The sequence below is a fragment of the Antechinus flavipes genome, chromosome 3 (assembly GCF_016432865.1).
Source record: "Antechinus flavipes isolate AdamAnt ecotype Samford, QLD, Australia chromosome 3, AdamAnt_v2, whole genome shotgun sequence".
NCBI lineage: Eukaryota > Metazoa > Chordata > Mammalia > Dasyuromorphia > Dasyuridae > Antechinus > Antechinus flavipes.
The window spans coordinates 335,437,964-335,510,052 of NC_067400.1; the positions used below are offsets into that span (position 1 = coordinate 335,437,964).

A 72,089-nucleotide genomic window follows, 5' to 3' on the forward strand; every position below is an offset into this window, starting at 1 on the left:
TCAAAAACAAAAAAACAAAAACATAAACCCAGTCCTTATCCCCTAATTCTAAAATGCTGGAATCAGGAAGAAGAGTTCAAACCTTGCCTCACTAGCTTACTAGTTGTATGACTCTATTTGTGTGTGTCTGCCTCAATTTCCTTTTCTGTAAAATGAAGATAAGAGCATTTACCTTCCAAAGTGATGAGGATCAAGTAAAATATTTGTAATATAATTGTAAGATAATTGTAAAGGCTTTTCAAACCTTAAATTTGTAAGGATTAAATGAGATATTTGAAAGGATTTAGCACAATGCCTGGCACATGATTATTATTTTTCCCTTAACCATAAATTGGAAGTAGTACTCTACCTCCCAGAATTGTTGAGCTAATGAAATATTTGTAAAGTGCACACCCATAATAGGTGTTCAACAAATACTATTTTTATTTTCCTCAAGGGTTAAATGGGAATAATAACCCTTACCTTGCAAGGTTGTGGTGAAAATTAAATGAGATCTGTAAAAGATTTAGCAGTGCCTGGCACATAATAGTAGGTGTTTAATAACTTTTAATTATCATCATTGTTATTATTTTCCTCAACTATAAATTGGGGATAGTAATAGCTCTTATTTCCCAGGGTAGTTGTGAAGATCAAATGAAATTTGAATCATCTTCATTATCATCACATCAACATCCTCTTCCTCCTTCCTCAATTGCTAAATAATGTTAATAATTTGTCCCTAATAATATAATAGATAATACAATCTAATAACTAATACCTGGCTTCCAGGGTTGTTATGAGGATCAAATAAGATATGTGTAAAGCGCTCTGCAAAGTTCATGGCCAACAGTAAGCACTTAATAAATGCTATTTATATTACTTATTGCAACGAGAAGAGTTCCCCCCTTCCAAACTACAATTCCCAGAAATCTTCACGGCGCACGCGTGGCTTGCCCAGCCCCTGGGCAGGAGTGACGTTGTAGCTCGGTGGCTACTTCTGACCTGCTGAATCTGCCCAGTGTCCCGTAGGGAAGAGCTGGAGTAGGTACGTCCGTCGTTCCGTCTATCAGATTAGGCTCCCACTTTGAGTTTCGTGGACTGTTGAGTTATCCGAAGGTGAGTCTATGGAGAGGTGTGTATGTGTGGGGGGTGTGTGAATGTGTGTGAGGGGCGTGGGGTCCGGCGGCGAAGTCCTTTCCCTTGGGACCCCTTGCTTTTACTTTAACATACTCCGCCTCATCTCCCATTTCACCAATTCTAGCACCGACCCCAGGTCCTAACTCTCTAGCCCACCCGCCTTTTCTGTCCACACTCTACGCTTTCGTTCAGCAGGTGCGGGATGTCCCTCATCCATTCTCTTTACCTACCCCTCACCCCCATTTTTTTTCCGTACCCTGCCCCCACCTCTTCCGTATTCCTTTATCCTCAACCCAACCGTTCCCATCCCCCTCTCCACCTCCATCCTCAAACTTCCCGGTTCTCTCCCGCCCCGCCCCCCATGGCTCGTACCTGCTTGGTCTCCTCCCGCCACCCCTGACCCCACCCTGCTCCTCGTGCGGCTCCACCCTCTATCCCTACCCTGTCTCACCTTCTGCTGTCCCCCAAACCTGCTTCTGTCTCAGTTCGCATCCTCTCCCCTGCCCCGCCCATATCTGCATCCTTCTGACCATCCCAATCTTGTGTATGGGTTCCGTCCCTGTCCAGTCCCATCTTTTCATTTTCTCAGCCTCTTAAGACTTTTCTTTAGTCTCTTCTGGTCCCATCCCGTCGATTTTGGTCTTATTTCAATTAAATTTTATGTTTTTTAATCCCTGGAAAGATTTGTGTTTTTAACATTTAAGTGAAATACGTAGTCTCTTCCTCCTCCCTCCCCCATTGAGAAAGAAGGAAAAATCCCCTGCTGACTAACACATACGGTCAAGCCAAGTAGATTCGCGTTAGCCTTGTCCAAAGATATCTCAATCCGCGCCCAGTCTACTTCCCCTCCCAGTCCGTCACTTTTGCTGTAACCCTGCTAAACCCTTGGCTCTTAATTACCGCCCCATGCACTGACGCGTTGGGCCCTTTGGAGCCTTTTCTTCCTTTTTGCCCCAACCATAACTTTAACTTCTTCCCATACGAATTCCGCTTTCCCCAATAGGAGGGGCTTCATTTTATTTAAATAAAACAGGTTTCTGCTGCCTCTCCTCCGATCTTCTAGTCAGACTATTGTAAGGACTGAGATCCGGGATTGGGGATTTCTGTCCGTGTCACCTGACCGGGTTTGTTATCTGCGAGGAAAGCCGAGGGTGGAGTGAACCAGGTCACCGGGGCCCAACCTCCTGTTTTGTAATCTCTGTGTCTGCGGGGGAGTTGCCCTGGGCTGCCTGAAAGCGAGCGTAGACCTGGAGGACAAGTTTTCAGGACCGTTTGTCTCCCCCTGCAGTTACACTTGAGCAACTGATGGAAAAAGCTTTTCCTCAGAACGATACTGAGTTATGTAACCAAGAAAATGAGTTCCTTCAGTATATATGTGATAGGTTAAATTGTGGCATAAAAAATCAGTTTAATTTTTATAAGGGTTACACTCGGGGGTAGGGTAAAGGAATACTGGCCGCCTTTGGCTGAAATGACACTTGTTATTGGTATTGAAGACAAGAGGAGGAAGGTTCGGTTTGAAAACTTTTCAACAAGGAAAAAAAATTGAATCCTTTCGATAGTGAGATTTTTCAACAAGAATGTAAAAGATTCTCATTGTTACCAAAAAAAAAAAAAAAGAATTGTGTTAAGTAATGGAACAATAATTTGTTTCACAAAGTAGAAAATGACTAGAAAGATGAGTGTTTAGAAGCATTGGGCTATCCTAATTTTCCCTCAAATCTGAAATGGAAGATTACTTCGATTCTGAAAAGTCAGAACTTATTTTCTTGTCTTTTTTTACATTTTTTCCCTTAGTTATTTTGTTATAATTATTAATTGTATCAATGAATTGATGTATCCTTCCCTCAGTACACTTTTAATATTTTTGAATATTTTTTTGAATAGTCAGTATTTATGTCATTTTTTACCTTTGGAAAATTCCTTTTAATCTGCCTTCTTTGGAAATTTTGTGCGATGGAAACAATGCGTTTTCTTACGGGATCATTTCCTTCTTCCTCCCCCCCAGAAAAAAAGCAATAATGAGATGTTATTTTCCCAACATACTTAAACTTTTTTTTAGGTATCTTAAGTAATATTTCAACTTATTGGGGGAGGAGTGTGACCTAAATTTTCTGGTTACTGGCAGAATTGTAAATTAGGTGCTAAATGATTAGTGCTTTTTATAGCAGCCTTTTTAGAAAAATAGGAAAGTGGAAGTTGCTACTTTTTTAAGGCTTTCTGTGTTTTGAAGTTACAGTCTAGGGTTTGCTATAGTTTGATGAAAATGATTTCATTCTTTGAAAAGAAAACAAGCTAAAACTTTGATTTTTTTTTTTAATGGAATAATAATGTCTAATTAGCTTAGATTACCTCATCAAACATGGTGTTAAAATATTAACCTGAAGACTATCACTTTGCAAACTGTTCTCTCCTTTTCTTTTGTATTCATAGTGGAACCACCTTTTAGAAGACATAGAATTTTAGAGGTAAAAGAATCTTTAAAGATTAACTAGTTCAATTTCCTCATTTGACAGATAGTTATGTTCATTCTCTATCATCCCCACTATTTGTGAAAGATAATGAAAAATTTAGAAAATCACTTTTCATGAGATATACTCTAGTTTTTTGGGATCAGAGTTCTAGAAGGAATTTCAGAAGCACTGTGACAAAGCCCCTTCATTTTATAGAAAAGATCAAGTTCTAGTGAGATCAAGAGATTTTACTATAAATTTTTAACAATACTAGAATGGTTTTCTGGAAGACAATAGAATGCATTATGATTAGTAAAAGGCATTAGTTAACGATGTTTCTTTCCCAGGGTGGTATTTACCTTACCACCTTTTCTTGTACTGTGGTCTCCCAGACCTTCATTGGTTGCACTCTTTCCTTCCCTGTTTTAATTCCCTTGGTGGAAATCTTCTCAGCTTTCTACTCCATTACACTCTAGATTCCTTTTCCTCCTTGTCCTGTTGCTCCAACCCTGGTGTGGCTTCCCACTGTTTGCTATATTTGCTTCTATTTATGTATAGAGCTAGAAGTAATCAGAAAATTGCTGATTGGTCAGACTACAAATTTATGGCATATAATTTCATCTTGGCTCTCATAGAAGTTAGGCAAATATTGGATTCTTCTTTAATTGATTTACTATCTTTTTAATAGTTTCAGTCCTTCTTGCTCCTCAAGCCTAACCCCTTCTCCATCTTTTTGTCAAAGGATCTCATCTAATTTTTCACTGAAAAAATTGAAACCATTTTAGAAAACTTCCCTCCCTGACCTCCATCTCATGTTACCCAGTTATCTTTATCCCCTATCTTCTTCTTTCACTCTTGTCTTGATAAAGAGAAGGAATTTGAGTGGAAGGAACAGCAGAGAGGTCTACAACACTGGATTGTGGTACATAGAGGAGAGATGGGAAGGAGCCAGATTATGAAGGGCTTTAAAAGTCTAAAGGGCCTCTGGAGTTTATTGAACGGGGGAGGCAACGTGGACAGACTTGTGGTTTAGGAAGATTTAGGAGAAAGAGGATGTGAAGTTCAAGATGACCTTTAGAATGTGCAGATTTAGTTGAATGTTGGTCAGTTGTGTCTGACTGTGTAACTCTATTTGAGGTTTTCTCTAGCAAGTCTTATTTTGCATCTTAAATACATTATCTCGACTGTCTGGAAGTAGATAGGTGAGACATCCTTTGAAATTCAGTTTGATCCTTGCTTCGATCAGATCAGTTCTTTAAAAGACTTTTGAGAATTGTCTTCAAACTGCTTTTGTTATTATCTGAATTGTTCTGCTCCCTTTTACTTTGTTTTAGTTTGTAGAAATCTTCCTAGGTTTCTCTTAAATTTTCCCTTTGCATCATTATTTAAGGCACTATAGCATTCTTTGAAGGTCTAGCTCAAATTTTACCTGCTGAGACTTTTGCTAGTAATGTCTTCCCCTTTCACACTATTTTCTTCTACCCTTGTGGCTTTTTTGTATTTAGTTATTTACATGTTGTCTCTTCCATTGTAATGTATATTTTTTGAGAATTGGGCTTTTGTCTGGCTTTTTATTCTCTGTGCTTAGCTATGTGCCTGTGAATAAGTCCTTAATAAATGCTTGTTAATTGACTGTCTTGCCCCTTTGTTGAGTCACTGTGACTTTGTTATTTACCTTTCCTAAGTGTTTGTAAGTAATTGTTTCAAAATTTTTGCAAAACAGAAAAAGGCTAAACTCTTCTGGTAGGTATTCACAACTTCCATAATCTGACTGCCTGTGTCTTCCTGTCTTAACGCTTTCCTCATGTTCTGCCCCCCTCCCCTCTCCCCCCAGTATCTTTTTTTCCCTTTATTTAAAAAACCCTCTAAACCAACAATTTTATTTTTAATTAACTTGACAAACATTGTTATGGGAGCATTTTTCGCATATGAAGAGCAAAGATTATTTTTATTGAAACCTTGAATCTGTTGTGTAGTATTGTTTGAGTATAAGATTAATAAGATCAGTACTGTCTTGCTTGTCTGCGTTCCATCTGAATATTTCTGCTTCTGTGCATTTTTAAAGTGTTTCATCCATTTTTTTTTGCATCATTATCATTATTCTCTTTTCCAGTAATCCCACCAAATAAAAACTCTTCTTTGTGACAAATCATATTATCAAACAAAACAAAATCATGCATTATGTCAGTATAATGCGTGTTTCATTCTGCATTTATAATCTGTAATCTGCTAAGTAATGGGAAGCATGCTTTTTCATCAGTCTTTGGTGTCATGATTGTTCTTTGCATTGAACAGAGTTCCTAAGTTTTTCAGAATTGATTTTCTTTTTAATATTGTAGTCATTAGCTATATTGTTTTCTTGATTCTTCTTACTTCATTCTATCTGTTCAAATTAAGTCGTCAGTCCCTTTTGTAATTTCTTAGGGAGTAATAACATACCATTACATTTGGGTATCATGATTTATTTAGCTATCCTTTATTGTTGGGCACTCTCTTTATTTCCAGTTCTTTGCTACAAGCTGTAGTGTTGATAATCATTTTATAATATGCGATTCTTTTCTCCTGTCTTTTTTCTCTGGATAAAAGACATTTGCATAATCTTGTTTCTTTGTTGGTTGAATTCCAAATTACCTTTCATAATGGTTAGATTACTTCATAACTTATAGACAGTGCATTAGTTTGACAGTTCTCCCACTACCCGGGATGAGTTGGAACCTCAAAGTGGATAGCATTTTCACTTTGTTGTTTGCTTGTATTTATTTTTGATCTGATTTTCTTGTGCAGCTAGATAATTGTATAAATATCTGTGCATATATTGAATTTAGCATATTTTTTTTATCATGTTTAACATAGGTTGGATTACCTGCCATGTAGGGGAGGAGAGAAATTGGAATACAAGATTTTGCAAGGGTCAATGTGGAAAAATTAAATGTTTTTGAAATGTTTTGAAAATAAAAAGGTTTAATTAAAAAAAAGGAAATACTGGTCTTAATAGTTTTCTTTCTTAAAGAATTTGGTAGTTTTTTTCCCCCACTATTTTTGCAAAACTGATAACTTAAATGAACTTGATGAATAGTTACGAAAATAGAAAAAACCTAGATGAACAGATAAAAGAAGCAGAATGTAAATAATTTAATTTTAACAAAAAATTGAACAAGCTTCAAAGCAATTCTCAGAGAATAAAACTTATAAAATTCTTTTTTTTTCTCCTGAGGCAATTGGTGTTAAGTGACTTGCTCAGAGTCACATAGCTAAGTGTCTGAGATCAGATTTGAACTGGGTGTCTTGACTTCAGGGCTGTGGTACTCTTATCCACTGTGCTACCTAGCTGCCCCAATTTCTATAATTGTTGTCCATGTTATTTTGCAAGTTCTTCAGAAGCCTTCCTCTGTCAGGCATTTTAAACCTGTAATCTGTGAACTTGTTTTTAAAAATCAACTTGATAACTCTATTTCAGTAAAATTGGTTTCCTAAATTATATGCATTTAAAAGTATTATTCTGAAAAGGGGTCCATAGTTTTTATCAGATTGCTAAAAGTGTAGTCCACAAGACAGAAAAGATTAAAACCCCTGATCTAGACCTTTTTACATTTACTAGATACCAGGTTAGTAATTGAGCTGTCTCTCTGGCCATCTGTCATGGCATACCAGCCTATCTTTTTTAGTTATATAATTCTTAGATGATAATGCCTTGCTTTTCTAACTCTATGGCTATAAAAGAATCAATGGGTCTTTCCATCTCTTCTGGGTTGTAGTTTAAATGTATATATTTTAGTCCTCATGTTATTAGAATGAAAACTATTTGAGAGCAGAGACTGTCATACTTCTTAGTTGCATAATATTGGGGACATAGTAAGTTGCTGATAAAAGTCTTTTCATACATCTATTCATTTTTTCAATCATGCTTCATTGTCATGATAATTATAATAGTTAACATTTATATTGCTCTGTAAGGATTTGATCCTCACAATGACTATATGAAATAAATGTTATTTACATCTTATGGTTGAAAAATTTGAGATCTAGAAGTTTTAAATAATTTGCCTATTATCACGCAGCCAGTTAAGTGTCCAAAAAGACAGCAATTCCATCTAGTCTTCCTGTCTCCCCAAACCAGCACTCTTATCACTCTATGTGATGACCGCATATTCAAAATCAGCCTGAATCAGGAATTCAGGTTAAGGGAGTCAGGAATTCAGATTAAGGGAAAAATCTTCAATCTTTATTGAAGTGAAGAGGTGAAGGAGGATTGCAATAGTAATATGGGCAGATAGGAAGCCAGCTAGCAGAGGGGGATTGGAGGTAAAGGGCGGTAGCGATAGCAATGCGAGTAGGTGTGACAAAACGCCAGCCAGCATTCTCTCTTTCCACTTCCCCCTCTCCTGCCTCCACCCACCAAAATCGTCATTTCCTATACAACGCATCAGGACTTGCACAAAAAGTGGGGGGGAGGGCATTCTTTCTCCAAGCTTATATATTAATAGAGTGTGGTCCAATTACTATTTAGCCTCATGTGCTTGAGACCTCAGTACATCAACTCGAACCTCAGCCCATTACAACTCTGTTGAATGTTTTATGCTTAACCACATGCCTCCATTTCCCTTATTGCACTCTGGGTCACCTACAACTTTGAATTCTCAGGAATTTCAGTGTACAAAAGAATTACCAAACTCAGAACCAGGTAAATGTAATGGGAAACATTTAACAAAATAAATAAAAATGCAATATAGATCATGTTAATTTGTGTATTTGTAAACTATAGAACACCCTTAAGAGAATCCTGCTGTTAAAAGATGGGTTTGTGTCAAGGAACAATTGGGGATTGTTAAGAATACTGTGCAATTTCCCAAATTAGACATAGCCTGCCATCACTTTCTTTTTCACTGTTGAGCCCAATTTGTTGGTCACCTGAAAACATATATTTGATATACTGGCCATCTGCACATTAGATTCTGGACGTTTGGTATTTTTCATCTTTTTTTTTTTTTTTGTTTTATTTTTGAATGAATTGGTAGAATTTTTTTTAACTGGTTATGGATCTGAGGAAGTCCTGCAATTTTCTGAAATTTGGCAAATATAGTCATCATAGTGTTATTTGTAAATAGGAACTTTTAGAGGACAATACTGCCTCTTGGAACTCCTTTTCCATCTATCCACTGCAAAGGACATCTTTGTAATGAATGTCTTTGGTGAACATTAAGTTGGTGCTGTATAAACATATATATCTGTAATATCTGTAAAGCTATAGATCTGTAATGATGAACATGAAATAAACTTGCAGGTGTGCCAGTGTGTATATATTAATTAATGCTCTGTAGCTGACCATTTTCTTAAAACATGGTGCAAATGGTACAAAAGCTTTGCATTGTTTGATCATGCATTGTTATGATTATAGAAATGACAGAAGGTTATGTATGGCAGCATTTTCACATGTAAGTCAATGTTTTATAATTTGTAACTGCCAGGATCATTAATTTGCTGTGATAGTCATACTCGGATTAAATGAGATAACATATGTATGTCTGTATGTCTGTATATGTGTATATGTGTGTATGAAAGTCTTTGCAAATCTTAAAGTTCTACATAAACATTGTTTTCATTATTGTTATTATCATTATTGTTCTATTCTCGAGAAAAAGGAAAAATAATTTTCACCCACTTCCTATGTTTCCTTCTCCCTTGTGGGATCTCTCTTGGTCTAGTGGTCTTTTTGCATCTCAGATGATATTCTTAACTTCCTCTGAAATCTATAGCCTGCTACTCATTAGCTTGTCATTCTATAGATAACATTTGCTTCCTTTCTCTTTCCTGTAGGGTATTTTAAATACCCTGATGGTTGTCTAAATTAGTCTTATAGTTTATAGAACAATTTTCTTAAATAAATGTTCTGTAAAATATCAATTGGCAATATAGCATAATTACTGAAAGCAGCAGGGGAGTCAGCTGTTAAAAATAATGACCTACATGTATACTTATTGTGTATCTAATTTATACTTTAATATATTTAATATCTACTGGTCATCCTGCCATCTAGGGGAAGAGGTAGGGGAAGGAGGGGAAAAATTAGAACAAGAGGTTTGGCCATTGTCAATGCTATAAAATTACCCATATATATAACTTGTAAATAAAAAGCTATTAAAAAATAAATAAAAATGACCTAATTGAACTTGCTGCTGTTTTAGTTAGTGAAAAAAGTAGACATATTTCCATAATCTACTTTGTCAAAAAAAAAAAAAAAGCTGGATTCTATCTTCTCTGTCCTCTCCCTTCCCTTTCTGCTTAGTCTGCCTTTTGTGCAAGGCACAGTGGAGATGTTTGATATTTTGAAGTAGTTAGAGTCTATATAGACTCTATAGTTTTTTATATAAAAAACTAAAGTTCCAGATGAACTTGATAATTATTCCTGTTCTCTTCCTGCTACTTGCTGATTAACCATTCTCTGTCTCTCTAATGTTTGGGTTATTGGAGATTTGTTTTGACTTTCAGATTTCTCCAATAATTATAATCAGTGACACTTGAATAACTTGGTTTTTTGCTTCTACTTCATACTAACAAGGAATAGTATTTAGAATCAAAGTGCAATGGGAAATTTAGGGAGAAACCAGATATTTTGCATATGACATTATTAACTTAAGATTTCTGCTTCATAGGCAGTGTATATGTAGGCCATTTGGGCTTGAGTCTTAAAATTACTTAACTATATAGCATTTGTTGGATATTTAAAATATTTTGAATAGTTGAGTGAATGTTTTTTGAATTTTTGTTTCTAGACTATGTGGTATTCAGTAGTTTTTCAATCATGTCTGACTCTTCATGACTACATGTGGGGTTTTCCTTGCAGAAATATTGAATTTATCATTTCCTTTTCCAGCTTAGTTTACAGATGAAGAACCTGAGGCAAACAGGATTAAATGATTTGCCCAGAATCACATAGCTAGTAATTCTCTAGGGCTGGATTTGAACTCAGGAAGATCAATTTTATTGATACCAGGTGTGGCATGCTCTAGTAAAAGCTCCTCTCTAATACTTGAGCGATGAGGCTTTCTTTGCATTTGTAGGTTTTGTTAGCATTTCACAGAGACTATTACATCCACAAAGTCCATTCTCATGCCATATTGAGATAGTGAGATGATTTCTGAGTTTTTAAAGCCTATTTCACCAGAGTTTAATGGCTAGCAGATGCTACCATGGGTGGAAAAGCATCGAGGGAAGGTCTGGCAAGACTGCTTTCCAGTGGCCACTTCAGCTAAGAATAGAAAGACAAATCACTAGTAGGCTGGCCATTTGGTCCTGTAATTTTTGGACAAGTAATCCATGCAACCAAAAAAAAAAAACCATGTAAAATGACTCAATCCTCTGTGATTGATGAGGGTGATAAAAGTAGTAGAAAAAAGGGGCAGAAAATAATAAGAAACACCTAGTCTCCAAATATTAATGATGGTTGGTATTTCAAATGGGAGGAAGTGAATTATTAGTCTTTTGAAAAAATAATAGAGGAGGTGTGGAAATATGGAACCTCCGAGATCCCTTGTGATTTTAAAATAGTATGATTCTGTGACTCTCCTCCCAGTCTTTTGTTGCCAAGTTCAGTGTTCTTTTCAGTATGTCATTGAAATATATGGGAAGCTTGTCCCTTAAAAGATTCTTTTAGTGGTAGTTAGATGGCACAGTGGATAGAGCACCAGCTCTGAAGTGAGAAGGACCTGAGTTCAAATCTGTCCTCAGACACTTAACACTTCCCTAGCTGTGTGACCCTGGACAAGTCACTTAACCCCAGTTGTCTCAGGGAAGAAAAAAAAAGATTCTTTTAGTTGGATAAAAACCGCTGAGCTAATAGTTTTCAAATTTGTATGGAGCATTTTTTTAAGCCCTCTTCTTAGCATTATCACATTGCATTATAGCTCTAATTTTCTTTTTCTCTGTACAATGTATATGAAGTAAATGCCTTTTCCAGTTTTTAAGCCTATTTAATTAATGATGGAATTGTCAGAAGTCAGTAATTTGTTCATAATATTCCAGGCTAATATATTGGTCCAGACTTTATTTCATGAGTTATTGATTCTGATTAAGTAGAGTAATTTACAAGATTACATGGAATAATATACAGTAAATATATTTTATTCCATGTAATTCTGTAAATTACCTAAAATATAATGTATTCTTTTTGGATAGTTTGGTTTGCTCAGCTTTAGATGTTTTAGGCCTGGGATAGGGTTGGGAGTATGGGGGAGATAGCTTCATTTTTAGGTTATATTGAATTACTTAAAAGTTCATATTAACTTTGCCCTATATCTTAAGACCCATTTCAGAACCAACTTGGTCTCCCTTTTTGTTTTGGTGGACACTCCACAGCTAAACCTGTGCAAGTGAGAGAGATAGATATGTATTGGGTAAAAAATGTAATAAAAAGTTTATTGTGATTTTTTTTGATTACTTTTATTGGTATTTTGCCTGAATTTTCTCTTACCAGATTTTTATTTTATCATTGTCACATTTCAAAAAAGTGTGTATTCGTACATTGGAAGTCATAAGACTTAAGTTCAAATTTCTTAACATTCTACTTCTGTGGGCAAGTCACCTCTATGAGTACCTTTATGAGCCTTGCTTTATCTTATGTATATAATATTTTATTGTTTTTTACTTCTAAATATTGCACATTAGATTTCATCTAATTTTTAATCTTCTCTTTGTTCAGCAGTGAGCACTTAGGTCACCATTAACATTTGGGTTTAATCCAAAATAATTGCTTATATAGACATTCCTCATTTCTTTTTATCTTGTTTGTTCTTTTCTTGCCTTTCGAGTCTTAAAAATGTATGTATACTCAAAAGCTCTCAGGGAATTATGGATGGCCTTATTTCTCAGTAAAATTTTTCACATCATGTTCCACAGCAGCAAACTGGCAAAAAAATAGTTATGATTAAAATATTTATAAAGAAGAGGACAAGGGAAAAATAAAAACTGCTTAAAATCATCCTTTTTTATAATACTGTTTTATTTTTCTAAATACATGCAAAGATAATTTTCAACATTCACCTTTGTAAAACTATGTGTTCCGAATTTTTCTCCTTTCCTCTCCCCTTTTGCCTAGACAACAATCTACTATAGGTTAAACATATGTAGTCTTCTAAATATAATTCCATATTCTTCATGCTGTGTAAGAAAAATCAGATCAAAAAAGAAAGAAAAGGAAAAAGAAAAAAAGCAAACAAAAAAAGTGAAAATACTATGCTTTGATCTATATTCAGTCTCCATAGCTCTCTCTCTCTGGATGTAGCTGACTCTCTTCATTACAAATCTGTTGGAATTGCCTTGAATCACTTTATTGTTGAAAAGAGCTAAAAGAGCTAAGTCCTTTACAATTGAAGAGCATCTTTTTATTAGCACCAAACCCTGAGTTGATCTACAAAGCTGAAAATAGGACCCAGGATCCAGGACTATAGTTAGGCTTGTAAGGAAGATAAAGGACAGGAATCTATATATAAACAAAGAGCCAAGACAGGATTAGCTATTGTAGAGAAGGGCACTTTAATACTGTGAACCTTAATACTTTTGTTGAAAAGTTCTGTGTAGCTAGGAAGGAACATGCAGGAAGAAGAGATCTTAAAGCAGAGTGGGGCCCACCTTGTCTGCTTACTGGGTTATTCAGAGAGAGACCAGTAGTGGAAACACATTCCGAATAAGTAGATTGGGCTCCTATGGAGATTTATGGGAAATGGAGTTCAGACAGAATGATGGATGCTGGTGTCCTGGGTTCTACACAGTCAATCAGGTCCATAGAAGCAGTACTAGAGGTTATGTGCCAAGAACAGAAAATTAGCAACCCTGCCCTTTTTATGTGGTGAGTATGAGCAAATAAGAACTGATATGTGTGTGTGTGTGTGTGTGTGTGTGTAATGTATTTTTATTTATTACAGCTTTTTATTAACAAAACATATGCATGAGTAATTTTTTAGCATTGATCTTGGCAAAACCTTCTGTTCCAACTTTTCCCCTCCTTCACCCACCCCCTCTCCTAGATGGCAAGTAGTCCAATACATGTTAAATATGTTAAAGTATATGTTAAATACAATATATGTATACAATATTTATATAGTTAACTTGCTGCACAAGAAAAATCGGATCTAGAAAGTAAAAAAAAAAAAATCTGAGAGGGAAAACAAAAAATGCAAGCAAACAACAACAAAGAGTGGAAATACTATGTTGTGGTCCACACTCATTTCCCATAGTTAAGAGCTGATATTTATGTAGGAAGTATGTTTTCATGTAGTTTTTAAGTGACAAGCAAGCTTACTTAATACTTCATTTCAGAGATTAATAAAATAGCTTCTGTTTATATTGTCTTTACATGCCTGATTGTGCTTGATTTTCATGACAGTCCTGTGATGTCATTCACATTTCACTATTTACATTTCACATCAGGAAACCAAGGCTCAGAGAAATTATGTGAGTGTTTCAGGCCCCATAATTAGCTAATAAGTATTTGAAGTGAGATGTTGAACATAAACCTTCTGTATTTCCAGAGAAAAGGATCAGAAATGATTAAATATCTGTAGTATGGCCTCTAAGAATACAGACTAAAGAAGGGCAGGACTGAGTGATCATTCAGCTAAGTAAAAGGTACAATATATTGGGAAAGGTAAAAAGCTTATTTTTATTTGCACTGAGAACAAGACAGGGAAGAATTACAATGACAATAAAAAAAAAAGAAATCCTTCTTAATTTAAAATCTTTGAGGTGCTGAAATATAGTTTGAAGAAAGGTTGTGAGATATATTTTTTTAAACGTATGTAAGGAAAGAGTGTTAAGGATTGGTTTGCTCACAATCCTGCCTGAGAGTAATAGACTTGATCCCTTAGTCTCTTTTCATTCTTTTGAGCTGCAAGTAGTGCCTTTTCATTGTGCAAGTATGTAAAATAAATGCTTTTTCAAGAAAAATAGGTACTTTAGTAGTACAGGCATAATTTCTTTTAAGCAGTCCTGACATGTGATAATCTTTTTAAAAAATTTTTTTTTAAATTTTCATTTTCCCCAGTGGCACGTAAAAACTTAAAAAAAAAAAACCAAACTATATACATACAGTCATTTAAAAAACCCACAACATTTCCTTATGAATCCTGTTGGGAGAGAAAAATAAGAACAAAAGGGAAAAATCACAAGAGAAAAAACAGAAGAAAAAGAAAAAAAGTGAACATAGCATGTGTTGATTTATATTCACTTTCCATCGTTCTCTTTCTTGAATGTGGATGGCAAAGTTTATTGTGATTGCCTTGGATCACTGAACCACTGAAAGTCAGGTCTTCTGGTTTCTCCAATCCCATTAAATTGTCATATGATCAGGATTACTTCTTTAAATTTCATAATTGTGTCATGCTTTTTTCATTTATTTTCTGAAGCCTTTAACCCCCCCCTTTTTTTTTTTTTTCTAATTCAATCATGATATATTAGACTTTTGGTGCTTAACCAAGTTTTTTTTGGTTTCCTGTGACCCTTTGGCTGACTTGTAATTTTTATATATATATATATTTTGCTGAGACAATTGAGGTTAAGTGACTTGCCCAGAGTCACACAGCAAAAAATTAGAGAAAATGCTAAATTTTAGTTAGTAGGTTAGTGAAGTTTTTTTAAAAGTAGGTTAGAGGGTTTTTTTTTTTTTTTTTGGGAGGGGGGGCATCCAAGTTCACATATTCCTTAGAAATCTATCCTTAAATCCCTTGGGGATCCAGGTTAAATATTTCTGCATTTGACGCTTCTTATATTAATACCTATTGAAGAAGGATATCAGACATGATTTAGAATACAGTTTAAATCTAATAAATAAGCAGGCAAATAAATAACTAGTCTAAAGTACATTATTTGCAATGATAACCAGAATAAGTACTACATCTGCCATGATAATTAAGCCAAACTTAAGTTCTGAAAAACCTTGCAGTTCTATTCTCTATCCTTCCCTGTCTCCCCCACCCCCCCAAAAAAAAATTAATGGCAGAATAAGCAAACAGCAAAATTGGCTACCTTTATGTGTGTTTTCAACCAATGCAAAGAACTGTCAGAATTTATTCAAAACTAATAATTTGACTAAAGAGTTGACATCTTAACAGATTTGTCTAATAGTAGATAATTATTATCTTAATTATTGTTTTTCAATCTATCTTGGCTGTTTTTTGTAAAATAATTCATGAATTATATTAGTATTTTTAAATGCTAAACATTCATTATAAATAATTGAATAAAATAAATATATATTTGAAGAGATAAGAAAGCATCAAGACTTTGATGAAATATCTGCAAACCTAGAGTGTCAGAGCCCAGTGGCAAAAAAATAAATTCAAATACACGTAGCATTATGTAATATGTTTGTTGTATTCTAGTTGTGTAATGTTTGTGGTACTTCAGTGATCTTGGTGAAAATCATTTTTTATGTATTTACAAATATAAACCAGCACATTTAAAAATAAAAATCTTAAATTTTAAATCTGAAAATCCTTTAAAATTTATTGAATTCTAGACATGTCAGACAAAATGCTTAGCTACTACATACATCATTGCACCAAGGTGCTTTATTCAAGTGTTTTGTTGAGTATTTTAGTGACATTATTTTTGTTTCTCTCAATATTTGACATTTCTATTTTATTTCTCGAATCATTTCAATCTTGATTCTTATCCCATATGATCAAATCAGTCATTCCTATACTTTAAGCCATTTGTGTATAGATTTCAGAGGCCGAGTTTTGTTGCTGTCTTTCTCTTTTTAAAAATATTTTTGTTTTGTCAGAGGAAAAGAGAAAGAGAAAAGTAGAGAAAGGAAGAGAGAGAGGGATAGAGAGAGACAGCGATTATGTGTGCAATGACATCCTTATCTGATAGCTACTATATCTCTTATGTTATCTGGTCTGGTGTATACATGTATTGGCAGTTTTCATTCCTTCTCAATTCAAAGCTTTTTTGATTAGATTTGCAGATATATTCATATCAGTCTCTGGACAGGAACTTGTCATCTCATTTTAAACTTGGATCCAGAAAACCAGATTTAATTTTCATTTATCAGCTTCTTCAGCTAGCTGTTCACTTCTTAAAAAATAATATTCTATTTTTCCAAATACATGCAAAGTTGGTTTTCAAAATATATTTTCATAAAATTATTTCTCCCTCTCTCCTTTACCTCCCCTTTCTCCCCAAGACAGCAAGCAATCTGATAGAGGTTAAATATGGGCAATTCTTTTAAACATATTTCCTTATTTGTCAAGTTGTACAAGAAGAATCAGACCAAAGGGGGGAAATGGGAAAGAAAAAACAAACAAAAATGCTTCAATTCACATTCAGTCCTCCATAGTTCTCTTTCAGAATGTGATTGGTATTTTCCATCAGAAGTCTATGGGAATTGCCTTGTATTACCTCATTATTAAGAAGAACCATGTCCATCAGAATTGATCATTGTATAATCTTGTTGTTGCCTTATATAATGTTCTCTTGGTTCTGCTAATTCCACTTAGCATCAGTTATGTAAATCTCTCCAGGCCTCTCTGAAATCATTCTGTAACATTCATATGCCATAACTTAGACAGCCATTCTTCAATGATAGGCATCCACTCAATTTTTAGTTTCTTGCCACTACAAAAAGGACTGCCACAGACATTTTTGCACATGGAGATACTTTCCTTTTCCTATGATTTCTTTGGGATACAGGCCCGAGACACTGCCGGATCAAAGGGTAAGCACTAGTTGTTTACTTTTCAACTCTTGTCTTGTCTTCTGTTGCCTTCTTTTGGCAACAATGATGAAAGGATCATCTTGCTTAATAAGTCTTCAGGTCCCCCCCCCCCCCCCTCCCGGCCAATGTCTTCATAAGCTGTCAGTGCTTTTTAGAGATCTTTCAAGTTCTGTACATATGAGTCACCAAAAGTTGGTAGCAGATATCTGCTTTGAAAAATCCTGTGAGATTCTAGTTACTGTGTCTTGGATACTTGCCTTGAAAAGGTACAGAATCTTCTCTTTATTATTAGTTTACAATAGCTGCCTCAATATTTTTTTGCATTAATTATACCATCATTCAACACCCCCCTGCCCTCGTTTTGATCCTTTCTAATTGACATATCATCTTGCATCCACATCTTTATTGGACAGTAAGTAGTTCCTTTTCAAGGAGTCAATTCCCTCCTTTTTGGCAAGAATCACTTAACTTTTTTTTTTTTCTTAAAAGAATACTTCGTTCTTCTTGATAACTTGGATTGTAGAGAGACATTCTTTGAGTCCCCTTTACCTTATCTTCTACGTGGGAGATCAGCCTATGCTAATAACTTTTTTGGCTAAGACAGAAAAAGAAACATACATTTTATGTAGGTCCTGGAAATACTTTCTTATTGTTCATGGCTTCTGGAAGTATTCCTCAATCTTTTGTTGTTGTAATAGTTTCTCTGGCCAGTTCTCTCGAGAACGTTCACCTAATTAGCACCATTTTGCCATTTTAGCATCTTGATAGTCAGACCTAACTTCAGTTCTCATGTTCTCTCAACTTCATTTTTATTCTCTCTCTCCTCTGAATCCTGTTGCTCTTGGAATCATTTTTTCCCCTTACTTTGCTGAAGTTCTTGTCTCCAGAAGCTAAATCTCTAGTCACAATTACAAAACCTTTGAAATTTATTTTTCACATTTTTTTTCTTATCCAGGAACTGCTGACTGAGTGGAGCTTAGAGTTTTGGAAACAGAGTTAATAAGGTTGAGAGATATACCTTACAACAACTTTGCCAAAATAAATCTTGTTGAAAAGAAACCTATAATTTAATGTCCCCATAGACAAGAGTGGGCTGGCCATTGTTGCAAACTCATATGTGGGTCAGTAAAAAGAAAACAGGAAGGAACTAAGAAAGGAAAGACTTTTTTTGGTGGGGGAAAGGGCAGTATATGGAGCCAAGATTATAAATATAGTAAGACCTTAGTAACATTTAAAATTCATTAATTTTATACCTTTTCAACCTTGGGTTTTAATTATTTGTGTGTTTTGTTTGTTCTATTCTTTTTAGGTTGAAAATCATTCTCCTTGCTGAAGCAGATAGCTACAAAATATGAATTAGAGAATTCTATTTTGTTTTTCTGTTAGCATTATGTGATTTTTATTTGCTTTATAAAGCAAATGTATAAGCCCGGATTTTAACTAATTTGTTTTTCTGTGTAATATTTCAATTGAGATTACTGCTTTACTTTTATCATACTAAATCTAGAGTTTTCAAGATAATATGCAAGTTTAAAGATAGCTTTAGAAATTGTATAACTACTGCTTTGTAGAGAAAATTGGTTATAAGCCAAAGGAGAAAAGAAGTCATTTCCAAAAATGAGATTTTTAGTGTGGAAAAGGCCTTCTAGCTGAGGGTAAGATAGACACATTTTCATATGCAATTTGTGATATGTGGATTTTTACATTTATTTTTTAATGCGATGGTTAGGATGTTAGAGCTGATTTGGGGAATCTGAAATTGGAAAAATAGAGTGGATAGCAAAGTGTTATTATTAAATACGATGTTGAAAATCTGCAGAAACAATTTTCCTTTGGGCTTTGAGGCAGAGAAATAGTTTTATTCTGAGATATTTTATGTAGAAGTTATGTCTTCTGGTCCTGAGGGAGCCTATTTTAAGGACATCTTCCAGTGGTATTTGGTATTCACTATGCCAGTGTTGGGATTGAGTCAGCTCCTCATTATTCTTGAGCTTCTTTTGCACCATGCTATTAAGTTTGTTCTAGCCTCAAGCAGAAGAAATCATTTTTCATAATACCACATTTGATCATACTGCACTTTGGAGCTTGAATTGCAGTAAGACACATTGCTCTCTCCTGACAGTTTTTTTTTTTTTTTCTCTTTTTAGTTTTACAAGTTATAGCTATTACAATAGTTGCTGGTCAAATAATAACATTTAAGAGAGAGATATAGTAGTTACCCCTGTGACACAGAAAACAGAAATTGTTTAAGTTAACAAAAATCACAATCTCAAACAGAAAAGGTTCTTTAGAAAAGTTGACAAAATTCTTACTGTAGCTTCTCTAGAAGTTGGTGCAAAAGGAATATCTCCCCCTCTCTTTTCTTTATCTTTTATCTCATGGTTTTATTTCCATCAATAGAAGGGTAAAGAGAAATGAATTGGAAGTAACATTAATAGAGCTAAAAGGAGAACTTGAGAAAATTAGTCTTATCCCTATTTTTCAGGTTGGACTAAAACTGAGACATGTGAAAAGACATTTTTATTTATAAATTCATTTTGGGAGTTTAAGATGAATAGAGTGTTGATTTTGTACTCTCAGAAAATAGTATTAGTGATCATTTTATTGTGTGATAACGTATGGATCTAGCACAGATAGTATTAATATTACCCAGTTTTTGTGATACCTGATAAATATTTTCTAATTACTATGTATTTATGAAACATCAATTGTAGGAAAACCAATGTGTTTTTTAAACAAAGTCAGCAGTTAGGATATACATTATCAGCAAAACTGCTGGTTCAATTTAATTTAAAAACTTTAGTGGCTAAGCCATAAGGCACTCTGAATACAACTTTAATTTTCCCAATGCCATCTTGAGTTTATGTCTTTGTCAGTTTAAAAACATTTGACTATTTGCATGATGCTGATAGAGAATGAAGCTGGCATCTTTCCAGTCACTTGTTAAAATACTACTATCAGGAACAGAGTGGCAGTTTTTGTTCTGAAGTGATTGCTTTTGTCAGCTAGAGCCCAAGCAGTTATAAGATATGACTTTAATTGGGTGCTATTAAATATATACATATTTGGGAGTTATGTATCTGAATCCTTGAGAATAGGAGAGCTTTCAGAGAATAGGTATCTCTAATGTGTGACGAGCTGGATTGGGGATTCGGGGACTATATTTTTCCTATCTGGATTCACTCTCATCTTTATACTTAAATTACTATTCAGACCATTTGTTTGTTTGTTTTCAATTTATTTATTAGTTTTCAACATTTACTTTTATAATATCTTGATTTCCTTTTTTTTTTTTTTTTTTTGCCCCTCTCTTCCCCATTCCCCAAGATGACAATCAATATGATATAGATTGTGCATGTACAATCACATTAGTCGTGTTGTGAGAGAAGCAGAACCAAAGGGAAAAAATCATGAGAAAGAAAAAAACAACAAAAAAGTAAAAATAGTGTACTTCATTCTGCATTCAGACTCCATAGTTCTTTTCTCTGGATGTGGATAGCATTTTCTATCATGTGTCTTTTGGAATTGTCTTTGATCATTTTATTGCCGAGAAAAGCAAAATTTGTCAAAAAGTTCACCATTGCACAATGTTGCTGTTAGTTTGTATAGTGTTTTTTGATTCTGCATATTTCACTTAATATCAGTTCATATAAGTCCAGGTTTTCTGAAATCCATCTGCTCATCATTTCTTTTTTCTTTTCTTCTTTTTTTTTTAAATATATTTTATTTTATTTTATAATAACTTTATATTGACAGAATCCATGCCAGGGTAATTTTTTTTACATTATCCCTTGCACTCACTTCTGTTCCGATTTTTCCCCTCCCTCCTTCCACCCCTTCCCCTAGATAGCAAGCAGTCCTATATATGTTAGATATGTTGCAGTATATCCTAGATACCATATATGTTTGCAGAACCGAACAGTTCTCTTGTTGCACAGGGAGAATTGGATTCAGAAGGTAAAAATAACCCGGGAAGAAAAACAAAAATGCAAATAGTTCACTTTCATTTCCCAGTGTTCTTTCTTTGGATGTAGCTGCTTCTGTCCATCATTTATCAATTGAAACTGAGTTAGGTCTCTTTGTCAAAGAAATCCACTTCCATCAGAATACATCCTCATACAATATCGTTGTTGAAGTGTATAATGATCTCCTAGTTCTGCTCATTTCACTTCTGTTCATCATTTCTTATAGAACAATAGTATTCCATTACATTCATATACCACAATTTGTTCAACTGGTCCTGAATTGATGGACATCCCTTCAATTTCCAATTCTTTGCCAATATAGAGAGAACTGCTATAAATATTTTTGTACATGTGAGTCCTTGTCCTTCTTTTATGATCTCTTTGGAATATAGACCTACTAGTGGTATTGCTCCATGAGAGGATATGGACAGTTTTATAGCCTTTTGGGTTTAGTTCCACATTGCTCTTCAGAGTGGTTAGATTAATTTACAATTCCACCAATTAAGCATTAGTGTCCCAGTTTTCCTACATCCCCTCCACATTTATCATTTATCTTTTCTGTCATATTAGCCAATCTGAAGGTGTGAGATGGTACCTCAGAGTTGTTTTAATTTATATTTCTATAATCAATAATGATTTAGAGCATTTTTTTCCTATGACCATGACTGGCTTTTTGACTCAATTTTTGATCAGTTGGACTATGAAGATTATTTAAGCTATGTGCTTCAATATCCTTGAAAAATGGATTGCTTGTTACTTTTCTGTCATAATAGTGAGAATAAATTTTATTAGTAACTGAAGGAGGTAGTTTATTGTATTTTTAAGGAAAAACCATTAAAGGGAAAACACTTTTTTTACCACCTATTGATAAAATATAAGAATTAATGACTAATGGTGAATTGAAATACACTAGAATCTCATGTTCTGTTTGTTTACCTCATCATCGCTTATGGATTTAATCGTTATTTTTATATAGATGACTCCCAGATCTATTCATCTAGTTTCAGTCCCTTTCCTGGGCTTCAATATAGTTAGATTTGCTTTATTAGTAAACTAGTATGACTATTTGGTTATGACTAATAAGGCAAGCTTAGCACTTGAAGAGAGAGCATAATATGTGGCATGTAAGAAGCATTTAGCAAATAAATGCTTCTTAAATTAGATTGAAAGTGATTTTTAAAAATCTCATCCTACTTGTGATTTTAATAAAAACTAAAAATATGTCTAGTCATTCTCATGTTTAGAGTGCAAAATTTCTAATCCTGTCTTTTTTTTTCTAAGGTGAAAGAATGGCATTTGTGAAGAGTGGTTGGTTGCTTCGACAAAGTGAGTAATGGGTTTAATTTTTTTATATACTTTAATACATTCTAGAATAAATACTTCTGTTGTGAAACAGACTTTTCAAAAGAAATATAGAACTTTATATAAACAGATTCTTAACTTTTCTTGAAGAAGAATTTTCATAGTTCCCAGAGCTCATGGTATAATGAAAACAATAACAACAAACAATCCAGCGTTGGATTTGGAGTAAAAATATCTAGGTTGAATTTTAGTTCCAACACTTACCGATTATGGGCAGGTTATGTATGTCTTAAAAATCTTGTTTGACCTCTTTCCTCAGAAAACTAGTTTCATAATTTATGTGAACTGGCCCAGTTTGGATGTGGGCATTGTTTAAACTTTGTGGAGATGAAAACTATCCAATTCCGAGTTATCTGAGTATTAGACATAGTGACAAAAACTTAATCTGTAAATTCCATAAAGGACTGGGACCAGATATTATCTAAAGTCTTATCTCTTTCCTGGCGTTTTAGTAGAAGGCTTTCCACCTAGTAGACAATTAATTTTTGTTGAATTGAACAATGAGTTCAGTGAATTTATCCAAAAACACAACCTTTATTCTGTTCTAAAACTTAGTCCTCACAGAATCTTATTGAACAAATCTGATTTTTCACTTAAACTGTCTTTCAAGACAGTCTTAGCTGTATTTTTCATGTTTTCACTACTTCTCTCTTGGCTTATAGTTCGAAATAAAATGCATCTCTACTAGTACATTGCCTAGCCATTACTAGGGTTAAGAGATAGGGGACTGCCTTGCTATTCGTGAGTTTATTCATTTGCTATTAGCTGCTTTATTTGGTTTAAGTTCATCATCTTGGAGATTACTTCCCCTTTAGTTTTCACATCTCATTTGTATCGTTAGGTCCCAAATCACTGCAGTCTCTTTAATTTGCCATCAGCTATTCTGCTTGGTGTACACTCCATCATCATTGTCACAATACCATGATATTCTGGAGTTGAAGCTATAAAGGAGGGAGAGCTTTCAGCTTTCTTTTGTATATTGTCTTCCTCTGTTAGATTTTAAGCTCCCTGAAGGTAGAAACTATTTAAGAATTAGTATCCTCCATGCTTAGGTCAGTGCCTGACACAGGAACCTAAGGAATATTTTATTATATTCATCCACAAAACTGCATGTAACAACAAATGCTATTTTTCAGAGAGTTAAAATCAGATTCTGAATTCAGCTAAAGCATTAATTGGATTAGCATGGGTTGCTTAAATTTGAAGTACCTGTAAATGGGACAAGACCAGATAATGCTTGTTTAAGGTCTTTTTTAACTTTGTGATACTTTGAACATAGTATAGAATACAACTCTTAGAATATCTACCTTCTTTTTACTTAATGAAGCAGCATCTCCCTTATGAATGTTTTCCACTACTTTGTTTTGTGATGGAAAGAACACCTTACTTTTTTTCCCTTTTTTAACACCTGACTTTCTAACACCAATTATCTTTTCTGTAAAATGAGAGGGTCAGACTAATTGAACTTTAAGATTACTTCAAATACTAAATTATATGATCAGACAACCCTATTCTTATTTACATTAAATCTAAAGCCATATGATGTTACACATCATAGTAGTTAGCAATATTAGGCAATTTACGTAGGGCTTTAGGTTTTCAGAGGACTCTCCTGTGACAGAGACAAGATAAGTAATTTAGAATGCACAACAAAGTGGATAGAGCACAATTGAAGTTCCTGCTCATAATCACAGAACTCATCAGTCACAACTTGAACCCAAGACTTCTAGTTCCAGGTTGAGTGCTGCTCCCCATTTCCAAGATGTGTCTTAATAAGGTAATCAGCAAGTATGTAGAAATGTTTGAAAAAGGGAAAAGGGGGAAATGCTATTTCTGGAACAGATATCATAAGAGATCTTTTGAGGACTAAGAGACCTAAAATTTAATCTTTTAAGAGGGCTGAGCCAACATATTGTAATCACCATGAGCAGTTGAGTATAGGGAATTAAATGGGAGATAGGCTTCTTTAGCTCAATTGATATGTAATATTCTTTTTTTTTTTTTTAAATAACTTTTTATTGACAGAACTCATGCCAGGGTAATTTTTTACAACATTATCCCTTGCACTCACTTCTGTTCCGATTTTCCCCCTCACTCCCTCTACCCTCTCCTCCAGATGGCAAGCAGTCCTATACATGTTAAATAAGTTACAGTATATCCTAGATACAATATATGTGTGCAGAACCAAACAGTTCTCTTGTTACAGAGGGAGAACTGGATTCAGAAAGTATAAATAACCCGGGAAGAAAAACAAAAATGCAAGCAGTTTATATTCATTTCCCAGTGTTCTTTCTTTGGGTGTAGCTGCTTCTGTCCATCCTTGATCAATTGAAACTGAGTTAGATCTCCTTGTTGAAGAAATCCATTTCCCTCAGAATGCATCCTCATACAGTATCGTTGTTGAGGTATATAATGATCTCCTGGTTCTGCTCATTTCACTTAGCATCAGTTCATGTAAGTCTCGCCAGTCCTCTCTGTATTCATCCTGCTGGTCATTTCTTACAGAACAATAATATTCCATAACATTCATTTACTCAACCATTCTTCAATTGATGGGCATCCATTCATTTTCCAGCTTCTAGCCACTACAAACAGGGCTGCCCCAAACATTTTGGCTTCTTTAGTATCTCTTTGGGGTATAAGCCCAGTAGAAACATTGCTGGATCAAAGGGTATGCACAGTTTGATAACTTTTTGAGCATAGTTCCAAATTGCTCTCCAGAATGGCTGGATATGTTGGATGTGTTCATAATTCCACCAACAATGTATCAGTGACATGTAATATTCTGTGCTTAACTTTTAATTGTACAGTGAATGGAAGTATTTTAGTGTGCATTATATGTAAAGTAGTGTATAGGACATTGCCATAACTGAAAATTTTTATTTTACTGTGTACTATTTTATTTTATTTTTTGATTGCCTAGTGAAAGTACCCTTGTAGCCTTCCCCGAAGAGCCAAGTAGGGTAATTTCTTTTGTTTATATTATTATATTGTTAAATCAGAGAATAAGCGGATGTAGCTTTGAATCTGAATAACACTTATTATTTCATTCAGGCACAATTTTGAAGCGGTGGAAAAAAAACTGGTTTGATCTGTGGTCAGATGGCCACCTAATCTATTATGATGACCAGACCAGGCAGAATGTAGAAGATAAGATTCACATGCTGGTGGACTGCATCAACATTCGAATGGGAAATGAATGCCGGGGTAATAGAATTTTGCTTCATACAAATTAAGTTCTTTCCTTCTATTTCCTTTACTTGACTAGTCTAGGAGACATTTCTGTATTTACTTTTACCATTTTGTACTTTGTTAATGGATTGAAATAAAACTCTTTATCTGAGTCCTATTGGAAATCCTGATATTTAATCTTGGGATTCCATGTAATAGGAGCTTCTCAATAGGCAATGTATGGTATAAGTTGAATTTCTGCTAGATATATTTATTATGTTTGGATTTGTGAAGGGTCTCCCTGAACTTTGTAATAGTAAGTATAAGTTGATCACTTTGTTATGTGTTCAAAGTTTAGTGTTGTGTATTTTATCCAGTTTTTGATGGTTAACTATAATGAGGTAAAAAAAAAAAACAAACCCACCACTACCACATGTTCTTTTTTTTTTTTTTTTTTTTGGATGTTAAGTCTTTTTTTTTTTTTTTTAATTTTAAATTTTTATTTAATAATTACTTTATATTGACAGAATCCATGCCAGGGTAATTTTTTTTACAACATTATCCCTTGCACTCATTTCTGTTCCGATTTTTCCCCTCCCTCCCTCCACCCCCTCCCCTAGATGGCAAGCAGTCCTATATATGTTGGATATGTTGCAGTATATCCTAGATACAATATATGTTTGCAGAACCGAACAGTTCTCTTGTTGCACAGGGAGAATTGGATTCAGGAGGTATAAATAACCCGGGAAGAAAAACAAGAATGTAGATAGTTCACATTCGCTTCCCAGTGTTCTTTCTTTGGATGTAGCTGCTTCTGTCCGTCATTTATCCATTGAAACTCAGGTCTCTTTGTCAAAGAAATCCACTTCCATCAAAATATGTCCTCATACAATATCGTTGTTGAAGTGTATAATGATCTCCTAGTTCTGCTCATTTCACTTAGCATCAGTTCATGTAAGTCTCGCCAGTCCTCTCTGTATTCATCCTGCTGGTCATTTCTTACAGAACAATAATATTCCATAACATTCGTATACCACAATTTACCCAGCCATTCTCCAGTTGATGGGCATCCATTCATTTTCCAGTTTCTAGCCACTACAAATAGGGCTGCTATAAACATTTTGGCACATACAGGTCCCTTTCCCTTCTTTAGTATTTCTTTGGGATATAAGCCCAATAGAAACACTGCTGGGTCAAAGGGTATGCACAATTTGATAACTTTTTGGGCATAATTCCAGATTGCTCTCCAGAATGGTTGGATTCGTTCACAACTCCACCAACAATGCATCAGTGTCCCAGTTTTCCCACATCCCCTCCAACATTCATCATTATTTTTTCCTGCTTGTTTCAATATGCTTCCTAAGATAGTTTTAAAATAAATTATTTCAGAATTTTGAAACTTTATATTTTACTCATATATTTTTCATTACTAGCTAATGAGCTATGAATAATGAGAATGATTATCATTTATATAGTGCTTTAAGGTTTACAAAAATACTATGTATAGTTTGCCTTATAGAAAAAAAGGTCTAAACAAATCTGTCCCAAATCTCAAAAAATACAAGCTGAGAAAATTAAATGTTTGAACTCTTAAGGAAAAGTAATTATAAACCCCAAAAGGGCAGAAAGCAGCTTCTGTGATAGCTTAATTTAATTTCTTAACAGTGCTTAGTACATAACAAAGTGCTTAGTTTTCATTAAAACATGATGACTGATGTGTGATCCCCAATAAGTAGATAGTACAAGAAGTAATAGCCTCATTTCACACATGAAAAACTGAAACTGAGAGAGAGGAAATGATCTGCTCATGATCATATAGCCCTACATGCTAGAGGAAGACCTTGGAACCTGGGTTTCCTGACATTCAAATCTAATATTTTTTACACTATACTATGTAACATTTTATATAGCATCATTGAGTCTTAGAAATTGAAGAAATATTTAAACTAATTTTATTCTTTTACCCAATACCCTAGATTTTTATTTACAGTATTGGTATTTATGTCAATTTGCCATTCTGTCTTCCGCCATCCATGTTTGGATTATAACTTTATGAACCTACAAGTAACTGCTATTTAAAATCTGATATGTTTATAGGAACAGATATGTTGAATTAATTAGAAAGGATCTCAGATTATCTAGTCCAGGTCTCTTTCTTATTTGACAAATAATGGGATAGGCTTAAGAAACTTAAGAGCCCATGGTTTATAGGTCTTGTCAGAGATGGAATTTGAACTCAAGTTCTATTTCTGTTGTATTTCATGGTCTGGATTCTCATTCTTATTAAAGCAGTTTATCCTCTTCTTTCATACTTGCTGCTAGATTAGATAAAAGTTCATTTAGCTAATTTTATATAATACCTTGAATTTGGATACAGAAAGCCAGTATGTAGTCTATACCATCCCTTTGTATGGAAATAGCATTCCTTAGAAAAGTATTGAAATTGCCAATTTTATTTCCCTGAAGGAAATTGAATGAGAATGACATTTTTAACTTCTGTTTGTTTGATTATGGAAATAGAAAAGACTTGTTCACTTTACATATATTTTAGTGCTTAACTATATTTTTAACCCTGGTTGCTTTCAATGTAAGCATAGTGTTATTTTTCTCTTGTATACACTTCGAGGCAACTTTGGTAATGAAGTGTGTTTTTGTTTTTGTTTTTTAAATGGGATATTACCTTTATTGATTTATGCACTGACTGAGTGGTTGCCTCTTAGTGGTTCCCTTTTGAAGACGTCTTCATAATTGCTGAAAAAGGAACTTTTCTTTAATGTCATTTCTGCCTTAAATCTCTTAGAAAACACATTATTTATTTTATTCAGGCTTATTCTCTGATTTGAGAGGATGTGTTTAATATGTGATTTATTATTCTGTAGCATATGTTTTTTGTTTTACTTAGTGTCTCATTCTTTTAAGCTCTTTCTAATCTTTTCCATAGATTTTCATCCACCTGAAGGCAAGCCAAGAGACCGTATACTGCAGATTGTTTGCCGAGATGGAAAAACTATCAATCTTTGTGCTGAAAGTGAAGATGATTGCTTGTAAGTGTTGTTCTCTTTTGCATGTCTGAATTGAAAGAATATTTTCTGATTTTCAATTAAAGTTTTATATTGTTGAGTGGGTGGAATTGGGGAGAGTGGGAGGAGTATTTCCCTTCAGGCTGTAGAGTAAATGACTCTAAGAGAATAGATGAAGGAAACTTTAATAGTTCTCTAATTATTATGATTCTGTTTTCTGATTCTCCTGAGCTTCCTTGGTAATGTTGCTTTGAAATGAGAATAACTTCACTTAGCAGCTGTACAATTGCTTTATATTTTCTTCTTCAGTTTGGTGAATATTTTATCTTGAATCCAAATTAATTAGCCGGTTGAGTTAAATGTTCTTAAATTCTGCTTGTTGTTTTTTGGTTATTTCCATATTTCTCTTTTTAAGAAAAAAAAACCATGGAAACCCTGTGATCTTTTTGAAAATATGAATAGAGTATTAGCATTTATATTATTTAGTCTTTTGCTACTTAGCTTCCTTCTTCCAGTTTGAAAGAAGTACAGTTCTTCCATTTATTGAGTTATACAATCTTGAGAGTCCTCCTCCTTCCCTCACATGTAGCCACTGTCCTCGTTCATGCCTTCATCCCTGGCCAAATGCTTCAGCCTTCTAAGTGAACTGCTTGCTTTAGGTCTTTCCCAGCTCTCATCCATTCTCCTTAACAACTACCTAAGTGCTGTTAATGAAGCACACCTCTGACTGGGTCTTAAAATCCTGGTACATCCTGTTTTCTTCAAAATAAAATAGACATTCTTCTAGTTCACTTTATCTTAAGTTTAATTGTTTGACCATGTTTGTTTTCCTTAACTGGATACAAGCTCTTTGAAGGCAGAAATGGTTTCAATTTTGTTTGTATAGATCTAATTCCTATTATATAGAATAATAATATGTTTGTTGCTTGATTGTTTCTTTGGTCATTTCTCTGTTCATCTGGAGGTATATTTTTATCTATTCCATTGTTATAGGTTGATTCCGGCTTCCGTAGACTGATATACCACATCTGAGGTTATTGTATTATATTGTATCTGAAATTATACTCTTGCCCTTCATGGGACAATTTCACATGATCAAAATGTATTGTTTTATATCAGAATATCTTTATTGCATATCCTTTCACTCTCAACACAAAAATTTTACAATGTTTATTGACTTTTCTTTGAATTTATTTTGGATTTCAGTTATTGCAAGTCTTGAGTTATTATAATGTAAACATGGAATTTCTAAGGGCATAGTCTTGTCAGTGTGTTGGTTTGAGAAGTGGATGGAAAAACTTTCTGGCAGGCTTTAAAAGGTGATCAATATAGTTTAGTTTTATGATGCTGGAATTTATACTAAAACAGCACAGTTGAATAGAATGATTATGTTTAGTTTAAAAATCTACCATCTAAAAATGACACTTGATGCATGGTCAGCAAAAGCCTGTGCTTTGCACTGCCTATTTGCAGTATATCTGGTGAAAATAAGGAATATGAAATGTGAAACTGACTGGTAGTGAATTTGAACTCACATTCAAAGATTCACAGTATGCCAAAGATATAAGGGAACCTTAAGACCATCCAGTCTAATTCATATCTGAAGAGAAATTCTTTTTATATATCTTATCTGACAAATGATTTATCCAATTCATCCTTTACTTGTAAGATCTTCATATATATAATTCATATAATTAGGATAATTATCATCCAAAGAATTCTGTTCTATTTTTGAATTTTTTCTAAAGATTTTCTTTTTTTAAGCTTAAACTTGTGCCCCATTTGTCCCATATCCTTTAAATTAAATATATTTTTTTTCAATTGGCAAAAATCTACCTTCTCATACCCCTCTACTCCCTCTACCGCCATACCCTCAAATTGAGAAAAACAAAACTCCTATTATAAACATGTATAGTCAAAACAAAAGAATTTTCTATTTTGGCTACTTGTAAATATTTATCTGTTTCTTTATCTAATTATCTATCATTCTTCACTCCTAAGTTACTTCTTTATCAGGAATTGGGTTAAGTAGGTTTCATCATTATTCTGCTAGACTCATGGTTGGTTATTACACAGATCAGAGGTCTTTATCTTTGCAGAATTGTTGTCATTGTATTAACTGTTCTTGTGGTTCTGTTCACTTTACTCTGTTATCAATTCATACAAGTCTTTCCAGGTTTCTCTGAAACTATTTCCTTCATTATTTTGTATTGTCTGAAATTCCCATTTTTTTTAACCTTAAAAGGAACTATAAATATTTATGTACATATGTAGAATTTATTTTCCTACGACTGATCTCTCCCTTGCTCTACCTTCTTAATAATCCTCCCTTTTCCCCTTTTCCTCATTTCTCTATTGAGTATGAAGTATGAAGAACTAACGAGGTTAAATCTATAAAGTGGACATCTATAAGAGATTTTAATTGTTAGGCAACACTTTGAATAGATAAGTATGACTTACCCGTAAGTAAAAAGTAAAATCTTTTTTCTGCCTCCAGGGCCTGGAAATTTGCACTTCAGGATGCCAGGACAAATACTGTAAGTTTTCAGGTTTGGTATATACATCAAACCTTTTATGGTCAGACAGACTTTGTCATTATTAAATATATGTGATTGGTTAAATGACCTAACTGCACCCAAGGTGGGGAAGTTTGACAAGGGAAATGAGAATGGTACTATGGGCTACTACTTCATTGTATCTCCCATATTGTTTTACTTGGCTGCATGATTAGATAGATGAAAACAGTGAAAGTGAATTACACATTGAGAGGAAGCTAACTAAACTGTGGCTACTACCAGGTAGTTTGGTTTCACTTTATACTGTGGGTCATAGGACATTATAAATTTTTTACACAGTATAATAAGCAGCCTTTTGGATTACACTTTGTTTTGGTCTGAAGTACAAAACATGCTAGCAAGATAACATGTATTCAGGTTTTCATGTATGCATCTTGAAATTCTGAAATAGCAATATGGTCTTTAAGGTATATATAATTGATATGATATATTAGTATATCAAAATCTCTTATTTTTAATCATTATTTTTAAACAAATGGTTTCATTCCTGGATTTCATAGCCTAAAAATTAAGTCACATGGTATGTGAAACCTTGGTTTGTCAGATAAAATAAAATATGAAATATACACATAGGAATAAACATTGTAAAAGCTGAAGTAAAGAAAATTTTTAGAAATTGTTTTTCTGATTTGTTCTCTTGTAAGTTTGTGAGCAACACGCTCAGACCTTTTTCCATTGGACTGGATTAGTATTATTTCTGTAGTAAGTGCTAAGAGTCTACTATGGTTCATTTTTATGTAATTTGTAAGTGAATGTGGTATGTATGTGTGTGTACATATATGTGTACCAAAATGAAATCAAGATGGGGAAAGTCCATGTATTTTTTTTTAAACTAGGGAGCAGTCAAATGTAGTATACTTAAAAAGGCATGTTGCTGTTATAAACTACAGTATCTATATCCCTGTAATATCTCTGTATATCTCTGGAACAAAATGCCTTAAGGAGTGCTAAGCTTTTTTAGATTTCAGCTTTTGTCAGTGGCAAATTTTGACAACAAAAAATATGATTATTTCATAAAAGGCTTTTAAAAATAGTTTTATAAACTTTTCATTTTGGGGGAATCTTTTTTGAAGGTTTTTGGCCTTAATCTTTATTCAAATGAACATGATACTATTCTAGATGATTCCATAAAGATTTATAGATGTTACTAGTCAGTTTCTTTCATATCACAAGTTTGATTCTTTTTATTTTTGCCTTCTGGTTATTTCATTGAGCCTATTTACGTTTCCTACTTATGAATGAGTCAGATTTTCATTTTATATGTCCAAGATAACAAAATATGTACATAGTGCACTTTAAACTAGTTTTTCATACTCTCAAAATAATTTTTTTTTATCCTTTCCTATTATCTAGGCCTATGTTGGCTCGGAAGTAATGTATGATGAGACTGCTGTTGCTTCATCTCCACCTCCTTATACAGCTTATGCCACTCCATCTCCTGAGGTATGGAAGGAAGTTTAAGAGAATAAGTAGAGTCCTAATTAAGGAAGGATTTTCCTTTTGAATACATCATCACAGAACCTAGTATTGAACCAAGACTTGAATAACTGGATTATTCAAATTTAGATAACTTAGAAGTTGCTTTGTGCACTGGAAGGCTGCCTAGCAGTTTATAATGTTTGTTTTTTTCTTCTTTTTTGACCACATTTAGGAAACTGTTTATTAAAGTATGGAGTTGTTATGATATTTGTCAGTGGAAGTATCGCTCAAGTGGATAAAATCATGCATTTTCTAAAAGTTTTGCATGGTATTCATATGGCTGATAGTCTTAATTAGTTTAATTCAATAAGCATTTATCTTTGTCTAGTGGGTGCCAGGCACTGTGTCAAATATATGCAAAAATATTACACAATGGAAAAATAATTTGAAGGAGCACTAGAAACTAGGGGGGGGGTCATGATGGATTTTGGGAGAAGCTAGTGTTTGAGTTGAGCCTTGAAGACAGCTAAGGATTCCAAGAGGTAGATTAGGAGAAAGGACATTACATACCTGTAGGATAGTCTGTCCAAAGACAAAGCATGGAGATGAAAAGTTATTTATAGGGAATGTCAAAAGACTAGATGGGCTAGAACATAGAGTACATGAAGGGGGCCATTTGAAATCAATCTTGTGTACAAATTGGAATTTTTAAGGAAATGTTTTAAAAGCTGAATGCCTCGTGAATTCAAGTAATGTCATTCTGTGTTTGTATAAATATATATTGACTTTACCACATGTAAGTCAATGTAGTATATAGTAGGCTTAAAAAATTGATTTTTAACCTATAGTTCTTTTATAAATCAAAGTTCTTGTACTGCTCTTATTAGCAGCTATAGCCTTTTAAGGTAGATTCTGCTTTAGCAATTTAGCCATTATTGGTCCATGAGCAACTGATTTAATAATAGGTTAAGCAAAAGTAGAACTACTGAGAATAGTAATAATAATAATAATGATAAAGTTAATTTGAGTAAAGGAAACCTGTATTTCCTATTCCTTTCTCTATACTGAACAGCCCATAGTGGCTATTGCTTGTGATGATATGTTTTAACCCCCTTAAAATATTAAATTTTAGGTCTCTTAACTCTAAAGAGATCTCTTATGACATTTGTCCCAGAAACAGGTAGGCCTCAAGTCTAGATATTCAATAGGTAAGTTTTGTACAGGACATGGGACACAAATAGGTGCTTAATAAATGTTTATTGATTGGCTTAAGAATTAAAAATGACTTAAGAGGTCATCTATTCTAAACCCCTCCATTTATAGATTAAGAAATTGAGGCCAGGATATATTAAATAATTTGCAATGTCAGGTAGCTAGTTTAACAGGGTTAGCATCAGTACCTAAGCTAAGCTCTCCATACCAGTTCCAGAATTCTTTCCTCTCTGTCATACGTACTTTCAAATTTTAAAGTAAAAAATCAGTTTAAGGATAATAATTTGAATGATTTTGTTCAGTTTTTTAATAAATGCTTTTTAAAAGTAAAAACTTTTTTACACTGCATTTCATTGTGCATGTTTATATTAACTGTTAAAATTTTGATAACTATAACTTAGGAGAGGGAATCTTAATATATTTTCTTGAGTTTCAGAAAACATGTTATAAATCTTATCATATGCCTAATATTCCACTGAAACAGGTATTTGGCTATGGTCAGTATAATGGAATGTATCCTCCAGGAACTCAAGTTATTTATGCTGCTAATGGGCAGGCTTATGCAGTACCATACCAGTATCCATATCCAGGTAATTAATAGCAATGTTATTGTCTCGTTAATTTGTGTGTGTGTGTGTGTGTGTGTGTGTGTGTGTGTGTGTACACATATATATGTATGCATATGTATGTATGTATTGCTCTCTTCATTTGGAATATTTTGGAATATTCAATTTTTTGGATATGTTGGAATATTATTCAGTTTTTTGTTTTTATCTAAGTATGATCTTCAAGTCAAACATCTAATTTCATATTTTCCAATTGCTTTGAAATGGTGAAATAAGTGTAAAGATTATATAAGTTGAATCCCAACTTATTGGGGGAGAAATAAGGGAGAAATCATAATTAATGAAGTATGTTAATATGTAAAATTATGCCAAGACAAAAATGAAATGCCTTCATTCATGCTTTCAAGGTGCTTATCTTCTATTGGAATACATAGTACTTAGGTAAATAAAGATATATTTGAGGAGGATCAGGAAAGGCTTTGCATAGGAGTTAGCAACAGAACTGACCTTTGAAGGAAACTAAGAATTTTTTGTATTAAAAAAAAATTATTTTTTGCTTTGCATCATTTTTGTTCCCAAAGATTCCTCTCTCTCCTTAGAGTTACCAGACCTTGTAATACAAAAATTAAAAAAAAGATAATTTAGCAAAACTCACCAACAGCTATTAAATTTGACAGTATATCTATTTCCCTTCTCTTCTCACCTGTCTCCCCTCGCCCCCCCTCACCTTTGTAGGAAATGATAAGAATTCTAAAAGATGGAACTGAAAATCTAATGCATGGCATGCATGAGGGCAGCCTGTGGGAAGATGTGGTAATGAGAATATCGAATTTAGGGATACCTAGGAGATCAGTTTTGCTTTAATGTTAAATGCAACTTTGGAGAATAATATGAAATAAATGAATAAAAGTAGATTGAGCTCCAATTTTGCAAGGCCTTAAATGACAAGTTAAAGGATTTATAGGGGATTGCTGAAGATTTTTGAGCAAAAAAGTGACATCAGATTTGTGCTTTAGGGAGATTATTTTGGCAGTCATGTGTAGGATGGATTGAAGAAGATAAAACCTAGAAACAGGAAGATCATTTAAGAAGTTAATTAAGTATAATTTTTTATAATATGGGTCCATTCAGAAGAATAAAATTCTTGGCGGGGAGGTTGGGGATAACATTTTGCTGAATTGGATTCAAAATGAATGTTCTTTATTGAAATTGATTGTAAATGTTCATCCTATTAATCTTGATTAATAATGTGATTTTATGTGTTTCATTTTTGAAAATAATTTCACATAGGTAATACTGCCAAAATAGTATTTGTACAGTGAGATGGATTTTGAAATATGGAAATTTCTTTTGCCTTTGTATCAAGGTCCAGAAAATTTTGCTGGAACTGTAGTTTGAGTTCAAAAAATATTCTTATCTGTTAGACCTTTATGTGGGAATGGACCTCTCAATTCTTATTTTTAACTTTTGACAGCCTAAAAAGTATATAAAGTATCTTGATATTCCTTGTGATTCAAGTAATGTTAGTTGTCCTAGAATTGAATTTACCATACCATACATTTTGTATGTAAGTGCTGTTTTGCCTTGCACTTTTATGTTGAATTTATTAAGAAACATGAACACATCTTCAGTAAAAGCTAATTTCAAATCATTCAGAGAGTCTGACAATAGTGGTTGAGGATGGTTCTTCTCATTCAGAAAAAATTTCAATCTTTACCCTGAGCTCTCTTCCTTTCCCCCTCCAAAAAACCCCCCAAAACAACTCTACTACTTTTTTTTTTCTTTTTATTCTCTCATTTTTTAATATGATGGGTGTGCGCTGATAATTAAATAATAGAAAAAGATTTGAATACAACAATATACATAGCACCCAAAATGTTGTCGTTATAATTTATGTCACTGTGCTTTGTAGTACACTGAGCAACAATGATAGTGTCACATACTGTTTCTATCATAGGTAGTCGACTTTGCTGCTGTGGGAAAGCACATATGAATAGTATTAGAGTTGGCACCAAAGCCCATGCCACTTAATTTCCAGTACCCTGCCTCTTTTATACTCAACATTACATATAAATACAAGTATTGAGTATGAAATATCTTAGAAGATAGTAGATGAGTAAGTGCTAAATGTATAATACTAATAAGTAGTATAAGATTTCAAAAGAAGACATTGCTACTGGCTAACATGTTAAGGAAGACTTCATGAAAGTGGTAGCTTGTGAGCTGGGCTTTAGCAGTTCGTAAGATTTGGCATAGTAGTGGGAAGGTCAGTTAGTTCAGGCTTGAGTTAAGCTATGAAGGTGAGAATGTTAGTAACATTTTGTGAGAATGATGACTAAAATGAATGACTTTAGAAAAAGAATTCAAGGTTAAATGTAGTATAATCATGGCTTTATCTTTTAGTAATGGGAATCCACTGAAAGTTTTTGAAAAACGAAGATTAATCAGTGGTATGTAGTAGAGACTGTAGGCAAAGAGATCATTCATGATAATGATCTTTCATTCCCATTACAATCCTTTTACCTTTTGCTTCATTAATAACTTTAATACTGTAAACAGTAATAGTATAGATTGTATAATATTTAGTTTAAAAATTTTTTTAGGAAAAATGTATACTTGCTGCTCTTAGATATATATAGTAAATGATTTCTATATAGTCGATGAAAACAAAAGCAAGTATACAGAAAGATTTAATTCTAACTTAAAACCTAATTTGTATGATTGAAAGTTTCTTTTTTAAAGTTCATAACTGCTCTATTTAAGCATGATTCTTAGGTAATAATGGTTTAAAGTTTAATGAGTTTGTCCTCTTTCTGTTATACTGCCAGTGAACTAATTAACTTTCTAACCACTCTTTCATCTTTGGAATTTCTATGGAATCTTGGATTTTCCACAATTCGGCTCATTTCTCAGTTATCCATTTGTTATCCTGATGGATTTGTACTTTGCTGTAGGAGAAAATAGAAGCTGAAGTGTTGGAGATACATTAAGGCATATTAGAAAATTTGCAAAGGAACAACTAGTTCTGGGTTCTAATTTTAGCTCTGACATTTACTGCCAGTGTGATTTTTAGATAACATAATTAACCTCTTTGGGCCACCGTTTGCAGTAAAAATAAGGGGGTTAGTCTGATCTTTGAGTTCCCTTCCAATTCTGAATCTCTGAGACTTTGCAATTTTTTATTTTAGTGGGGTGATAGTTATTAGTAGGGAATTTATGTGACTTGAGCAGATAAGTTTGATTTTCAGTTAGCATGAGTTTGAAAGTGGATGGGGTCAAGTATTGGAACTAGAAGATGTTAGTAAGCCTTTTCTAAATTCAGTTTTATTTTATTTTCAGTTCTGTTGTCTCCCCCCTCTTCCTTTTCTTCTAACAATTGAGATTACAAAAAAAAAAAAAAAAAACCCATTATAATAGGTATAAGGAAATCAAATTTCTGTATTTGTCATGCTCTCTTTCCCTTCCAAAAAGAAAAGAAAAAATATACTCTGAGCTGTACTCTGATGAGTCAGTCCATCAGTTGTGTGTCTGGAAGCTGATAAGAGTATTTCATCATGAATCCTGTGGAATTGTGGTTCTCTGTTGTTGATTAGAGTATAGTTAATTATCTTCACATTATTACTGTTAACTTTTAAAATTATTTTTATGGATCTGTTTACTTCACTTTGCATTTGTTCATATATGTTTTTCTACTTTTTGGAAGCCAAATAATAGTAGAAAAATGGTGGGATACCAAAAAAGAGCTGTCCACATTCGATTCCACACTGGAAAGTTAAGACTTTCCTTGTATAACTTTGTTTACAAGAATATAGGTTGTAGCTCAAAAATTCAAGTAGAAAATGGCTTGTATCTGTTTGAAGAAAAGTTAACTTTATTTGGTTGATTTTTAAAGGAAATATGTTGTACTGGTCTCTCAAACTCTGAGGAAAAAGTCTTTTGACCTAAGTATTAGATATAAAATAAAACTGTTCTTCCCCTGTCTTGTACTTTCTTTAACAATTAGGTTTTATTGATACTTTTGTTATTTTATATTGGCCATTTCTGTATATCTTCTCCTAAAATATATATACTTCTCTTATCTACAATAAAGGAAAATAGTCAAGCCAAACTAATTAGCATAGCAGCTGTTTCTGACAATATAATGTAACATTATGTTGTATATCTTTTCTAGGACCTTATGGACAGCAGCCTGCCAACCATGTCATCATCAGGGAGCGCTACCGGGACAATGATGGGGACCTGGCTCTGGGCATGCTGGCTGGAGCAGCCACTGGCATGGCCTTGGGATCTTTGTTCTGGGTCTTCTAAGTTTCTTTATATCTTTGTATTTGTAACCTCCAAAACCTGTATGTATTTTCTGTGTGTGATAATATATTTTGCAAAGTATTCCTGTTTTATTGTAAAGATTTTTAATGACAGTTACAATAGTACTTTAAAAATAGTGACATCTTAATTATAATTAGTATAAATTTCACAAGGCAGGATAGTAAGTGTGCTCTTCAGTTGAAATATAAAGGGGATATTTGATCATTTCAAGTTCTTTTATGGAACTTTGTTGTATAAGAAGGACTTATGAGCTCATTCATATTGAAGAACATTATTGTTGCAGTGTTAAATGCAGAACATAAGAGACATAGTTTTGTCATCTGTATTAGAAGTATGCTGCTCATATAATGACCCCTGAATAGATAATTATTTCTGGCAGGGAAAAACCCAATTAATCCAACTGCTAATTCTCAATTTAAGAATTAACCAGTGAACAGCCTGGGTATTGCTGTTTGGCATGCCAGGCTGGTAAACTATGCACGATAAAGCAATATAGACTTTTTGCACTACATACTCCAAAGAATAGTCCCCAAAGCAGTGGTGACATTTCATATACCTCTGTGGTTGGCTCTGTCATTATCAAGTGGTGCTCTACTGGTGGACTATTTTCTGTATTTTGAGTAGATTTATTGAATCCTAGGGATAGGAATTGGTAAGATTCTTGTAAAGAGCTCCCAGTCAGGACAAACTTGTAAACAGGACTAGAAACCTGCAATTCTCTGACATAGTTAAACCATAGAGATTTATAAACTCAATTCAGAAGCTGAGGTGATAGGGTTTTTGATTTTTTTGTTTCTTTGAAAGTTGGTACTATCCATGCATTTAAAAGATGACAGACGTGGCTTTTACCTTCTAAACTTCTATTTAGCATAAGAAAATATGTTCAAAGTTATTGAGTTCATTTTCTATTGTATATCTGAGTCATCCCGTCTCTTCTTACCATGTTTTGAAAAAATGAATATATTGACAGCTTATAGATAGTGCTTTTGGTTTTATTTGATTGCCCTGCTACAGAATATTCTTTTAAGGCGGAACAGACTGAACAGTAAAAGTAAGGCAAAAGAATTAAGATTAAACTCAGGATTATTAGAGTGATTATTAAGTTCTTGATCATTTTGTAGAATTTAGGTAAGGTGGAAGGAGGCTAATGAGAAGAAGAACTTAAGACAGGAGAAAATGATTATAGAAATTAGGAAAGAGTGCTTCTGAGCACATGTATCCTGTTGTAGATCTATAGATCAGTAAATAGATAGCTGATTTAGTCTTATTTCATATGATATTCCACTAAAAATTTTGTTTTTGCCAACAATCTTTTAACATACTTTGAAAATATGTGTATGCTTTAATCCCATTTTAATTTTTGTAATAAAACTCCTCATCTTCATGAATTAGATAATCCTTTTTCATGGACCATTGATAAAATCTGCTTTCCTTTACTTGAAAAACCAAAGTGTTTTATTGTCCAAATCTATACTTAGTTGAAGCTGAGAAAGCAGTAGGAGGGAAACAAACACCCAAGGAAATAAGTTGTATATTGTTAGTGAACAGTCATTCCAGAATTTGTAATAGTAAGATTGCCTCATATGTAGATTGTATGTGTTTTTCAGTTTCTTGAGTTATTTGTAGGTAGGCATTTTTGATGCTTCCTAAACTTTTTTTTATTGTAATTTACTTAAAAATCACTAGCTAATAAAGTTATATTTAAGGAGTCAGGGAAATAGGATGAGAGCCATGGTTGCAATATTAAAATAATTCAAGATTGTCTTAGGTATTTTTAAAAGGTTGTACTTTGCAAATAATGCTATTATCCATCTTTCTGAAAGATATAAAAAGTTGATGATTGCACTGTTATGACTAAGTATAGTTAAAGAAATTTAGATAGCTTTAACTATATTTGACCAAGTAGATTGGCACATTTGTTCTCATTAATTTTCTCTCATTAAAGAAATATTTATGGAATGCCGGCCACTTGCAAGACAAATGATGTGTGATTTTTTTAAATCTATATTTTAGTTTGAAATTTTCCCGTCATGGTATAGTGATGATAATTCCCTTTAAGTCTGTTTTTTTGTGATACAAATTCTGTTTTGTATTTTGGATGACTTGTATATCATTTTTCTCAACCAATTAACTAGTTCTATGTCTGATGAAACAAAAATCCATGTCAAATTGAAGGCCAAACCAGCTTTATAATGAATCTTTGGATTCTTGGCAATTTCTGTAGGCCCCCCCCCCCCCTTTTTTTTTTTGAACTGGAGATGTCTGTGTCAGCAGACAGTATATGTACATGAGTGCCATCTCACTTGACATTTGACAGTTGGGGGAAAAAAATCACATAAGGTCTGACTACAATCAATTTATTCTTTGAAATCATTGCTGTTAAGACTTTGAATTTTATGTAACAATATTAAATTAATGATTTAGACAAGGTAGTTTATGTGAATCTTCTAAAGTACTGTGAATTGAAGGGATATATTTACAATAAAACTGCTTTGAATATTGCACTGGGTTGTTAATATGATTCAAGGAAAGCACCGTGTCACTAGCTCATTGTCTGCATTATAGGGCTAAAATACCTATAAATACACACTCTAATCTCTTGGCAGTTCTCATTGTCTAGGGACCAAAGGGAGTGCAATGTTTCCCTGACTCCGTTTGGGCTTGGATTGGGATCTCCATCATCTGGTGTGGAGTCATTATTATGTTTTAGTCGGTAGGACCTTAGGCTTTAGAAGAGCCAGGTCTTTGGATGAGCTTCTCCAAAACTGTGCCTTTCATTAAGTTCCTCAGAAACGTCACAATTACTTGCATTTATGGTCACCAAATTTTAGAGGATGGTACAAGAAAGTAGCCTACCACAATCTTTTTACATATTGGAATATCCAGAAAGGTAAAGAAAATGATTTGTCTGAGATAATAATTAGCTGATGGCTGAATAGCAGTAAGAACTCAAATTTCCTAATTCCCAAGGCAGTGCATTTTTCTATAAGCTAGCTACGGCTAGGTAAAGTGGTTAGTGATTTTACCTTAAGATGAAACAAATATAGTACATTGGACAGTTTCTAAAATCTTGTCCTTATAATACCAAAATTCTAGTCATTGTTTTTGACTGATTCCCTTTCTATGTGGTGTTTTGCATAAATAATCCTAACTAAAGAAATTACCAAACTAAGGGGCTTTTTTGGTTTGTATATCTGGCAAGGTTTATTGTCTTTTATCTTCGATTTGCATTTTTTCTTTTTTTAGGAATTTAGTCCTACCTAGGTAAAAAAACAAAAAACAAAAACAAAAACAAAAAAAAACCAACTACCACCCATGTTTTATATGTGTTCTTTCTGATGGCTCTAATCAAAAGATTCCTTGGGTGGTGTCAAGATTATGGGTCAGGTATGATAGACTTGAATTGAGTAAGATAAAGGAAAAGTATTTTTGGTCTCCATGCAGCTTTTCCCTCAGAACTCAGGGGAAATGGACTAGAAGTAAAAACATGGCTTTCCCAAACTTTTTCTTAGAGAGACCACAATGTAAGTATAAGGCATCTGTTTAATTAATAAAGAATACTATGTTTTGAGATGTGCTGCAAATGATGCAAATTTCCTATCTTTATTATTTGGGACAATCTCTTCACAGCTGTTGCAGACACTGTTTAGAAAGCATTGAAATCTCTTTGCCTGAGATTTTTTTCTCTGTGATTGCCATCTTTCCTCTACCATCTTATTTCTAACTGTTATGCCTGTGAAACCTGTTGTTCTATGCGGAATGTGTTTATGTAGATAGTGAAAAATGTTAATAAAATGAGTGTTGAACTGCATATGATCTCGTCTCAGTTCTTTATATTAATGGGATATGGTATCTACTTTTTCTGATTTGGTGCTAGCATAGGTTTGATCAACAATTTGATGACTTAGGTATTTATATCTGTCTATCTCCCCACCTACCTATCTAACTGTTTTCTTTTAGTAAACTTAATATGAAAACAGATTAATCAGTCACTAGCCTGGAAGATAGAGCTCAGATCTAGAGTTCTTATACTTAGCTGTTCCCTGATTTGGTCTTACTATCTCTTGGCATCAGTCTTCCTTATGACTGGAATTCATTTCTTGCCTGTTGAAATTACTGGTATTTCTTCTTGGCTACATCACAAGTTACTAGCCATTAAAGCTATTTTTGTACATGATCTGAGAAGGCACTTTGTCAATTTTCAGCTATTTATTTAGGATGATGTCTTATACGGTTACTTGGAATTGACTTTTTACTTTACATATACACATTGACCAAAACACTAAAAATGTAAGTCCTACATTCTAGTCTCCTTTATACCATGTCATTTGTAAGCAGACTTTAAGAAAGTATAGTGAATCAACAACAAATGACATGATTTAGGACCTAGAAAATATTAAGATGTGTGTGTGTGTGTGTGTGTGTGTGTGTGTGTGTGTGTATGTGTATATACACACACACACACAGAAATTTTAGTTCTTTGAGGGGAAAAAAAAAGGTCTTTTGAAGACATTTTTGAGAGTCTGTTTTTGTTTGTTGTCAAATACAAACTCCTAGCCCCTAAACCTCTTTATAACCTGGTCCCATATTAAATTAACTTTCTAGCCTTAGTAATTATTCTCCACAGACCACGTGATTGAGCCATACTGGCTATCTTGGTTTTTTTATACTTGGAGTTCTTTCTCTTATTCTCTTTCTCCCAGTTCTTATGCACCCCCATTCCTGGAATGAATCTCCTCTTCTTTTGCTTCTACTCTTAGACTGCTTGATTTTCTTTTTAATACTCATTTGTAGTCAGTGTCTTTTATGTGTAGTAAAGACCTGTATATGTGTGTATCATCCCTATTAAAATGGAAATTAAGGCCATGGACTTTGGAAGCTAGCACAAAATAGATGCTTTATCAGTGTCCTTTTTTTTCCATGTAGGGTTCTAAAATGGATTTTTAAAAATGATCTGAGGTGTTTATTCATGTTAGATGTTTGTGGATGGAAGCAGATGACAAGTCCTTTTGAGTTTATCTTTTTTGGAGGGGCGGGGGGAGAGGATTTGACTTACAGTGCTTACTGGGCTTTGGTATCAGCTTCCTTAGGTGTACATATATAGGATATGACTGCTCAGAAAGACAATTTAAAAAATAGATGATAAGACATAACTAGTGAATGATAAGCAACGAGCAAAAGCTACCTATGGACTCATTCCGAGCCAGCTGATGCTAATAGTTTACAAAATATTGTTATGGCCTGATTTATGTTGACAGTTACATTAAAAGTGAATTGGAATTTTTATTGGTTCCATACATTACATGAACTGTTTAAAACTCTTAGTTTATTTATATATTCATAGCACATACTCATTAAAAAAATTACATATAAATTGCTAGTTTATATGCATGATGTACATATTGTGCCATAGAAATTTCTATTTTAAATAGGTGGAATAAAAAATATAAGTGTTTATCTTTTTAATTAAAATGTTTTATTTTCAAAATATATGCAAGGATAATTTTCAATATTCACCCTTGTAAAACCAAATTTTCTCCTTCCCCCATCCCCTCCCCTAGATGACAAGTAATCCAATATATGTTAAACATGTACAATTCTTCTATACGTATTTCCACAAATATGCTGCACAGGAAAAATCGGATCAAAAAGGAAAAAATGAGAAAACAAAATGCAAGCAAACAACAACCAAAAGAATGAAAATACTATGTTGTGATCCATATACAATTCCCACACTCCTCTTTCTGGGTGTAGATGGCTCTCTTCATCCTAAGACCATTGGAACTGGCCTGAATCATCTCATTGAAGAGAACCATGTCCATCAAAATCGATCATCACATAATCTTATTACCTACCATGTACAATGATCTGGTTCTGCTCATTTCACTCGGCATTAGTCTTTCCAGGTTTTTCTGATCCTCCTGATCATTTCTTACAGAACAATAATATTCCATAATATTCATATACCATAATTTATTCAGCCACTCCCCAACTGATGGTCATCCACTCAATTTCTAGTTCCTTACTATTACAAAAAAGGCTGCCACAAACATTTTTTGCACATACAGGCCCCTTTCCCTTTAAGATCTCTTTGGGATAAAAGCCCAGTAGAGACACTGCTGGATCAGAGGGTGTGCACGTCTTGATAACTTTTTGAGCATAGTTCCATATTGCTCTCCAGAATGGTTGAATCAGTTCACAACTCCCTTAATGATGTAATAGTTCCCATATCTCACCCAACATTCTTCATTATCTTTTCCTGTATTTTTAGCCAATCTGAGAGGTGTGTAGTAGTAACTCAGAATTGTCTTAATTCTCATTTCTCTGGTAGTGATTTAGGGCATTTTTTGTATGACTAGAAATGGTTTCAATTTCTTCATCTGAAAATTGTTCATATACTTTGACCATTTTTCAGTTGGAGAATGGCTTGAATTCTTATAAATTGGAGTCAGTTCTCTATTTTAGAAATGAGGCCTTTATCAGACAGAACCTTTGAAAGTAAAAATTTTTTTCCAGTTTATTGCTCCCCTTCTAATTTTGTCTGATTGGTTTTGTTTGTACAAAATCTTTTAAATTTAATATAATCACAATTGTACATTTTATATTCACTAATGTACTCCACTTTTTCTTTAGCCACAACTTCCTTATTTCTTGACAGATCTGAGAGGTAAACTGTCCTTTGTTCTAATTTGCATATAGTAGCACTCATGTCCAAATCATGAATCCATTTCAATTTTATTTTGGTATAGGGTCAATTAGGTGTGGGTCAGTGTCTAGTTTCTGCCATGCTAATTTCCAATTTTCCCAGCAGTTTTTGCCAAATAGTGAATTCTTATCCCAAAAGCTGGGCTTTTTGGGTTTATCAAATACTAGATTACTATAATAGTCATTGACTATTTTGTCCTGTGAACCTAACCTATTTTACTGATTGACTACTCTATAATCAGACCAAATGGTTTTGATGACCACTGCTTTATAATATAGTTTTAGATCTGGTACAGCTAGGCCATTTTCATTTGCATTTTTTTTCATTAATTCCCTTGAAATTCTTGACCTTTTATTCTTCCAGATGAACTTTGTTATTTCATCTAGTTCTGTAATTTCTTGAGTTTGATTGGTATGGCACTGAATAAGTAGATTAATTTAGGTAGTATTGAAATTTTTATTATAAGCTTGGTCTACCCATGAATACTTGATATTTTTCTGAGTGATTAAATCTGCCTTTATTTGTGTAGAAAGTGTTTTGTAGTTGTGTTCACATGGTTCCCAACTTTGCCTTGTGCCATAGAAATTCTAAAAGTTAGTCATCAGGAGCAGCTAGCTGGCACAGTGGGTAAAGCACCAGCCCTAAAGTCAGGAGGGCCTGAGTTCAGATTTGGCTTCAGACACTTAACTCTTCCTAGCTGTGTGACCCTGTGCAAATCACTTAACCCTATTTGCCTCAGCAAAACCAAAACAAAAAACCTGTTATTCATCATTGCACAGTTGAGTAGAGTGTGATAGAAGAGCCCTGGACTAGAAATTAAAAGGAAAAAAAAAAAAAAAGAGGAGGGACCTTACCCTTACATTTTCTTTCTGGAATTCAGTTTTTTCATTTATATGAATATAAATGAAGTAGTTGAACTAGATGATTTCCTAGGCCCTCTCTAGCTTTTTCTAATAATCTTTTTTGTGTTGACTAATTTAGACCTAGAGAAAGATGTCAGGCTTTGCTTGGAACAATTAAGATTTCATGGTGTCATGAGAGCACCCGGGTCTCCTTTATTAGGAGTTTTGTCTCAATGATATGTCTAGTTGAAGTCAGGGGTTTTAACCTTTGGTAAAATGGTGATCTCTTGAAGCCTATGCACCTCTTCTTTTTTTTTTTTTTTTTTTTTAATAACTTTTTATTGACAGAACCCATGCCAGGGTAGTTTTTTACAGCAGTAAAAACTTTGCAGCTCTCCCAGATGGCAAGCAATCCTTTACATGTTGAATAGGTTATAGTATATCTTAGATACAATATATGTGTGCAGAACCGAATAGTTTTCTTGTTGCACAGGGAGAATTGGAGTCAGAAGGTATAAATAACCTGGGAAGAAAAACAAAAATGCAAGCAGTTTATATTCATTTCCCAGTGTTCTTTCTTTGGGTTTAGCTGCTTCTGTCCATCCTTGATCAATTGAAACTGAATGAGCTCTCTTTATCGAAGAGATCCACTTCCATCAGAATACATCCTCAAACAGTATCGTTGTTGAGGTATATAATGATCTCCTAGTTCTGCTCATTTCACTTAGCATCAGTTCATGTAAGTCGCTCCAGGCCTTTCTGAAATCCTCCTGCTGGTCATTCCTTACAGAACAATAGTATTCCATAACGACAATTTACTCAACTATTCTCCAATTGATGGGCATCCACTCATTTTCCAGTTTCTGGCCACTACAAACAGGGCTGCCACAAACATTTTGGCACATACAGGTCCCTTTCCCTTCTTTAGTATCTCTTTGGGGTATAAGCCCAATAGAAACACTGCTGGATCAAAGGGTATGCACAGTTTGATAACTTTTTGAGCATAGTTCCAAATTCTATGCACCTCTTCTTAACAAAATGTTTTAAGTGTACGTAATAAAATTCATAGGACTGCACAGGAAATTATATTGAAATCTAATTTAGCAAAATTTATTTTTAAAGTTTATGGACTGGTTTAAGGAATCATGATTTACTTCAGGTAATTAATTGCTCTTCCTGTTTATTACTTCTTGTACTTATTTCCTCAGTCTAAGGAAAACTTGTAGGTAATCCCAGGTTTGTGATGACCCAGGAGAGAAATCATTACTGCTTCCTTGCTCATCTGTTGGGGAAAGCAGATGTGTGAACCACTCTTAACTAGACTTCTTTTCCTCAAATGTCTCTCAATGCAAATAACAACAAATGCAAATCAAGAGTTAGTAACTGTTCCTTTTTTTTTTTTTTTTTTTAATTACAGTGGAATGAATAGTAACAAAGTAAGGGATAGAAATTATATGGGGAAAGGAGAACAAAAAAGGCTGATTGATAAAATCTCATTGGAAGTAGCGATGCCAAATGCCAAGTTAAATAAAATGGTGAAATACCATTTCTGCAAAGTAACTGTAATACAGAAATGAGGAAGTATTGTTCATTTTCTTTCCTTATGGGATATAGAGGGGAGAGAAGGCTAGGGGGGAGAGAGGGCATCTTAGGGAGATTTCTCAATTGCTGGAGTCTTAACATTATCAACTCAAATGCAGTAGGAGAAGTGGGAAGTGGGGATTGAGGTAGAGAGGTTTTCACCAATCATTGTTAGGGCTTTAAACAGTAGCAGTTGGTCTTTGTAGAGAGAGAGAGAGAAGTATGCTACTGCTCCACAGTGCCAAGGTGGGGGACAACTGTTGTGCTACCGGGATCTGTTGGAATACACGGGAGTCCCTGACAGTGGCTGCTGGAGATCCAACCCAGAACGGATCTCCTCTTGTGAGAGGATGATACAAGGAGACTGAGAGGCCATTGCTTTGTCTGACCTCTCTCCTCTTCCCTCTGCCTCCAATTTATCTCCTTCCCAATCCGCAAACACCTGCGTCAGCAAAGGCTGCCTTGGAGCTCCTTCAGATGTTATGATCCACAGTTCTGGAGGCTCTCTGGGAATTGACCCATCCCTTAACAGACAACCTTTGCTCTGAGATCTTTTCCAATTCTGAAATTCTATTCTGTAATGTCTGGAGAGAGCCCATGCTCAAAATCCTTTTCTCTTTTTGTTCCAATACCCAATTCAGCCCTTGGTAGAGGAGAAATCTATTTAAAGTTTTAGGGGTCTAAAGATGGTCTGATAATAATGATGAGTGTTTCAGTGAATCTTCATAAGTCACCTTGGAAAGCTTGAAGCAACAGATATTGGACAGATGCTGCAAGTGGACAATGAAATTGGCTAAAAGTGGATCAGTGGAAGGGCAGACTAGGCTTCATTTGAGAAACATCCCACCTGTAAAAGCCATTTTAGTTTCCTAACATTTGATTTTTTTGCTGAGGCAATTGGAGTTTAGTGACTTGCCTAGGGTCACGCAGCTAGGAAGTGTTAATTTAAGTATGTGAGGCCAGATTTGAACTCAGGTCCTTCTGACTTTAGGGCTGGTGCTCTATCCACTGCGCCATCTAGCTGCCCCTTAACATTTAATTTTTATCGTTTCATTTTGCCTTTTACATCTCACTTATTCTCAAATATATTTCCCTACCCTTCTTTCCTTCCCCTATTAGGCCATCACTTTTAGCAAAGATTTTAAAAAGATAAAGAAAAAAATACTTGTTGCTAAACCATGAACACACATAAGTATAATCTAATAATTCCCATTATTTCTTACTGCTGAAACGAAGAGTGGGAAAAGCATTTTTTTTCCCTCAGCTGTCCTTCTGGAGCCCAGTTTGGTTAATTAACAAATGAGTTAGTCACTTAAACATTTATTAAATAAGGCTATTATTTACCAGGTACTGTATTAAGTACTATTAAAAAAAGGACAAAAGTCAGTCATTTCCTCCATAGTGCAGTTCCCAACCTCTCCCCTTCTGGCCTGACATCAGACCCTAACAGTAGTAATAACCTAATAACTATTGGGCCCCTATAAAAGTGCAGTGCAGGGACTATTGGGAAAATTGCTTTTCCTTCACTTTCTAGAATACCTATACCCTGATGGCCATATCATCTTGAAGTTCCAACTAGAATCTTGAAAGGGGTGGTCTATGCTGAGTGGTAACTTCAAGCCAGCATGAGCTCAGTGTCAGTAAGGACCCTATCGCATTAAGAGCTTTGCTTCCTTTCTTTTTGTTTTGTGTGGGATGGAAGGCTTCCCATAGTGGAATATGTATACAATTAATTAATGGTTACATATACATATTGATATGTATTAAAAAAGCTTTTACTGATAAAGGTGAAGGACCAAAACAACTTGCACACCATTGCTTTAGAGAACATCTGTTCCTATTTCCTTAGAAGAAATTGAAACCCTGAGAGGAGTAAAGATTTGCTCCAGGTCACACAGATAGTAAATAATGAGCTTATTAAAATATACATTTCCTTTTTTACCCCCATTCATCCCTATACAAGTTACTATAGACTCCATAAGTGATCTTGAATTCAGGTTTGAAGATACAACTTTATTGGAAAAAATCTCATAGGACCAATAGCTTCAGTGGAAGTTAAAAAAAAAATTGTTTTTAAAATTAGTAATTGTCCTATTCAGTGATAGTGCCTAATGAGTTTTGTTATGTTAAACAGCAAATTCTCTGGGTAATAAATTAGCTGTTTATTTGCCAGTGTAGTTATTACTCTGACCCTCTTCCCCACTTGCAAACCCAACAACTGAAAGCTGTTAAAAGATTAGTATTTATATTTTTATTTCTTGGGAAAATAAGTCTTCAAAAACCTAAAGACCATGTTTCCCATGACAACGTTTTAGGTATGGTGGTAGAAGGATTGAGAAGATATTTTATGGTTGAGTAAATGGGGTTTCCTGACATCCCTCAAATTCCAACATGTAGGTGTAGAATGGGACTATGTGCTAAATGGGACCTTCCAGGATATACCAGATCAACTGGAAAAATAATTAAAAATATTTTTAAACTTTAAAATGAAGAAATGTCATCATTTAGTTCCTTCAAGTTAGAATTTGAAAAATACTTTAAATTCTTGTGGGAGAAACTATACCAAAAGGTAAATTTATTTTTGCCATTGAAAAATAATTATAGTGATATACTGAATAAAATGAAGTTCACTGTCCATCACCCCATGATGAAAGTCAATAAGAAATAATAAAATTACTTGCTAAAAGTAAAAAAATCATTTTAAAAAGGCACTCAGAAAAAGGGAAGTGAATGAGGTATCCTACCGAATTGTCTAGAGTCCTTGAAGAAGTTTTAATAATTGTGAGAAACACTGATGAAAGAGGAAATAGGAAATGAGCAATTTTTTTTCCCTAGTGGAATATGTCAAAGTAGGAAAGCACAAACATATTTTGCTTTTTTTTTTTTTTTTAGCTAGACAGAGTTATAAGTGACTTGCCCAGGGTCATACAGCTAGGAAATGCTAAGTATCTGAAGCCATAATTGAACTCGAGTCCTGACCTCAGGGCCAGTGCTCCATTCATTGCACCATCTAGCTGCTGCAAATGAAGAGTTTTCTAAGCCTTATTAGGGTTAAAAAATTAGCTTCAAAAGTATAGGATGTGGGCAATGTAGCTCTGCAGCAAGTTTCTGTCAAAAAGAGCTGGGGATTTTAGAGAACTGTTAGATTTGTCAGTCAGCATTGTTAGCTAATAAAGCTCAAGGGATTTCCCGCTACATTGAGAGACATGGTATCCTGAGCAAGAAAAGCAATCGTTCTAAAATGTTTTGTCCTGATCAGACCAAATCAAGGGATTGCTTTCAGTTCTAAGTACCATGTTTTAGGAAGGACAGTGACAAATTGACATGCATCTAGAGGAAGGTGACCAACATAGTGGGAGGAATTAAAGTCTTGCAAAACTAGAACCCTTGAAGGAGCTGAGGGCATTTTAATCTTATAGAAGAAAAGAGTGGGAGAACATGATAGCCATCTTTATTTGAAAAGATGTTAAAGAAGACAGAGCAGACTTATTGTGGTTAGGCCCAGAAGGCAGAACCAAGGAAGCGGAGTTTTGGCTCAATAAAGAAAAAAAAGGACCTTTGTGGAAATATTTTGCATAACTTCAAATTGCCTTCTCAATGGGAGGTGGGGGTGGGAAGGGAGGAAGAGAGAATCTGGAACTGAATGTTTAAAAAACATGTTAATAATCGTTTCAAATGTAACTGGGAGAAATAAAGAAAAAATCCTGGCAATTATCTAAAAGTTGTGTGTTTGTTTTAGTAAGGAATGAGTTTCTCATGACTGAAAGTCTTCATGCAGAATACTAATAAATAAACATTTTTCAGGAATATGATAGTGGATTTCTGTTTGGAAAAGGTTGGAGTAAGTGACCTCTAAAATCTTTTCCAGCTCTGAAATTCAATTATCCTGTGCTTTTTAAACAAATACCCAGCTATGATGCCCTATCCAATCAGGTGAGTCAGGCTTTAAAACATTGGTAGACTGTGTGGCTTGATTTGACAATGTTTAGAAGGTTTTCTTTTCACAAAGAATTAACCCATTGTACTTAGGTGCTACAGTGTCTGAAATTTCATCATTAAAAATTCATTATTTTGAATCATGAGCAGCTTTTCCCAAGTTCCTCTTTGAAAATGCAAATACTATAGGAATGGGAGGGGTAATACATTTAGGCATTATTAATTATTTAGAGAGTACTGTGAATTAGTTACTTAATTATTTTTTTTTTTTCCTGACAGGTGAGAGCTGTGCTGTGTGGGAATGGAGATTTTAATTGGGGTTAGGGCAATAAAATATTTTTGAGAAATGCAGGGGTAATTTTAGTGCATGGAGTGATCATGAATTCAGAATTTTCTGGCACAGTATTCCTTCTAATAAAAGAAAGTATACCCTGTGTTCTTTAAGGTTGGATTTCAGCTTGGAAAATTCTGGGGGAACAGGAAGAAGATTCTGATGGTTCCTTTTCCCCTTCCCCACTGGTGTCCCATGTCCATCATTTCATGGCATCCTTGGTGGCTACTACCCAGGGGCTTATCACTGATATGACCATTCCAAAGGGAGTGCTGGGAACTTTCTTTCCCAAGGAAACTTTCTTGTGTCTCACAGTCTTACAGCCTTCATGAGATCATGTAATGACTTTTAGAATTGAAAGCGATCTCTATCTAATTCATCTAATACAATCTATACTTCAAAAAATCCCTTGTATTCTTGACAATTGGGTCAGCCAGCCTTTGCTCAAATATCTTTAATGAGGGGAACCTCCTTCTTCCTAGGCAGTTCTAATTGTTAGAAAGTTTATTTGCTTTATTTTGTTTTCTTGATAAGACTATCCAAGCGACAATCAGTTCTATTAGATTGTAAGGTCTTTGAGAACAGAGAGCAAGACTTACTCTTTGTATTCCTCAGTGCACCTCCAGCAAAGGGATTGGAAAGACAGTAGATAAATACATTTTGGTGAATGAATAATTGACTAATCAGTCTGATAGAAAATCTGGTGTCATAGAAAGTGTCCTTGCCCCCAACTAGGAGATACCCGAATTTGACCTTTGCCTCCAACGTGAAAGTGTGAACTTAATCTCAGTGAGTCTAGTTTCTTGTTTATGAAATAGGTATAATAAACATCTATGGGATTTACTGCCCAGGGTTGTTAAAACTCAGATGAGATGATACTTGTAAAGCAATCTCTTAACCCTAACAGTGCTATCTTTAGGTATCAGTTATAAACTCTAATTGGAGAGATTTGGGGGCAATTCTTAAGAAACAAGAATGATGTCTGGAGGTAGCATCCTCTGTCTATTAGCTGAGAGGGACAGATATATAGAACTGCAAGAGAATGGAGAAATTATCTAGTCCAACTCCCTCATTTTACAAATGAGCAAACTGAGGACCAGGGAGGTGAAAATGCTTTGCTGAAGATCACACAGGATGGGAGGATATTCTGGGTTTGTCTCCAAAGAATCTCTTTTCATCCTGATGGTGGGGATTTCAACAAGGTTTTGGCATAGGATTTTTTGGGGAGGGAAGGGGCAAATCTTTCAATACTTTTCACATTACAGAGCAGCCATTGGTACACCCACACCACCTCAGTAAAGCCCCCTGGGGATATGAGATAGAGAAAAAACCAGCATGGGACAGTAGATGGAATGAAGGGAAACATTTTGGAAGAGAACAAATGGTGATGGATTTTCTGACTCTGGATATTTCTCTGCATTGCAAGTGAACAACACTAGCCTAAGCAGAATGGACAACTATACAGTGGTTATCTGTGTGGTATAATTTGATAGAAAATAAGAAACTTCTTCTAAATTCAGAATGTCCTCCCATCTTGTCTTTCACTGATGCTTAAAATTTCACCAGTCGTTCTTCTTGGTTAAAGTATTACTGTTAAAACGCATATACCTCTGAAATAGGATCACTCATAGCTGTTTGTTTCATAAGTGAATTAAAATAATGTCTTATAGGTCTTCTAGCAAGGCTTGTGACCCCTTTTTGTCAGAGAAATTTTACATTAACTTGGTATATAAAATATAGGTATGAGCATATATATATGTGCATGTAAATGTAGATATGCACATATATACACACATATACAATATACACAGTATACAATATATACAACATATTTATATAAAATATATATACAAATCAAACATTATTAATTAATAAATCATGATTTCACAATCCCTACATTCAGTTACAAGAAGGGTCATGAACCCCAGTTTAAGAAGCTGAACTCTAGGGAAGTCTAACTATCTGATGCCTGGGGAATAGGAAGTGACTTGTGTGGGATCACAAAATTTCAGGGGTCCTCAAACTTTTGGGGCCAGTTAATTGTCTCTCAGACTGTTGCAGGGCCGGACTGTAGTAAAAACAAAATCTTTGTTTTGTGGGCCTTCAAATAAAGAAATTTCATAGCCCTGGGTGAGGGGGATAAATGTCCTCAGCTGCCACATCTGGCCCGCGGGCCGTAGTTTGAGGACCCTTGAAATCTGATTGTTAACAAACCAAAATGTATTAAAATTTTACAAATGTGAGTATAGAGAATAATTGCTGATAGCAACCAATTCAGAGACGAGCATGAGCACTCCATCTCTATCATGGAAATGTGGCAAGGAAAGTATATTTAAATTCCCCCCTGCCCCAACCCAAAGACATTTGGAGTTCAGCCTTTGCTTATTTCATTATTTTGCTGCATGCACAGTGGATCTTAACTTCAGCTCCCTTATTTTACAGGGGGACACAAAGAGGTCCCCCAGACTCCTTCTTGCCCTTCCTTGCTTTGGGGTATTAGGAACTTTGGAGTCACTCAGCAACACGAATGGACACAGTCAGGGTCCTGTCGGAAGCATCCATGGGCTGGCTCTGCTCCTGCCTTTTTATGGCTGGGGGGAAGGGGACTGGACGGGTTGTCCAAGGCCCCATATTCTAGATGGGATGCCTTGGACATAAAGAAACTCGTCTTCCCAGGAGGAGTTGGAGCGATCCCATGTATAGGCACGAGGGGGCAGGCCAGCATAAGAAATCCACACCAGGCTCTCCCAGGACTGCTGTCTGCTTTTGACCCTTTAATGTCTTATGCAATGGGAGAAGGGAAACTTTGCTGGGAAAAAATGGAACTAATATTTGCCTATTGTTCTGCGCTTCCCCTTGCATTAGTAAGAATTCCAGAGGATCATTTCCTCTCAAAGCTTTTCTCCCCAAGCAGACAGCAGGAAGCACTGGATGCTGTCATGTGATAACAGCTGGCTTTTATTTATAGCCCTTTTAAGGTTTGCAAAATTTTATTTTTTTAAATGCTCAGTAAATATTTATTGATTTGAATAGTCATATATGTAATTTGAAAAACACGGCCTCTCACTTAGTGGGTGTGACAGTGCAGATGGGCAAAATGCAATGATTTCCATTGTATAAACATTCTGTGATGTCAATTAAGCTGAATGCAAGAAATAAAGGTGGGCTTGTAAAGCCAGAGGCATTAGTGACTAACCATACAGAGAAGGGCCGGCTCTTCAATATTTTAGTAATATGTGCATTATTATTTTGCTCTCTGTGCTTGATTGGTCTCTGAGAAAGCTGAAAACCTTTGCTCCAAATTGGGTATCAATAATTTATTTTTTATTTTTCTATTTTTTAATAATTATAACTTTTTATTGACAGAACCCATGCCAGGGTAATTTTTTACAGCATTATCCCTTGCACTCACTTCTGTTCCAATTTTCCCCTCCCTCTCTTCATCCCTCCCCCAGATGGCAAGCCTATACAGGGTATCAATAGTTTAAAATGCTACCTAGAACAACAACCACCTGAAGAAAGAGAGATTAGAACATGAATAGGAGAGGGACAGAATTCCTGAATATGCACGAACATTATCTCACTTGAACCTCATTATAACCCTGTGTAATAGGAGATTGTATCATCATTACTATTTTGCAGAGGAGAAACAGGAGGCCAAAAAAGCAATTAAGTGTCTTAGGTGAAAGAGAGAGGGAGCATTTATTAAGCATGTACTTTATGCCAGGGGGTGCAGCTATGTGGTGCAATGGATAGAGTGCCGGGCTTAAAGTCAGGAAAACTTATCTTTCTGATTTTGAATCTGGCCTCTGACATTTACTAGTTGTTACTTTACCCTGGCTTGCCCCAGTTTCCTTATCTGTGAAATAAGCTGGAGAAGAAAATGTCAGACTACTCTAATATCTTTGCCAAGAAAACCCCAAATGGGGTCATTGGACATGACTGACAGCACTTAATAACAACGGCATTATATATATCAGACACTCTGCTGCTGCTTTATGGATTTTATCTCATTTGATCTTCATAACAACTCTGGGAGGCAGGGGCTATTATCCCCATTTTACAGGTTAGGAAACTGAAGTTAAGTGACTTATTTAGGGTCACACAGCTAGTAAATGTCTGAGGCCAGATTTGAACTCAGGATTTCCTGACTCTAAGCCCAGAGTTCCCTCTACTAATCCTTCTAACTGTCTTGAGATCTTAGAGTAGAACTTGAATAGATTTCTTTAACACTAATTTCATATGTATGGCAGCATGATGCAGTATATAGAGTACTAGACTTGGAATTAGGTATATTTCAATCAAGATCCTCCTATCTATCAATAAACAAGTCTATCTTAACATTTGCTTCTGCCCAGCTTTGTGTTGGACTGGTAGAGAATACAAAATAAGGAGAAGACTCCATTCTTGCCTTAAAGGGGCTCACAGGGTAATGCATTATACATGAAATGATGAAAGAACAATTAAAGCTTAAGGTGTGTAGTTCAGACTATTAAAGCTTTAGTCATTCAAAGAAAAAAATGAAGTCTTTGAGGAAAGTTGGTAGGATAGGAGTGGGGAGGAAAAGCTCCATGGAAGTGAGGTTTTCAGTGTTTGTCATCCATCCTGGACATCTTACCCTCTGCTCTGCCCCCTTCTTCATACCTGGAATAATACCTTTAGAACTGGATCTGCAGAGACCCTATCCCCTTCTTTGAAGAATTAATCGAATTCTTTGAATCACTGAAACTCTGCCCTGAGGCTTAACCTAGATTGGCAAACCCAAGTAACTCTCTACCAGTTGAGCCAACCACATTTCATACCATAGATCCTGGCCATTCTCCCTTCTTTCTAGTCCCTCGCTATTCCAATTCCCCAAACATATTTTTAACTTCCATTGCTTCTGGAAAGGAGGTAATAGTCAATTACCTCCATCCATGGGCCATTCTTGTGCCTTCCCAAACTAAAACTTACTTCATTCCCTTCTGATGTGTCTCCCATTATTAGAATATAAATGCTTTGAGGGCAGGAATTATTACACATTTGTCTTTGTCTAGCATCTAGCACAGATTTTCACATGTAGTTGATACTTGATTACTATTATTTTATTCATTCAGTAGGTGGAAGGGGATGAACAGGGCATTTTAAACCAACAGCAAAAGCCATAGGAGCTCAGAGAAAGGAACATTTGTGAGCAGGCTGGACTAATTGAAATATTCTTGTGCATTTGTGTTTATAGGAAGACTGAAATCTTTTTTGGGGATCCCTCAGTCATACCGTGGAAGCTCCCATTTATGCTTGCTTATTCTTAATCCTTGAGGCACAGTAGATAGAGCTTGGGATCAGGAAGATGAGTTCAAATCCAGCCTTAGATATTGACTAGCTGTTTGACTCTGGAAGTCACTTAAGCTCTGTTTGCCCTTAATCCACCGGAGAGGGCAAAGCACTTTTCCAAGAAAATCCCATACACATTATGGTCCATGGAGTCACAAAAAGTCAGACAGACTGAACTGCTGCAACATTCTTAATCCTTGGATTTTAGTTTCGTGTTTGCTAGACAACAATTGGCTCTGGTTTAGCATGGTAGAAGAAGCAAGTTGAGAATAAGTTAACTTGGGTTTTGGTCCCAAAGTTGCTGTAAACTATCTGTGTAATTATAGGAAGTCACAAGCAAGACTTCATGGGCAAGGTACTATTTGAATTGGCCTTGGAAAATTGCATGAGTATTCCACAATTAAAGTTGGAAAAGTAAAACATTGTAAGTACAAGAAACAGTATGAGCAAATGCAAGGAAGTGGGAAAAGACAAACATCAGGGGGCACAGATTGCTCCATTTAGCTGGAACATAGCATAGTCAGAAAAGAATAATATGCCTGAGATAACATTTTGGGCAAACAGCTGAGAAAGTACTGAGAATCCCCACCCTATCTGCCTTGGTTTCTCATTGCTTGTGTGATCTCAGAGCTCTGGGCAAGCCACTGAGTCTCAGTTTTCTCATGTGTAAAATATGATAGCACCCTTCCCACAGGGTTATTGTCAGAATAATGTATGTAGAAATTGCTTTGTGAACCTTAAAGTGCTGTGTAAGTGTTGCATTATTTCCCCAAGAGGCTCCTTCTTGAGAGGGGTTAAAATGCCTACATAATGTTCTTTATGTAACCTCTAGCTTTGGTTAACCTCAATGACTATAGGTTTAGGAGAGCCACAACAGGTTAAGAAAGCAGAAGAGGATGCTGAGCCAACAAAAACTATCTTCAATAAATCAATAGCTGCCTCCCCAGCCACTTGAAAACCAGTTGTTTCAGATGTCACCATCCTGACTAGCTCTGTGCCTGGGTCGATATGCTACGGAAGCAGTGTAAGTATTCAGATGAGCTGTCTCTGAGAACTAATTGTGGCAAGAGCTGGACCATTTCATTTGGCAGTTCCTTAACATTTTCCTATCTAAGACTGTTTCCAGGGTTGGTCCTCAGCCAAATTCAGAAACTCTGTCAAGTTTGCCTTCGTTTTTTTCCTCCATCCTCCTTTTTTATTTACTTTCAGGTGCCGGACTCAGCATTCTCGAGCTCCTTTAATGTTCCTATTTGAGTCCCTTCTGTCATGGGAGAAGGTTCTGAGAAAATCATTCTGATTGAGGTATTAGAGGCTTTATGGATTTATTTCTCCCAGAGAGATTTGCATATTTTAAAAAAGGATCTTGGACTAAGGGTATTCTTGCTGCAAAAGAATGACTTTTTAATGATGGAATTTTAGGTATCATTAGGATAGATGTTATCAGAGGAAAAGCCTTCTTTGGCTTTCCCTCCAATTCCATATGAAACTAACTCTACTTAGTTTTAAGGCTTATCCTATTTGTGCCTATGTGTATACAAGTAGGAGAGAGGAAGAGGAAAAGATGAAGAGAGATTTAGCTAATCATGAGCAATGTGTTTATTTGCTTTGATTCTCATTTGTTAAACTATTAGGTCCTATTATTCAAGTGGTCATCAATGGAACTGACAATTGGTGTGAACAAGTCTTTTGTAATTCTTAGAGGAAAAACATGAATTTTTATAAGCAAGGGAAGAACCCATATTTGTACCTCAGAGATTGAACTGGAGAAATGAAAGTCTCATGGCCATTACCCACTAGCACCATTGTCTGGAATCTTCCATAACCCTGATCAGGATAGGTAGAGAGAAATTCTGTTAGCACCCTGGAAATGAGGGAGAAAAGGGAAAATCTAAAGGGAATTTCTTTGAAGCATGTTTCAATAGCAGAGGAACATGTTTTCCCAAACTTTCATTTTTTTACAAATAAGAAAACTGAAGCACTGGGGATTAGGAGTCATATAGTCAAGGTCATCTTCATAGTTAGTTACAAAATTAGGGCAGGAAGCCAAGCAGAGCTGTAATAAGGCAGGATGATTAGGGCTTTGGCCAGAGAACATTGATTTAGAGAATTCTGACAGTTCTTGTATTCCTTTGGTAGTATGGACACAATTGATCTTAACATCTAGTGAAAAAGAATAGTTAGTTAAAAATAATACAAATAATAATTAATTAGAATAGAAAGTTACCAGGTGGTCTGCTTCCTTTTCTCTGACCTTCCCAGGAGAACTTCTCCCCTTCCTGCAGATTTCTGAACAGTGGCCTCCTAGTACATTGAAATCACTGCTCATGTAAACCAGTATTACAAAGTCTTCACCTCTGGGAGTGAAAGACTCTCTTCTGAGGCAAACAGAGGAATTGATATTTTATCCTAAATGTTAATAGCGAAGTTCAGTAGAGGGAAATAGGAAATAATGAGTCTGTTTTGAATATTCTGAGTTCAAGCTTTTGTCTGGACATCCAATTTGATATGTGAAATAGATAGTCAGTGATGAGGGACTGGAGCACAGGAGAGATTTTGGCTGGGTATATTGTACAATGATCAGTTAGTTTCATAGAAATGATAATTAAACCTTTGGGAGCTGATGAAGTCACCAAGAGAGAAGCTATAGAGAGAGATAAGAAGAAATGAGATTACATCCAGAATTAGGGAACATGATTAAAAAAAAAAAACGAAAAGAGGGTGGGGTGGCTGAAGAATGATCAGAAAGTTGTGAGGAAAACGGGGAAAAAGTAGTTCAGTGAAAAGCCAGAAAAGAAAGAATATTCAGGAGGAGAGAATGGCCAGCAGTGCCAAATGCAGCAGAAAGGTCAAGGAGGATAAGGACTCTGAAAAGACCATATGATTTTGCAAATAGAACATTGGTAGCTTCAGAGAGAGCAGTTTCACTTACGTGGTATGGTTAGAAACTAGAAGGCAAAGGGTTAATTAATGAATGATAGAGAAATTTAAGCAACAATTGTAAACAGCTTTTTCTAGGCCATTAGCTAGAAAGATGGAAAAGAAAGGGGATGGGGTAAGGTTTAGTGAAGGCTTTATTTTTTTATTTTTCTTAAGAATGCGAAGATCTGAGTATGTTTGAAGGGCCAGAAGACAGTGCATAGGAAGAGACTAAATAGTAACTAGAGAGGAGGCATAATTGAGGGGACAATTTGCTGAAGAAAATCCTTTATAATTGTCCCATCCATCCTGATGGACCGTGATTCTATCCTTTTTAAAATCTTGCTATTTCCTCCATTGTAACTCAGAATTTTTCTTTGTTGTTTTTGGATGTATTTACATTTGACTTATTAAAATTAAATTTTTAAATGTTTCAATTATTTTGCTAGCCTTTGTTCATTCTGAGTATTTGAATTCTTGACATTATTCTTACAAAACTATGCCACAATTTAGTATTCATTTAATGTACCTTACTTCTACCTTCTGTCTATGTATTCACAACATTGTCTTTTTCTTTTTTAATTATTATTTTATTTTTTCCCAATTACATGTCAAGAAAATTTTTTGAGTTCCAATTGTTTTGAGTTTCCTTCCTCTCTCTCCTCCCCTCCTCTGGAGATGGTAAACAGTCTGATATAGATTATACATATACTATCATGTAAAACATATTTCCATATTAGTCATAGTTGTGAAAGAAGAAACAAATCAAAAGAAAAAAAAACAGGAGAAAGAGTAAAGTAAGTTAAAGAAAATGTGCTTCAATCTGCAATCCATGAGTTCTTTATCTGGTTATAGATAGAATTTGCCTTCATGAATCTTTTGTACTTTTCTTGGGTTATTGTGTTACTGAGAAGAGCTGTCAGTCATAACAGAGCATCACATAATGTTGCTGTTACTATGTACAATGCTCTCCTAATTTTACTCACTTCACTTAGCATCAATTCATGCAAGTTCTTGCAGAGTTTTCTGAAATTTGCTTGCTCATCATTTCTTATAGAACAATAGTATTTCATTACATTTATAAAGTAAAGCTTATTCAGTCATTCTTCAGTTGATGAATATCCCTTCAATTTCTAGCATTTTGCCACCATGAAGAGGGTTGCTATAAACATTTTTGCACATCTAGGTTCCTTTCTCCTTTTTTATATAATCTCTTTGGGATACAGACCCAATAGAGGTATTGTGGGGTCAAAGGGTTTGCACATTTTGCTTGTTCTTTGAGCATAGTTCCAAATTGCTCTTTAGAATAGTTGGATCAATTCACAACTCCAGTAACAGTGCATAAGTGTTCCAATTTTCCCACATCCTCTCCAATATTTATTAGTTTTTTCCTTTTCATATTGGCCAATTTGATAAATGTGAAGTATTTTAATTTTCATTTAATTAATTTAATTTAACTTTAGTTTAATCTCACAATTGCTTTAATGTGCATTTCTCTAATCAAAATGATTCAGAGCACTTTTTTTTTCATATGTCTATATATAGCTTTGATTTGTTCATATGAAAACTTTATATTCATATCTTTTGACCATATATCAACTGGTTAAGGCTTATATTCTTTTTTGTTGTTGTTGTTGTTGCCAAAAGGATCTTTATGTAACTAATATAGCTTGATGAGCATACTAGTTTAGGGATATTGTTGTTTAAAGACATGGGAAACATGTACTTTTACAGTCTTTATAGTCTTTTTACAGCATTCAATAAATATGATAGAGAACAGCTCTTTTCTTTTTCTTTTTCTTTTAATGTAACTACCTTTGATGAGTTATATTTGCCAATATTGTAACAATCTCCATTAAATCTTTTGTGATAGATTCCCACATATGGGAGTCCCAAATTGTAAGTCATTTTGAAATTATAGTTTTAAATAGAGAGTACATCTAATCTCATTCATTTTGTTGATTTTTCTTTACATTTAGAGAATGTCATTGTTATTTTTATTCCTTAAGTTTTAGGATCTATTCCCATCTTCATCTCTTGGATCTCTAACCCCAAGAAGAAGCATAATATAATGGAAGAAATATTTAATGGGAAACTGGAAAACATAACTATTTTTATATTAGATTTCCCCCTTTTTTGTACTTAGAAGTTTGTGTTTATGTATTTATAAAAGTTGTTTATTTTTCAAAATACATGCAAAGATAATTTTCAACATTTATCTTTACAAAATTTTGTGTTCCAAAACTCTCTCCTTCCCTTTCTCTCCCCTTCCCTAGATAGCAAGTAATCCAGAATAAGTTAAACATATGCAATTTTTCTAAATATATTTCCACATGTGTCATGTTGCACAAGAAAAATCAGATCAAAAGGGGAAAAAACACAAGAAAAAAACCAAACAAACAACAATAGCATAAGGTGAAGATATTATTCTTTGATCCATATGAAGGCTTTATTCTTAAAAAATTGATTTAGTTCTCTATATATATGAGAAATGAGGCCTTTATCAGAGACACTGCTGTAAAGATTATTTCCCTTCTGCTTTTCTTCTAATCTTGGTTGCACAGTTTTGCTCGTATAGAAGCTTTTAAATTTAATATAATCAAAATTATCTATTTTGCATTTTGAAATGTTCTCTATATCTTGTTTGGCTATGAATTCTTCCCCTTCCCATAGATCTGACAGGTCTGACATTTGTCTTTTTCTACAACTACTTTTTCTCTCCATTAGAATTATATCTCCTGGGTCTTCAGAATTTCTTCCTTGAGAGTTTTCCATCCCTCCTCTGCTGATTTCTTATATAGAATTCTGATCTACATAATTCTATTTTTACTCTGAGTTGATTTAAATGTGTTCTTCCTAAATTTACTTTTCTCTACTTTATTGTAAATTCTAAGGTAGAGTATTCACTTTTCTCCAACATTGCTTCATTTTCACTCCAAAGTCTTCCATGTTGATAAGACATAACTCCACAATAGCAATTCTTTTCCTTGGTTCTTTTATCTTTGGAAAGTTGAAATTAATAATAGGCCGAGACTAAAATGGTAACTTGTAACAACCTTGTGTCCCTAGTATCCTAAATCTTCTCTCCTGGTGAATAATTCCTCCATTTTGTAACCTGCCTTTATGAGAGGGATAGACCTGTTTTTTCATTTCTTCACATTTTAAAAACACCAAACGAAACATACAGGTTTCATCACAATGACACGTTTGAAACCCCAAAGTCAATAATGTAATGCAAACTTTGTGAAGGCAGCATAAACCACAAAAATGACATTGGTCTTCTGCATTACTATCCCAAAATTCTCAATTTACAGTTGTGACAAATGGACCTGCTTAGCCCATGCAGGAAAAATCCATAGGTGGTAAGTACTTAAATTATAGTCAAAAGCCATAGCCTGCTTGGATTCCACTCTGAATATATGTATAGAGATTCTTAGATGTTCCATTTTCATATCCTATTTTGGATGGAAATCATTATCTTGAGTTATTTCAGAGATGCCAGAAATAAACAGTCATTCTCTCTTCTCCCAAGAGGGATGTCCAAAGCCTGCTCATAGACCCATCAGAATGATTGGAAATGTGTTTTGAAAAAGTCAGTCTTTGTTAGCATTTCAGAATTGCAATATTTTATATTGAAAGAAAATCTTTCTCTAAGGAATTCAAGCTCTTAGTAGACAATGTCTAGTTCCCTTCTACAGCAGGACTGCTTTCACTTTTCTGATGATTTATCATTGCTAAAAATGTCCATTTCAGAGACAGGGATTAAGAAATTTATATAAGGCCATATAATCAGAATCCAAATTCATATCTCCAGTTGCTTTGAGCATATATTTTTGTGTGTATCTGATCTTTGTTTTTGTGTTTTGATTTGTCCTTGTGGGAAGATTAGGAGATTTTATGCTCTTCCACTACTTTCTCTCCTCTATACCAAGTGGGATCAAATTACCTTTATCCTTGTAAAGGAAGAGTGTGTGTGTGTGTGTGTGTGTGTGTGTGTGTGTGTGTGTGTGAGAGAGAGAGAGAGAGAGAGAGAGAGACAGAGAGAGACAGAGAAGGAGAGAGACAGAGAGAGAGACAGAAAGACAGAGAGACAGAGAGACAGAGAAAGGGGAAGAGAGAGAGACACACACACACACACAGACAGAGACAGAGAGAGACACACAGAGAGACAGAGAGAGAGACAGAGAGACAGAGACAGAGACAGAAAGATAGAGAAAGGGGGAGAGAGAGACAGAGAGACAGAGAGAGAGAGACAGACAGAGAGAGACACAGAGAGACAGAGAGACAGACAGAGACAGAGAGAGAGACAGAGAGACAGAGAGATAGAGAAAGGGGGAGAGAGAGACAGAGAGACAGAGAGAGAGAGAGAGACAGACAGAGAGACATAGAGAGACAGAGAGACAGAGACAGAGACAGAGACACAGAGAGACAGAGAGAGACAGAGAGACAGAGAGATAGAGAAAGGGGAAGAGAGAGAGAGAGAGAGAGAGAGAGAGAGAGAGAGAGAGAGAAAGAGGAAGAGAGAGAGAGAGATTGATAGAGAGACAGAGACAGAGAGACAGAGAGACAGAAACAGAGAGAGAGACACACGCAGAGAGACAGAGAGACAGAGAGAAAGAGAGAGAGAGAGAGATGATGATGATGATGATGATGATGATGATGATGATGAAGGTAGCCAAGCAGGTAATCCTTATCTTGTTTTTAGCTTACATCTTGGGAACATCTGACAGGTAAATTTAACCAATCTGTATCCTCCACGCTACTGGAGGTCAGAAGGAGAATTATTAGGACATTTGTGTTGTGTTGAGTGTTCAAATAATAATGAATATTCATAGGATTTTGTTTAAAAATTATTTCAAGGACTGTATTTTCGTTAATTGTTTTGTAAAAACCTATCTATAGATGTAAATAATTTATCAGTCTGAATAGTTTTCTTGCTAAATTGGTCTCATTTGACCATTTATTAAGTGCCTACTATATAGGTAGAGCTGCAAGCTGGGCCTGTATGCCAGAGGTTAAGCTCAAGGTCACCTAGTTAATTAAAAACAGATTGTAGGTTAGAAACCATGTCTCATAAGGGCATCTGGTGGCACAGCAGATAGAAAACTGGTCTTGGAATCAGGAAAATTTGAGTGCAAATCCAGACTCAGATACTTACTAGCTGTGTGATCCTGGGTGAGTCACTATTTTGCTTCAGTTTTCTCAACCATAAAATAGTGAGTTACCCTGTAGGTTGAGGAGTTATCTTGAGGATCAAATGGTATCATATTTATAAAATGAAATTTATATAAATGTTAGCTTTATTATTAAATTATTTAGCACAATGTCTGGCACATGGCTGTTGTCATCAAAAAAGACCATAACATTAGGGAGGTGCCATGACATACAAGGGAATTGTATTTAAGTGAGGGAGGGCTGTGCAAGGTCGTCTGCCTCACTATCTCCTCCAGAGCCAGGGGCCAGTGGCCACACATAGATCAGGACGATTGGAGATGTCTCTGAATGCATTGGGAGATCTAGGCCTTTTTCAAGTCAAAATTTTTAACAGATTTCAGTTTGACTGAAATTATATCATTTTAGTGAATAAGACTGGATAGGAATTGAGATAATGAATGGCTTCTTTTACCAGTCCCCCCCCCCCCAAAAAAAAAAAAAAGCACATGGCAGGTGATGTATAAATAATTATTCCCCCTCTTGACTTCTAGGGCTTTTTCTTCCACACCACACTGTCACCAAGATGTGAATATAAATACATAGAGGCAGTATGGTCTACTAAAAAGGTTTCTGGGCTTAGAATATAATTTGCCCAAGATTTATTTTTGTCATTTGAAAAATAGATATGATCATATTTGTACCATCTATCTCAGTGGGCTTCTGTGAAGAAAACATTTGGTATACCTTAAGGTGCTTAGAGGAAAATTAAATGACTTAGACTTTCTGGGACTGAATTTTCTAATTAGTCAAATGTGGGGGGATGGCAGGAAGTGATAGAGAAAGGAGGTGGATAGCCCTTACCAAGTTCCTTAATAGAGTGTTGTTAGGATTAAGTGATATATTGTATATGAAAGTGTTTTCAAAATATAAAATTCTATACAAATGTAAATTCTAAGGTAGAGTATTCACTTTTCTCCAACATTGCTTCATTTTCACTCCAAAGTCTTCCATGTTGATAAGACATAACTCCACAATAGCAATTCTTTTCCTTGGTTCTTTTATCTTTGGAAAGTTGAAATTAATAATAGGCCGAGACTAAAATGGTAACTTGTAACAACCTTGTGTCCCTAGTATCCTAAATCTTCTCTCCTGGTGAATAATTCCTCCATTTTGTAACCTGCCTTTATGAGAGGGATAGACCTGTTTTTTCATTTCTTCACATTTTAAAAACACCAAACGAAACATACAGGTTTCATCACAATGACACATTTGAAACCCCAAAATCAATAATGTAATGCAAACTTTGTGAAGGCAGCATAAACCACAAAAATGACATTGGTCTTCTGCATTACTATCCCAAAATTCTCAATTTACAGTTGTGACAAATGGACCTGCTTAGCCCATGCAGGAAAAATCCATAGGTGGTAAGTACTTAAATTATAGTCAAAAGCCATAGCCTGCTTGGGATTCCACTCTGAATATATGTATAGAGATTCTTAGATGTTCCATTTTCATATCCTATTTTGGATGGAAATCATTATCTTGAGTTATTTCAGAGATGCCAGAAATAAACAGTCATTCTCTCTTCTCCCAAGAGGGATGTCCAAAGCCTGCTCATAGACCCATCAGAATGATTGGAAATGTGTTTTGAAAAAGTCAGTCTTTGTTAGCATTTCAGAATTGCAATATTTTATATTGAAAGAAAATCTTTCTCTAAGGAATTCAAGCTCTTAGTAGACAATGTCTAGTTCCCTTCTACAGCAGGACTGCTTTCACTTTTCTGATGATTTATCATTGCTAAAAATATCCATTTCAGAGACAGGGATTAAGAAATTTATATAAGGCCATATAATCAGAATCCAAATTCATATCTCCAGTTGCTTTGAGCATATATTTTTGTGTGTATCTGATCTTTGTTTTTGTGTTTTGATTTGTCCTTGTGGGAAGATTAGGAGATTTTATGCTCTTCCACTACTTTCTCTCCTCTATACCAAGTGGGATCAAATTACCTTTATCCTTGTAAAGGAAGAGAGTGTGTGTGTGTGTGTGTGTGTGTGTGTGTGTGTGTGTGTGTGTGAGAGAGAGAGAGAGAGAGAGACAGAGAGAGACAGAGAGAGAGAGACAGAGAGACAGAGAGAGAGACAGAAAGACAGAGAGACAGAGAGACAGAGAAAGGGGAAGAGAGAGAGAGACACACACACACACAGAGACAGAGACAGAGAGAGACACACAGAAAGACAGAGAGAGAGACAGAGAGACAGAGACAGAGACAGAAAGATAGAGAAAGGGGGAGAGAGAGACAGAGAGACAGAGAGAGAGAGACAGACAGAGAGAGACACAGAGAGACAGAGAGACAGAGACAGAGAGAGAGACAGAGAGACAGAGAGATAGAGAAAGGGGGAGAGAGAGACAGAGACAGAGAGAGAGACAGACAGACAGAGAGAGAGACACAGAGAGACAGAGAGACAGAGACAGAGAGAGAGACATAGAGAGACAGAGAGAGACAGAGAGACAGAGAGATAGAGAAAGGGGAAGAGAGAGAGAGAGAGAGAGAGAGAAAGAGGAAAAGAGAGAGAGAGAGATTGATAGAGAGACAGAGACAGAGAGACAGAGAGAGAGACAGAGAGACAGAAACAGAGAGAGAGACACACGCAGAGAGACAGAGAGACAGAGAGACAGAGAGAAAGAGAGAGAGAGAGAGAGATGATGATGATGATGATGATGATGATGATGATGATGAAGGTAGCCAAGCAGGTAATCCTTATCTTGTTTTTAGCTTACATCTTGGGAACATCTGACAGGTAAATTTAACCAATCTGTATCCTCCACGCTACTGGAGGTCAGAAGGAGAATTATTAGGACATTTGTGTTGTGTTGAGTGTTCAAATAATAATGAATATTCATAGGATTTTGTTTTAAAAATTATTTCAAGGACTGTATTTTCGTTAATTGTTTTGTAAAAACCTATCTATAGATGTAAATAATTTATCAGTCTGAATAGTTTTCTTGCTAAATTGGTCTCATTTGACCATTTATTAAGTGCCTACTATATAGGTAGAGCTGCAAGCTGGGCCTGTATGCCAGAGGTTAAGCTCAAGGTCACCTAATTAATTAAAAACAGATTGTAGGTTAGAAACCATGTCTCATAAGGGCATCTGGTGGCACAGCAGATAGAAAACTGGTCTTGGAATCAGGAAAATTTGAGTGCAAATCCAGACTCAGATACTTACTAGCTGTGTGATCCTGGGTGAGTCACTATTTTGCTTCAGTTTTCTCAACCATAAAATAGTGAGTTACCCTGTAGGTTGAGGAGTTATCTTGAGGATCAAATGGTATCATATTTGTAAAATGAAATTTATATAAATGTTAGCTTTATTATTAAATTATTTAGCACAATGTCTGGCACATGGCTGTTGTCATCAAAAAAGACCATAACATTAGGGAGGTGCCATGACATACAAGGGAATTGTATTTAAGTGAGGGAGGGCTGTGCAAAGTCGTCTGCCTCACTATCTCCTCCAGAGCCAGGGGCCAGTGGCCACACATAGATCAGGACGATTGGAGATGTCTCTGAATGCAGTGGGAGATCTAGGCCTTTTTCAAGTCAAAATTTTTAACAGATTTCAGTTTGACTGAAATTATATCATTTTAGTGAATAAGACTGGATAGGAATTGAGATAATGAATGGCTTCTTTTACCAGCCCCCCCCCCCCAAAAAAAAAGCACATGGCAGGTGATGTATAAATAATTATTCCCCCTCTTGACTTCTAGGGCTTTTTCTTCCATACCACACTGTCACCAAGATGTGAATATAAATACATAGAGGCAGTATGGTCTACTAAAAAGGTTTCTGGGCTTAGAATATAATTTGCCCAAGATTTATTTTTGTCATTTGAAAAATAGATATGATCATATTTGTACCATCTATCTCAGTGGGCTTCTGTGAAGAAAATATTTGGTATACCTTAAGGTGCTTAGAGGAAAATTAAATGACTTAGACTTTCTGGGACTGAATTTTCTAATTAGTCAAATGTGGGGGGATGGCAGGAAGTGATAGAGAAAGGAGGTGGATAGCCCTTACCAAGTTCCTTAATAGAGTGTTGTTAGGATTAAGTGATATATTGTATATGAAAGTGTTTTCAAAATATAAAATTCTATACAAATGTAAGATATAATTAAGAGAAATGATTATTTCTCTCATGTTAATAACCAATTATTGAGGTTAAGATTTTTTTTCTATTTCCTCATTCAGAAATAAACTCCTATAGATTATTTAGCCAGTCTGTTGGTTATTAGACTTTGATCCCCAATCTTCCCCACCTAGACCATCTTAACTAGGTATAATTATTATCCTGTCTGATTAAAAAATTTTACAAAGAGAATCTAATCTACTGAATTATGGTCCATTGTAATCTATCTCAGATAGACTTGGATAATGGGTATATCCCTTTTGTCTAGACTGCCAGAGAATGGAGGTAGTATGGGAATAAAAGTCATCTCCCCCAGCTTCTCATTAGAATAGGTTCACCTCTCATTATAATATTCATTCTCTCATTAATTGTTAACCAATCACAGTCGATTGTTGTCGGTTTGGACTCTTCCAAGGGCATATAAACATTGAAAGGCTTCCATGATTTACCTTTTGGTTCATGAGAGAAGACCAAATGACTATCCTTTTATTAATTGTTCATTAGCTATGCTGAATAAAATGATTAATTACTTAGAAACTTTGTCTCTCAAACTTTTCATTTATTATATAATCATAATAATTTGCTTGACTAAAACTAAATATGTTCAGACTACACATTTACATACAAAACCAAGAAATCCTTAATGTAAATTATTATCCAAACTCCTGATTTATTTCAAGCCTCTCATTTCCCCCTCCACCCTGGGCCACCCCCTGTCCCCACCAATTTGGTGTTAATTTTTTCATGATTATATTGCTCAAAGAATATCTTTAAAAAGACACCGTGATCTTATTGTTTTTGTATATATAGAGGGAGTAGTCTAGCACCAATTCTCTCATGGTATCATTGAGATACATTCAATAATTTGTCCTTAAAGGGAGAAACAGCTTCCTTTTGTCTTCATCCTATCAGCTTTGGGCTCATGTAGACTGGATACAATCTTGAAAAACTTGTTAAAATCTCTAAAGTTCATATCTCAATCCAGGGTTTCACTTGGGAATTTCAGAATTTGGCTCATTTTGCCTTCAGCCCCATGTTTCCCCTCCTGAACTTGGCTGAGGTCATGGCCTCCACACACAAAAAATGGGAAAGGATGCTCTGTGCTAATATAAGCATTCAGCCAACAAGACATCAACTATGGGATATATTTTTGTAGGTAAAAAATGTGCAAAGGGGACCCCAAGTAGTCCAGGTAACTTCTATTCCTGTCTGGTAGGCCTTTTCCTTCCTCTGTTCCAATACAGACTTTTAGATCTGGGATTCAGGAACTCTTAGAGAACTGGCTCACTTCCTCCAGACGTTCCTAGTTCACATGACTCACGCTACCAGTGAAGAACAAGTCTATAATCAGATTTGCTTCCCCTCATTGTGACTCTGTGCCTTGCTCCTGCCTATTCTAGCTCAGGCGGGTCCTTGGTTTTGTCCAGGAATTTTTCTGCTTGGGTCATAGCCCTGTTACTAACTCCATTTGCTGTCATTCTTGGGACAACACAATTTTCTGGCAGCCTTTTAGATATTCAATCTGTGTAACAGGGGTGCTGGTAAATGTTTAACAACTTGTTCTCTGGGGGAGAAAATGAAGCTTGATACACTTTTAAGTTTAATATGCATTATTAGCATTTTCTCCATCACTTCTTGAAGTCTATCAAAATATTAAATCAAACCCCAATTTGTTGCATTTACCCTTTTCTGAAGTGTAAATGCTAACTCTGAAAAAAAAGTAATTAGTTCTTGTGAGCCAAACAAGCTGACTCCAGAATACCTCTGAGTCTATATTTGTGGGTAAGATCCTCTCCTCTCTGTGCTTCTCTCTACCCTCTGGAACCCTTTTTAAAGGACAAACCCAAGGATGAACTTAGGATCCTAGAATTATTGCATTGAGACTCCCTGGAGGTTATCTGATTTACCCTCATTTTATAGTTTATAAATCTTAGCCCAGAAAGAGGAAGAGCCTTGCCCAAGATTATACATATAGCATGGGATCTTTCTACTACCATGATCTTCACCAGGGTCCTATTGATAGAACATCAAATACGTAGAATGGGAGGAAATTAAACTGCCAAAAATTTGATTTTATCCAGGGAATATTTGTTACCTTGATCAGAAGACGATTGAGGATGGAGGGATTTTTCCTGGTGCCTACCTGGGTACAAGTACTTCAGAAGCATAGTTTGTATGTTGCTACCTTTACTTGACAGTGGGATCAGAATGATCTTATTTCTG

At 35.0% G+C, this 72,089-nt stretch overlaps 1 protein-coding gene across 1 annotated transcript; it reads left to right on the plus strand.

Moving 5' to 3' along the window:
- The first annotated feature begins 977 nt into the window (after positions 1 to 977).
- On the plus strand, positions 978 to 42,708 carry PLEKHB2 (pleckstrin homology domain containing B2). The gene is made up of 8 exons (XM_051985663.1): positions 978 to 1,095; positions 22,527 to 22,571; positions 25,662 to 25,814; positions 28,720 to 28,822; positions 31,296 to 31,335; positions 32,728 to 32,817; positions 34,490 to 34,595; positions 38,743 to 42,708. Exons 2-8 carry the CDS (start codon positions 22,535 to 22,537, stop codon positions 38,877 to 38,879), a joined length of 666 nt encoding a protein of 221 aa, XP_051841623.1. The 5' UTR covers positions 978 to 1,095; positions 22,527 to 22,534; the 3' UTR covers positions 38,880 to 42,708.
- The last annotated feature ends 29,381 nt before the right edge of the window (positions 42,709 to 72,089 follow it).

Bases quoted from the DNA above. Each gene is read 5' to 3' on its own strand.
- PLEKHB2 (XM_051985663.1), top strand. From the start codon at position 22,535: ATGGCATTTGTGAAGAGTGGTTGGTTGCTTCGACAAA. The intron at 22,572-25,661 runs GTGAGTAATGGG...TATTTCATTCAG, and splicing joins TGGTTGGTTGCTTCGACAAA to GCACAATTTTGAAGCGGTGG. The intron at 31,336-32,727 runs GTAAGTTTTCAG...CCTATTATCTAG, and splicing joins AGGATGCCAGGACAAATACT to GCCTATGTTGGCTCGGAAGT.